At 45.2% G+C, this 72,089-nt stretch overlaps 1 protein-coding gene across 1 annotated transcript; it reads left to right on the forward strand.

Annotated features, from left to right (window-relative positions):
• The first annotated feature begins 8,203 nt into the window (after nucleotides 1–8,203).
• Nucleotides 8,204–14,498, forward strand: LOC123110107 (homeobox protein knotted-1-like 10). Its single transcript, XM_044530551.1, has 5 exons — nucleotides 8,204–8,934; nucleotides 9,062–9,181; nucleotides 9,287–9,428; nucleotides 13,647–13,900; nucleotides 13,984–14,498. The coding sequence occupies exons 1-5, from the start codon at nucleotides 8,728–8,730 to the stop codon at nucleotides 14,179–14,181; spliced, it is 921 nt and encodes a 306-aa protein (XP_044386486.1). The 5' UTR covers nucleotides 8,204–8,727; the 3' UTR covers nucleotides 14,182–14,498.
• The last annotated feature ends 57,591 nt before the right edge of the window (nucleotides 14,499–72,089 follow it).

Here is a 72,089-nt window from a genome sequence, read left to right on the forward strand (position 1 = left end):
GACAGGAAAATCAAGTTTCTACGATCAGATCGTGGAGGAGAATACTTGAGTCACGAGTTTGGGGCACACTTAAGAAAATGTGGAATAGTTTCACAACTCACGCCGCCTGGAACACCTCAGCGTAATGGTGTGTCCGAACGTCGTAATCGCACTCTGTTAGATATGGTGCGATCTATGATGTCTCTTACCGATTTACCGCTTTCTTTTTGGGGCTATGCTTTAAGAGACTGCCGCATTCACTTTAAATAGGGCTCCGTCGAAATCCGTTGAGACGACACCGTATGAATTGTGGTTTGGGAAGAAACCTAAGCTGTCGTTTCTAAAAGTTTGGGGATGCGATGCTTATGTCAAGAAACTTCAACCTGAAAAGCTCGAACCCAAATCGGAAAAATGCGTCTTCATAGGATACCCAAAAGAAACTATTGGGTACACCTTCTACCTCAGATCCGAAGGCAAGATCTTTGTTGCCAAGAATGGGTCCTTTCTGGAGAAAGAGTTTCTCTCGAAAGAAGTAAGTGGGAGGAAAGTAGAGCTTGATGAAGTATTACCTCTTGAACCGGAAAAAGGCGCAACTCAAGAAAATGTTCCTGAGGTGCCTGCACCGACTAGCGAGGAAGTTAATGACAATGATCAAGATACTTCTGATCAAGCCCCTACTGAAATTCGAAGGTCCACAAGGGCACGTTCCGCACCAGAGTGGTACGGCAACCCTGTCTTGGAAATCTTGCTGTTAGACAACGGTGAACCTTCGAACTATGAAGAAGCGATGGCGGGCCCGGATTCCGACAAATGGCTGGAAGCCATGAAATCCGAGATAGGATCCATGTATGAAAACAAAGTATGGACTTTGACTGACTTGCCCGTTGAGCGGCGAGCCATAGAAAATAAATGGATCTTTAAGAAGAAGACAGACGCGGATGGTAATGTGACCATCTATAAAGCTCGGCTTGTCGCTAAGGGTTATCAACAAGTTCAAGGGGTTGACTACGATGAGACTTTCTCACCGGTAGCGAAGCTGAAGTCCGTCCGAATCATGTTAGCAATTGCCGCATTCTATGATTACGAAATATGGCAAATGGACGTCAAAACGGCATTCCTTAATGGTTTCCTTAAGGAAGAATTGTATATGATACAGCCGGAAGGTTTTGTCGATCCTAAGAATGCTGACAAAGTGTGCAAGCTACAACGCTCGATTTATGGGCTGGTGCGAGCATCTCGGAGTTGGAACATTCGCTTTGATGAGATGATCAAAGCGTTTGGGTTTACACAGACTTATGGAGAAGCCTGCGTTTACAAGAAAGTGAGTGGGAGCTCTGTAGCATTTCTCATATTATATGTAGATGACATACTTTTGATGGGAAATGATATAGAACTCTTGGACAGCATCAAGGCCTACTTGAATAAAAGTTTTTCAATGAAGGACCTTGGAGAAGCTGCTTATATATTAGGCATCAAAATCTATAGAGATAGATCAAGACGCCTCATAGGTCTTTCACAAAGCACATACCTTGATAAGATATTGAAGAAGTTCAATATGGATCAATCCAAGAAGGGGTTCTTGCCTGTGTTACAAGGTGTGAAATTGAGCTCAGCTCAATGTCCGACCACGGCAGAAGATATAGAAGAGATGAGCATCATCCCCTATGCCTCAGCCATAGGTTCTATTATGTATGCCATGCTGTGTACCAGACCTGATGTTAACCTTGCCGTCAGTTTGGTAGGAAGGTACCAAAGTAATCCCGGCAAGGAACACTGGACAGCGGTCAAGAATATCCTGAAGTACCTGAAAAGGACTAAGGAAATGTTTCTCGTTTATGGAGGTGACGAAGAGCTCGTCGTAAAGGGTTACGTCGACGCTAGCTTCGACACAGATCTGGATGACTCTAAGTCACAAACCGGATACGTGTATATTTTGAATGGTGGGGCAGTAAGCTGGTGCAGTTGCAAGCAAAGCGTCGTGGCGGGATCTACATGTGAGGCGGAGTACATGGCAGCCTCGGAGGCAGCACATGAAGCAATATGGGTGAAGGAGTTCATCACCGACCTAGGAGTCATACCCAATGCGTCGGGGCCGATCAAGCTCTTCTGTGACAACACTGGAGCTATTGCACTTGCCAAGGAGCCCAGGTTTCACAAGAAGACAAGGCACATCAAGCGTCGCTTCAACTCCATTCGTGAAAATGTTCAAGATGGAGACATAGAGATTTGTAAAGTACATACGGACCTGAATGTAGCAGATCCGTTGACTAAACCTCTCCCTAGAGCAAAACATGATCAACACCAGAATTCCATGGGTGTTCGATTCATCACAATGTAACTAGATTATTGACTCTAGTGCAAGTGGGAGACTGTTGGAAATATGCCCTAGAGGCAATAATAAAAGCATTATTATTATATTTCCTTGTTCATGATAATTGTCTTTATTCATGCTATAATTGTGTTATCCGGAAATCGTAATACATGTGTGAATAACAGACACCAACATGTCCCTAGTGAGCCTCTAGTTGACTAGTTCGTTGATCAACAGATAGTCATGGTTTCCTGACTATGGACACTGGATGTCATTGATAACGAGATCACATCATTGGGAGAATGATGTGATGGACAAGACCCAATCCTAAACATAGCACAAGATCGTATAGTTCGTTTGCTAGAGTTTTCCAATGTCAAAGTATCTTTTCCTTAGACCATGAGATCGTGTAACTCCCGGATACCGTAGGAGTGCTTTGGGTATGCCAAACGTCACAACGTAACTGGGTGACTATAAAGGTAGACTACGGGTATCTCCGAAAGTGTCTGTTGGGTGACATGGATCAAGACTGGGATTTGTCACTCCGTATGACGGAGAGGTATCACTGGGCCCACTCGGTAATGCATCATCATAATGAGCTCAGAGTGACCAAGTGTCTGGTCACGGTATCATGCATTACGGTACGAGTAAAGTGACTTGCCGGTAACGAGATTGAACGAGGTATTGGGATACCGACGATCGAATCTCGGGCAAGTAACATATCGATAGACAAAGGGAATAGCGTACGGGATTGATTAAATCCTCGACATCGTGGTTCATCCGATGAGATCATCGTGGAGCATGTGGGAGCCAACATGGGTATCCAGATCCCGCTGTTGGTTATTGACCGGAGAGTCGTCTCGGTCATGTCTGCTTGTCTCCCGAACCCGTAGGGTCTACACACTTAAGGTTCGGTGACGCTAGGGTTATGAAGATATGTATATGCAGAAACCCGAATGTTGTTCGGAGTCCCGGATGAGATCCCGGACGTCACAGGAGTTCCGAAATGGTCCGGAGGTAAAGAATTATATATATGAAGTGCTATTTCGGGCATCGGGACAAGTTTCGGGGTTATCGGTATTGTACCGGGACCACCAGAAGGGTCCCGGGGGTCCACCGGGTGGGGCCACCTGTCCCGGGGGGCCACATGGGCTGTAGGGGGTGCGCCTTGGCCTAGATGGGCCAAGGGCACCAGCCCCTATAGGCCCATGCGCCTAGGGTTTCCACCATGGAAGAGTCCATGTGGTGGAAGGCACCCCTAGGTGCCTTGGGGGGGAGGGAAACCTCCCCTTGGCCGCCGCCCCCCCTAGTAGATGCCATCTACTAGGGCCGGCGCTCCCCCCTGGCACCCCTATATATAGTGGGGGGGAGAGGAGGGATTTTACACCAGCCCCTGGCGCCTCCACCTCCCCCCGTTACGTCTCTCCCTCGTAGTCTCGGCGAAGCCCTGCTGCTGTGACGCCCTGCATCCACCACCACGCCGTCGTGCTGCTGGATCTTCATCAACCTCTCCTTTCCCCTTGCTGGATCAAGAAGGAGGAGACGTCTCCCATCCCGTACGTGTGTTGAACGCGGAGGTGCCGTCCGTTCGGCGCTGGTCATCGGTGATTTGGATCACGTCGAGTACGACTACATCATCACCGTTCTTTTGAACGCTTCCGCTCGCGATCTACAAAGGTATGTAGATGCATCTAATCACTCGTTGCTAGATGAACTCCTAGATGATCTTGGTGAAACGAGTAGGAAAATTTTTGTTTTCTGCAACGTTCCCCAACATTGTGATGGGATATCCTTGGTGACGATGGGATGTTCTATTGATCCACTTGATGTATGTTTTGGTTATCAATTTGCGGATTCCCGTGGTGAGATTGGGGTAATCTATGCACAGGGGTTGGTACACGTTTTCATATTTCCTTTCTCCGGTAGAAATCTTGGGATACTCTTGAAGTTCTTTGTGTTGGATTGAATATTATGAAACTGAGATTGTGTGATGCATATCGTACAATTGACCCATAGATACTTGTGGTGATATTGGAGTATCTAGGTGATATTAGGGTTGATTGATGTGTGTCATATGGTGTTATTTTACTATGAACTCTAGGGATGTTTGTGATATTTATAGGAATAGCCCAATGGATTAATCGGAAAGAATAACTTTGAGGTGGTTTCGTACCCTACAAGCAATTTCATCTTATGTTCTCCACGATAGGAACTTTTGAGTGACTCTTTGTCGCATGATGAGGGATTGTTATATGATCCAATTATGTTATCATTGTTGAGAGGACTTACACTAGTGAAAGTATGAACCCTAGGCCTTGTTTCCAAGTATTGCAATACCGTTTTTGCTCACTTTTGTCACTTGCTACATTGCTGTTTTTATATTTTCAGATTACAAAAAATCCATATCTACTATCCATATTACACTTGCATCACCATCTCTTCGCCGAACTAGTGCAGCTATACAATTTATCATTGTATTGGGTGTGTTGGGAACACAAACTCTTTGTTATTTGGTTGTAGGGTTGTTTGAGAGAGACCTTCTTCATCCTATGCCTCCCACGGATTGATAAACCTTAGGTCATCCACTTGATGGAAAATTGCTACTGTCCTACAAAACTCTACGCTTGGAGGCCCAACATGAGTCTATAAGAGAAGGTTGCGTAGTAGACATCAGTTGTGCCCGATTTAATTCCCCGCATCCTATTCCTCGAGGTTTCCCTCTGCCTCAACCGATTTGGATTTGCTACCCTCTGTGCCGCCAAATCTCGAAGGCTTCGAGGTGGGGTAGCGGGAACCCTGGACTCGAGGAAGCTCCTAGACTTCAAATTGACCTTGAGGACAATGGCGCTCCTACGACAGTCTCTCTCTTGAGGGCATGTTGAGATTCCCTTCCTTCTATTTCCCGGTTGAAAACCTAGCTAGTGTGTTGGCCAGGAAATGACTGCCCTCCATCACCATGGCCATCCTTGAAGGCATCGTCTAGGGGTAGGGTGGGGGCTAGCGACATGTTGTGAGTTAGTGGGTGGATGCGATGATGGGTTTCTCTGGGTGAGCGACGATAGTTGTGGAGGCAAGGTGGAATGTTTTCTCGCAATCCTTCATTGGTATTCAAGCCAGTGGATGGCTTCCATGTGTAGTGGCATGACAAGAGTGAATGGATAGTGATTCCCTCTTCAAGTATTGGAGACAGGGTGTGTGGCAGAACTATAGTGTTCCCTTCATGCAGGAACGATCTTATTGCCCACTATGTTCTGGTGCTTCCTCGATTGATTCTGTTCTTTCTGCTTCATTTGTGCAATGGATTCTGGTCAAGTTTTACACTGGCATTTGCGATCCAAGCTTGCTTGGTCTCGAGTGTGCTCCACTTGCAATCTTGCGGTCTGTTTTCAAGTTTTTTTGCATGTGTAATCAATAACATTGGCTTCATTACTTTGAAGTTGGGTTGTTATGTTCTCTAAAAAAAAGCATTAGTTTGTTATTATAGCTAAATAAACGACCAAATAAATCCAAATGCGAAATTAATAGACCCATTTATAAAGGAAAAGATGCCAAGAATCAAGAGTTCATGAAAATGAAGGAACAATTGGGAATAAACCGTATGCATGTTGACAAAGCCGACCAATACAACACACAAAAAAAAACACCCCTAAGCAATATGCACCAAAGTGCCAAAACCTTGACCATGATGGAACCTGGACATGGGTCGACCCAATGCTTACAGGACAACAACCAGACCAGTTTGGCACCATCGACATGCTAACCGAACCCACACATCTTACTATATACTAACGCCGCCACCACTGCAAACCACACACGAACCACTCATGCACACTATGAAAAACGCCTACCAGAGAAGAATAGTTAATGCCCCGAAGGCAGACTATCCAAAGAGGGAGCGAGTCAAAGATGAATTCATTTCCTAATTCAGCAACACCAGGCCTAACACATTCACCCAAAGAGCACAATAGCTCTCGTAGAATGGTGACGATATCAAAACCGGGGTGCGACTAACGTCTGGAGAACCGCACGGTACTACCATAACTCCGCCAATTGGCCGAGGCCACATGGAACACCACAAGCCCATGGACGAACTTGATCATATCGCCGACCATTTCCACCCACACCACAAACTACCATATGTTACAACCGCTGCCGAATAGTGTCATCCTCACTGCCAACCTCATAGCCAGTTGCACCGTGGACAACCATCGACCTTACGAAGAATTTGAGAGTTTAAATTTCTGACTATGTACAAGTGACAACAACATGTTGGTGGGCGCATCTCTTCCATCCATCATATCGGCTCGCTAGGTTGCATCTCTGGCTATAAATAGCCCATACCTCCAACTAATTCTAGTTGGCTTTTCCATAGGAAACCAAGACAAGTGTTTTTGAGCAACCATCCTCGCAATGTTCTTGAGAGAATCCTTAAGTACAGGAAAAACCTAGATCCTGAAAGCAAAGTGATTGAGCATCACTGAAGGATCGGATTGAAGTTGAACTAAAACTTATTACTCTTGAGGATTGTGCATCTTACAGACGGTGGCATTGTTTAGATAATCCAACTCGTGGACTTGCCAAAAAACAAGTCTGTAAAGGTCCGGAGATCACCTCAAGATTTACCAAAAGTAATTAGGCGAGTTTTGAGGAACTTAGCTAAAAAAAGAACAAGATGAACACTTTTGTGTCTTCTGAGTTGTGGCTCAGTCTCTTCAACTCAGACATAGAGTTGTGCCAGCGAATTAAACTGGAGTAAACAAACCTTGTGTCTTCATCGAGCAAACATGTTCCAATTTCTTCACACTGCTTTACTTTGTATAATTTACATCTTCTGAAGGAACTGTCTCATTCCCTCTTTGAAGACTTTGTTGAATACTTTATGTCTTCGCTACATGTGACCATGTTGTGTTCTGTATTCGACATTTGTATTAGGAAGTGTGTCTGCTTATTCATTAGACTAGGCTACTTGTACGATAACATTGTTATCATGCTTTCTAGTCACCTCTTTTTTTCTTTCTTGAATTACACCCCCTCTATCTCCCTCCTAAACCCGGGCATGGATAGCCCCGCCCGACGACCCAGCCCAAAAAACCCAGGCCGATCCGGGCCGGGCTTGACTTTCGGCCGAGCTTGAGCCTTGTTTTGCATCCCAAAAGATAGTTTGGGCCGGGCTTGGGCTTCACTTTTTCTGTATTTTGGCATACACTAAAAACAACGTTCGGGTCGGCTCGGGCCTGAGAAATGAAATTCGGGCTTTTACAAGCCCAGCCCGAAACCCAGCCCAGCCCGATGTTTGCCCGGGTTTACTCCCTCCTCTCCCTCTCTCTTTGTGTTTTAGAAGTTCTGATTGCATGTTACTTTAGTTCTATGGTGAGTAGATTCACCATTTTCTCAATATTTGTTCACATTGCTCTGTGTTAGTTCTGTTTAGTGTTTTCTTCAAAGAATTTGGTCTTTTAGAAAATATATTAAAATCCCTCATTCACCTTCCTTCTAGTCGATATATTGATCCTACAATAGTAAGTATGCTCCATGAAGTAGAGACACAACAATTGTACAATTTCACTTTCGAAAGTGGGAGAAGTTATACTTGCCAAAATGAAAATAAGACTACTGAGAGGTCAAAATTGGGAAATTACACAAATCTTAGCAAGGGCGTCCATAAGATTTCAGCCTCCAACAAGGACACCCATGCAAACCGACTACTACTCATCGATTGCCCTATGAGCCTACGTCCTACCCCCCTCTCTCTCATCATCAAGAAAAGCCTATTAGAAAATCAAGAAAAGTCTATTTTTTCAGAAAGAAAAAAAAGCCTCAACCCTCAACTCTCAAAACACCCGCACATATTATTTTTTTCACAGAAAAGAGAAAAAGAAAACACCTAACGATAAAACTTTACCAAGGATTGCTCCAAGCAGCAGCTCGTCCTTCCCTTTTCCCAATCTCGCAGCTTCCATCTCTCTGACTCCTCCATCCTCCCGAAGCCGGAAGCCTGCCCAGTGCCCACCCCCCATGTCTCCCGCTGCTACCGCCGAGATCACAACCACCCTGCTCCTCTGCACCAGCAGCAGCATCGGAAGCAGCACAGGCTGCAGTGCAGACGGTTGCTGATTTCCCCGTAATCAAGCTCCCTTCCTTGCCTTTTTCTTCATCTTCTTCCTCCTCTCCTTCTTCCTCCTCTCCTTCTTCCTCCTCTCCTTCTTCCTGCAAGGTATACCGTACCCCAAGAATCGCACAAAGGACCACCCCTCTTCTTCCTCCAGAATCCAGCTGCTGCTGCTGCTAGTGGTAGTAACCAGCTAAGCGCTTCTTGATCTGTTCTGGTGTCCGTGTACATGGAGATGCGATGGGTGCGGAGGTAGCTGCGCTGTGCTGGGTGAGTAGTAGGTGAGCAGTGAGCTGCAGCTAGCGGCGAGCGCGGGGGAAGGAGATCGATGGAGGATCTGTACAGCATCCACCCGGGGATCTCGCGCGGCGGCGAGGGCGGCGCGGCCTGCAGCGAGGCGTCGGGGGTCGCCGGCGGGGCCAGCTCTCCTCCCCCGCCTCCGCCGCCTGCGGATCTGACGGAGCTGATGAAGGCGCAGATCGCCGGGCACCCCCGCTACCCCTCCCTCCTCTCCGCGTACATCGAATGCCGCAAGGTCCGTCCGTGTCCAGCTCCAGCTCCAGTTTGCATGCTGTAGCCCTCTAGTAGCTAGAGCTAGCTAGCTCGCTCAGCGCAGCTCATCGTCAGAAATTAATTGCCACGTTTGATTCTTGATTTGTCAGGTGGGCGCACCGCCGGAGGTGGCCGCGCTGTTGGAGGAGATCGGACAGCCGGAGAGGCGCGGCGGAGGCGCCACAGCCACCGGGGAGATTGGCCTCGACCCCGAGCTCGACGAGTTCATGGTAGGTACAGCCAGTTCAAGGCAGCTCGCTCCACTAATCCTGGCGCGCTAGCTCTTGCTTGTTATTACATGTGGAGATGACAACGCGGCTCGCGCGCGCATGCAGGAGGCCTACTGCCGGCTGCTGTCGCGGTACAAGGAGGAGCTGTCCCGGCCGTTGGACGAGGCCGCCTCCTTCCTCACCACCATCCGCTCGCAGCTCACTAATCTCTGCGGCGGCGGAGCCACCGCCACCTCGCCGCACTCCGGTATATAGTTTACATGCATCCATGCATTGCATCTCAGGCCTTGATTTTCTCCGGCTAGCCTCTGCGGCCTTGGATTCGTTCGCCATTGTTGTGTTGTGTCATGTGTGTGAAAGTGTTTGATGCTTTGTGTGTGAATGTGGCTTTGATGATGAATGCGTGCGTGCGTGCGTATGTGCGTTCTTGATAGGTCAAATCGTGTCCATGCAAATGGGGCGCAGGTGTGTCAGGCTACGGGGCCGGAAGAGTAAAGCTTTGGTGGTGCTCGTGTAGGGTTTTGTCCAAGGTTCCATCGTCCTTGCAGCTCCAACCTACCTATGCATGCTTCTCTCTCTATATCTCTCTCTAGATCCTTCTCTCTCTCTCTCTCTCTCTAGAGGCTAGTGAGGCAGGAGTAGCTACTAGCCTGCTATATGTAGACTTTGCAGGTCGGGCCGGTGATGGAACTTGAGAGAGAGCTGGGATGGGATGGCTTTGGAAAAAGAAAAGAATCTTGCTCTTGCATGCTGGTTAATCACTGGTGCCCAATGGTGGAGCTTTTCTTCTTGTTGTTGCTGTGGGGGCAAGTGAAGATTAGTTTTGCTGTGGCTAGCTCATTTCCCACAAACGTATTTTTATTTCGTCATGCTAGATATGATGTCTTGGTTGAATTTGTCAATTTATAAGTAAGTATTGTTTGTTTTTAGTTTTTGTAGTTTGAGGCATTTTTCTAACGAAATCTCATCCGAAGATAATGGGCTTGAGATTTCGTCGGATGCGTGTTACACTTACGGTTACTACATAAGCATCTTGTAATTGCAGTTTCGATAGGAGTAGGATTTTAGGTCCATCTCTTGTTTAAGAACTTGACTGATTGAAAATTAACAAGGCTATATGTCGAGCTGTTTCTGCTTGGAGCAATTGTTTCTTAAGCCATTCTACATCTGCAAATCCATCGAAATAGTAGCATCATTTTTTTCCAAGTTGTCATAACCACACATGTTTTTGCAAAACAATTTGTAAGTAAACATTTTCGAGCATGCATAGACATACACTTTTTTTTTACATAACATATGACAAACCTAAGGTTTTCAAGTTCGCGGTGGTGCTGAGAAATTAGGCCCACTTGACATGCAACGCGTGCATGGCAGCTTGTTAGCATTGATATCCTGCAAATAACCAAGGTGCAAATTATGTCGAATGCGTGCATTTGTAGATATCATAGTTATGTGAAATACGTGCTCTCAAAAGTGTAGCTTTGTCTTGTAATATTGGCAAGAACAAGATGGGTTTTCAGGAATTACTTGCGTTTCTATCATGAACATCCGAGTTTGGAGTGGTGAAAACACACAAGGTTTTGGGAACTTCATATGTTTAATAAAGTCAAAAGGACATTTTGTCACTGTGATGGCTGGGACATAGTAAACATGTTATTGGTGTTGCATATACCACCTAAGTAACAGTAGTTCTTGTGGCCAAAACAGTTCATGTTTTGTTTTTCCTGCCTTCTAGTGTATTTGGTACAATGCCAAGTGGCAAGTGGAAATGTACGGTACTACAAAGGAGCATGAAGCATGATCTTTACGTGCCTAGTTAATTTCTGAGTTTCCTATCAGTTTTACCACTTATCATTCTCTCATTAATGAGATAATTTTACCGGAACAGTGAAAAGTTGGTCTGTGTGCATGTTAAACCACTAACTCCGTACATGTTGAGCTTGGTCATGCGTAGCATGTTTACCTAGTTAAGGTTTCAAGTCATTGAGAATTTAGATTTTTTAGTATAAAGGGAAATGCATGTCGACCTTAAGTATTTGGTTGGAGCTTTATGTGACTATCCATCATAGCTATGCTAAGATTGAGTTAATGATACCATATGCAACTAGATTAACAATTCTTAAGTAGAAATGCTAAGTATTTGGTTTTCGCTCTAGTTAGGTCACACGTAAGAATTATCACTAAATAACAGACTATATTCACGATAGGTCAAACCATTATGGCAATTGCTTACATGATAGTCCTTAAGAATCAATAGGTATGTTCAGTTTGCTCGGACTGAACAAAGGTACTGGTGTGTCTATTCTAATTTTATTTATATATTTGTGTTTTCCATGATTATTCTGCACAAGTGAGGTTCAGATTTTTTTTCTTTTCAAAAGGGGATAGCCTTGACCTCTGCATCATCGTGATGCACACAGCCAATCAGATGATCTATCTGTAAGATAGAAATGGACAGCATTCCAAGCAGCAATTGTTTATGCCTAATTTGTGGACCTCACATAAGATTCGAATTATGATTCCGGTCTCCATATATTTTGACTTCGCTAATTGAGCCTGTCATCTTGTAGTGTGTCCCTTCCATCAATTCTGTCATTCTGATTTTCTTTGACGGGAAAAGTAGCCTCTCTACCCATTTCATTAAGGTGGGAAAATATCAAAAAGGAGTACAAGAATTTTTTACATTATGGCAAGAAAACGGAAGAGATAAAAGACGTAAGCTACATTTCTGGCTTGAGAGTCAACCGACTATGGTTAATTGTTCTCATCGACAAGATAAGCTATATCGAGCATGGTAAGGGAGGTCTCATTAATCATCACTTCGGTCAAGCGGCTACAGATGGCTTTATCACGGTTAAGAGTACTCTTGTTCCACCAATCCTCCAAAGAGAAGTCACGAGTCGGCCCTTGGGGGATAGATAGCCAAGTTGATACGATTCCCCAAACTCCACGGGTTAATAGGCATTCACGTGCAAAAGGCGCACAAGGTGCTCATTGGTCTAGAACCTGGTGAAACAAAGCTTGCAAAATCTCCTCATGTGGCAAACCTCTGATATCATGGAGATGTGGGAAAGGATGTTAGCATGATCAGCTAGGTGTGTCGTCACTTGAAAAGGTCACATTGCACTGCACAATATACATTTATTTCTGGTAGTATTTTAACACAAATTTTAAGTGTCCGATATGCACTTCACAGGAAATGCCCTATTGTTAGAATTTTGAAATATGCACAACTCAATTGCTAAAAGGTACTCCCTACGTTCCAAAATATAAGATTTTCTAACTTTTTTTCTAAATCAGATGTGTATAGACGCGTTTTAATGTGTTTGTTCAGTCATTTCAGTCCATATGTAGTCTATATTGAAGTACCCAAAACATCTTACAATTTGAAACGGAGGGAGTACATAGTAATATTATGTAGCTAGATTATTTGTATTCAACTATTCTTATTTATTACATGACCTGCCACTTCAAAACATTTTTTTTATCCAACAAAGTTCGTTACACCAAGCAATTAGGAAAAACAAGGAGAATAAGCAGTAAACATCTATATTTATTACAGCTCAAAACATATAGCTGTTGGAATGAAAAATTACATATAACCATATAGGTTATGTCACCTAGCATAACTGTTCCATTTTTGCGTCCTCTCTAGACCTTTTATTATGACGCGAGTAAGCCTAGATAGTACGAAAATGCTTCTTTTCTTTCTGACTATGCAAAGTCTTGAGGTCTTCGCTGAAGATCCAACATGTACTACAAACTCCGTCCCGGAGTATATATAGTTGCATCCATAGCTAGAAAGATTGAAGAGTTTTTTTTCCTGATGTCTGGTTTCAGAAGGTACAACTTGTACTAATGAAACTCAACTCACAATGCAAAAGAGCCATTTGCTTACATAGAACTTGATTGCAGTACTGGGAGTGTTTCCTAACGAGACAGCACCTGTATGGATAGCTGCATGAAAACTCCAGTCACGGCGAGAAAGTGCTTAAAATAGTCTCTGTTTCCTGAAGCACAAACTAAACTAGTCAGTTTGGCACCAGCAGTTCTTCAGTCGTATAGGGTTCGACAGATAAAGTGGCATGCTTTACATCTTATTTGCTTTGATGCATTGGGTGTTGCAGAACACGTTGACCTTTAGATAGTACAGACTCATGCATAGCACATCCTCATGGAGAAATTTCCAGTTCTGAATTTTCTTTGGTCGTCTACTCTTGAGACATTTTTCAGAAGTTTTTCTGTCTGCAGCTTCCCAAATTGTTGTTTGTCAAGTGTCCAACAGTACCTTGGGTTTGATTACCTGCTTATTGATGATTTCTTTGTTCTGCTTCTGAAGTAGTACCTCTTTCCAGTCCAAGCCTGGATCTCCTATATACTGTAGTACTGCCATGCAACCTGATCCTGACACAACACATTACTTTGTCTAACCCGTGTCTGATTTCCATGGTATCAATAATGCAAGATGAAATGGTGGGGTCGTCGGAGGACGAGCCGTGCTCGGGGGACGTCGACGGATCCGACGCCGGCATGCAAGAGCACAGCTCCCGGCTGGCTGACCACGAGCTCAAGGAGATGCTGCTCAAGAAGTACAGCGGCTGCCTCAGCCGCCTCCGGTCCGAGTTCCTGAAGAAGAGGAAGAAAGGGAAGCTGCCCAAGGATGCTCGGCTTGCTCTCATGGACTGGTGGAACACACACTACCGCTGGCCTTACCCCACGGTAAATGAGATCTCCAACCCCAGCTGCATCATCAACCTTGATCGCCGATCATCATTCATAGATGGAGACTGTGGTGTTTGCAGGAAGAGGACAAGGTGCGGCTCGCCGCGATGACGGGCCTGGACCCGAAGCAGATCAACAACTGGTTCATCAACCAGAGGAAGCGGCATTGGAAGCCGTCGGAGGACATGCGGTTCGCGCTCATGGAGGGCGTCACCGGAGGAGGTGGATCCTCTTCCGGCACGACACTCTACTTCGACACGGGCACGATCGGGCCATGAGATGGATGGATGATTGCTCATTTCCGGCGGCCATAAAGCTTATTGGCTCTATTGCACACAGACACGGCGGTTGTGTGATTAGTAGCAAGGGAGGGAGGGAGGGATGAATGAATGAACGATATCAGATACTAAAGATTTATTAATCAAATGGATGAATAGCCCCCATGACCATTTTGTCGAAATTATTGTGTATATGTATGGGCGCTGTAATCAGCTGGCTGTAATGTGATGGTGTACAAGCGAAATTTCAGGTGACCTGTAAAAACTTTCCTCAAGCTACTACCACAATAGCTAATTAATTAATCTGATTGTTTGTATCCCCTGCGGTTGCCCTGTGACATCCCTCTCGATAGGAAGGAGGAATCTGTTGGAAAGTTCAGCAAATTTACGATTATTTCTCATGAATAATTCATGACTAAAACGATACTACCTCCGTCCTGGTTTATTGGCCCTCTTAGTATTTTGTAATCAAATTTTGACAATGAATTTAATTAATAAAATATTAATGCATGTCACAAAAAGTAGTATCATTGAAAACTACGTTCAAATACTAATCCAATTACATAATTTTTTATGACATACATATACATTTTTTAGTTAAATTTATGGTCAAATTTTTGACACAAAATACAAAGTAGACCAATAAACCAGGGCGGAGGTAGTAGTTATTAGTATGCATAGTTTTAGCATACTAGATAAACAGGACAACATCATTGGACATGCAACAAATATCATAATTAGAGATATATAATTCGAGACATGATCACATGATCAGATTACAACGCAAGTACCGATCGTTCGTAGATGAAGTAGTCGAAGCAGAGGTTGGTGACAATGGCCCTGCGTGGGTGCGTGACGGTAGTACTACTTTGTGCATTTTCAAAGCAAATCAAAAAATCATTATAAAAATAAATCAAACCAAACCAATTTTATGATTTCTAGTTTTTGATACAGTAAGGCTTAATCAAATTAAAATATATATTTATATTTCTTGAGCGAACAAGCAAACAAGCAGTCGAGCACGTGAGCTTGTCTCGCTTGCCTTATCAAACATTTACACGACCAGACACAATCTTAATTACCTCACATCTACTCTTCACCAGGTCAGTAAGCAAATTAAGTGGTTTTAAAGTTGCTATCGTGGTTCGTATACTCTAACTGACCAATCATAGTACCGCATAAAAGATTAAAAGGAGTTGTGATCTGCTCGCTCAGACCCATGAAAAACTTAATGGGTAGATCAATGGCCCAAAAGAGCTTGGAACGTAGTCATTTTTGTTGTACATGAGTCAGATTCCCTGCTAAACACGTCCATTTTTCGTATAACACAGTTCTTTTTCCCTAAAAAATGGTAATCACGATCCATAAACAACACAAAGTATGCATTGCACATTTGCATGCTGCATGCATGACCCTCCATCAAGGCATGAATCCATGCATATAGAATATACATAGTTATATACTGATTGTATAGAAAATTATGTTACTTCCAAATTCACGTCAACTTGATTATTATGGTATATGCTGAATCCACACCGAGATAATTTAACATATACCGGAATCGAATCATATTTTAATTTTGTACCATATTTATCGAAGTATCAATACCATACAAACCAAAAAACCATATAAACCCGAATCATATAAACTGAATGCAGTTAGTAGTAGCCAACTGTTTTTTTTTTGAGACAAGTAGCCAACTGGTACGCAACGCACAACTTGTTCGTAATGATGGGCTAGCCCCATCTAAGGGCCTTAAGCGTTTTGTTTCTTCGAAGGCTCCTCCAAGTTTGGAAGCTTCCAAAAGCTTATGGGCCTGTTTTTTTTTCTTCCCTGTGGTTTTTAATCGGTTTTTGTTTGTTTTTCCCGTTTCATCTCTACTTCTTCTCCACTTTTTCACTCGGTTTTGTTCCTTTTTCATCTGAATTTGTTTGCTCTTTTCCTTTTATTTTTTATTTGAATAACATAGTGAGCATTTTCCAAATTTCATGTTTTTTAATTTATGAACATTCTTTGATTTAGTGAGCATTTTTTAAATTTAGGATTTTTTCCCAAATACCTCATTTAAAAAAAAATCATGAATTTTTAAATTCATGAACTTTTTTCAAATGCACACACTTTTTTTAGTTGACGAACATTTTCTGAATTTCATGAATTTTTCTAAATGTTTGAATCTTTCTTCAAATCCGCAAACATGTTTTCAATTTGTTATTGATTTTTAAATTTGCAAATATTTATTGTATTACTTGGACATTTTTTAAAATTTTCAAATGTTTTTTGAATTCATTAACATTTTTTCAAATCAACACATATTTTTTGCATTCGTATTTATTAAAATTTTGGAACTTTTTTTCACTCATGAACCAGTAAAAATAGAGAAAATGAGCAAAAAAGCGAGCCAAGGCAAGCGAGCGAGCAAGGCGAGGGCATGAGCGAACACCTTTTTTGGGCCACGACACACTGACTACGCACGAGTGCGCACTAACGACCTAGCGCTGAAGCACCAAATAGGGGCTTCTGGGCTAAACTTGGGTTTCAACCAAGCTAGATTCTAGCCTGAACTATGGAAGTACCTGGTTTTAAGCCCATCAACAGGGAAATTAATCCTTTTTATTTAGGAAAGGCCTTCATGGCTTCAAATAATAGTCTCCTGAGGTTCTGAACACTGGTGGGTCAGGCCGGGCGTGGACTCATCTTATCTTTGGCCAGACACAAAGCTAGACTCTCGGGCCCATCCTGAAAACATATGTAAGGGAAGCTAGGGATTATCTAGGGGGCTAAGGGGGGAGGGGATCACATTCTAGATCATCTTGGAGCTAGGGTTTTCATCTATCCCCATCTCCCTTCTCTCTAATGCCAGGTCGTGAGCGGGTAATCCTAGAAACAAATCTTTCAGATCACCCAGTGAGCACTCGATCAATATAATCACTGTTGGGGATATAACCCCACGATATGACCCACCATATTGTGCCAGGTCTTATTAGTGGCGGCTGATGCTTCAAGACTCAAGGCATGCCGGAGCACTCTAGCCGGGGTTAGCGGGGCGACTCGCCAAGCGGCCCGGCTTGAGGCCCAACATCCAAAGATGGAGGCTCATGCTCATAAGTGCAAGTCGCCTAGAGTTTCCTTGCTTACAGAATAAAGCGAGTTAGAAACAGTCTAAGTCACGGGTCCTAGTACGACCCAGACTCTTGTAAGCCCAGGGCCTCGACCTTTATATAAAGGCGAGTTCCTGAGGTAGATATGGCTAAGTTACAATCGTTCAATAGCTAGCTCAAGTGAATCTGCTCCCTTGTAATTGATCATCCAACAGTAAACAATAAGCAGGACGTAGGCTATTACCTTGATCGTGAGGGACCGGACCTGGGTAAATCCACGTCTCTCAATCTGATCAACCCCGGGAAGCTAACCGCCCGGTTGCGATGGACTCACGACTAAGTCCTCACACTAGGACATGTGATGTGACAAAACTACGGCAGTCGGCGCCCACCGTGGGGCCAACACACGGTGGTTTCGAGTTCTTGAAGGGCTCTTTCCCAGGGATCGAGCGGTACACTGTTGGTAGGATGACGAAGAGTCGCCGTGGCAAACTTTACATCGACGATGCCGTTTGGGGCCTCGAGGTCGACTCAACCGAGTACGGGTACCGGGTCCCCTTCGGTAAAATCCATGTCTTCATCGGCAAGATCGACGGATCTGAGCCTGAGCCGGACTTCTACACTGACCTGGTCGAGCCGGCTCGGCGTGCGCAACCCACCGAGTTTCAAGCTGGCCACAACCATGTCTTTGTTGGTTTCACGCAAGGTGTGGAACTTGCGGAAAACTCCACGTCTAGAGGAGAGACTCTCGTCTACCCAGGTGATGAGTCCTCAATGGGAGACATAGAGTTAATTTATTAGCTTAATGACGGCGGGCCTGGGGGCTGTGCCGACGGCAAAATTATTCCGGACCCCTATGAGCCGCCGTGCCGAGCCGCCATCTTTATGACGGGGACGTTGCTGGCTCTCAACTCTTCGGTGGCTGGAGCGATGGTGACAAGTGACCCTTCAGCTCCAGCCGCTGGTGTGTCCAGCTCGATCAGGCCGCCATTTCAAGTCTTATCTGAGTTGATGACCGCCCTGACGACCTTGCTGGTGATGTCTACTACATAACTTTATTCTTGTAGACTCGTGTTGGGCCTCCAAGCATAGAGTTTTGTAGGACATTCACAATTTTCCCTCAAGTGGATGACCTAAGATTTATCAATCCGTGGGAGGTGTATTCTTAAGATGGTCCCTCTCAAACAACCCTGCAATCAAATAATAAGAAGTCTCTTGTGTCCCCAACACACCAAATACAATGGTAAATTGTATAGGTGCACTAGTTCGGCGAAGAGATGGTGATACAAGTGTAGTAACAATAGTAGATATTGATTTTTGTAATAGGAAAATAAGAAACAACAAGGTAGCAAGTACTGGAAAATGAGGCCTAGGGTCCGTACTTTCGCTAGTGGAATCTCTCAACAATGCTAATATAATTGGATCATATAACCATCCCTCAACGTGCGATGAAGAATCACTCCAAAGTTCTTATCTAGCGGAGAACATAAGATGAATTTTTTGTAGGGTACGAAACCACCTCAAAGTTATCCTTTCGGATCGATCTATCCAAGAGTTCGTACTAAAATGACACCAAGTTATCCTTTCTGATCTATCTATCTAAGAGTTCATACTAAAATAACACCATATGATAGACATCAACCAACTCTAATGTCACCTAGATACTCCAATGTCACCACGAGTATCCGTGAGTTGATTATATGATATGCATCAAACAATTTCAGTTTCATAATACTCAACCCAACACAAAGAACCTCAAAGAGTGCCCCAAGATTTCTACCGGAGAAACAAAGACGAGAACTTGCATCAACCCCTATGCATAGACTACCCCAATGTCACCTCGGGAATCCGCGAGTTGAGTGCCAAGATATACATCAAGTGCTCTCAAATCCAACAAAGTGTTCAATCCGATAAAAGTGAAATCTCAAAGGGAAAACTCAATTCATCACAACAAGATAGAGAGGGGAAAACACCATATGATCCAACTATATTGACAAAGCTCGCGATACATCAAGATCATGCCAAATCAAGAACACGAGAGAGAGATTAAACACATAGCTACTGGTACAAACCCTTAGCCCCGAGGGTGGACTCGTCCTCCTCATCATGGTGGCCATCAGGATAATGAAGATGGCCTCTGGTAATGTTTTCCACCTCTGGTAGGGTGCCGGAACAGGGTCTAGATTGGTTTTTTGTGTCTACAGAGGCTTGCGGTGGTGGAACTTCTGATCTAGGGTTATTTCTGGAGGTTTCTGTATTTATAGGAGTTTTTTGGCGTTGGTTTCACGCGAAGATGGGCTTCGAGGGGCCCATAACCCACCAACACATGGGCAAGGCACCTGGCTCACCTGGTAGGTTGTGCTCACCTCCTTCACCTTCTGATCTTCCCATGAAGCTTCTAGTGCCTCTTCTGTTCTAAAAAAACATCAAAAAGTTTCGCTGCATTTGGAGAACTTTGATTTCCGCACAAAAAACAACACCATGGTAGTTCTGCTGAAAACAACGTCAGTCCATGCTAGTTTCATTTAAATTATAATATAAAATTGCACCCAAACCATATAAAATTGTTGTAAACATGGCATGAATACTTCATAAATTTAGATACGTTGGAGACGTATCAGCTAGCGACTAAAGTTACTGCGGAAAACCAGGAAGAACGCAATGCAGAGATTGCAAAGATCCGGGAGCATATGACTAAAGCCCAGGAGGATATTAATACTGAGAGTACCCAGACATCCACATTGCAAGCTCATATCCATGTAGAGCTGGAGCGCCTAAAGTCAGAGGCTTGGCACTTAAACCTGGATCAGAACGCCTCTAATGCAGTTCATCGGAGGAGTGATACGTCTCAGTCGTATCTATAATTTTTGATTGTTCCATGCCAATATTCTACAACTTTTACATACTTTTGGCAACTTTTTATACTATTTTTGGGACTAACATATTGATCCAGCGCCCAGTGCTAGTTCATGTTTGTTGCATGTTTTTTGTTTCGCAGAAAATCCATATCAAACGGAGTCCAAACGGGATAAAAACGGGCCGAGATTATTTTTGGAATATTTTTGAATTTTGGGAAGTGGAATCAACGTGAGACGATGCCCGAGGGGGCCACGAGGCAGGGGGCGCCCCCTAGGGGGGTGGGCGCGCCCCTGACCCTCGTGGCCACCCCGTAAGGCAGTTGGTGCCCTTCTTTCGCTGCAACAAAGCTAATATCCGGAGAAAAATTGTGTTCAAAGTTTCAATCCAATCGGAGTTACGGATCTTCGGGAATATAACAAACGGTGAAAAGGCAGAATCAGGAACGCAGAAAAGAGAGAGACAGAGAGACAGATCCAATCTCAAAGGGGCTCTCGCCCCTCCCATGCCATGGAGACCATGGACCAGAGGGGAAACCCTTCTCCCATCTAGGGAGAAGGTCAAGGAAGAAGAAGAAGGGGGCTCTCTCCTCTCTCCCGGTGGTGCTGGAACGCCGTCGGGGCCATCATCATCACCGTGATCTACACCAACACCTCCATCATCTTCACCAACATCTCCATCACCTTCCCCCATCTATCTACAGAGGTCCACTCTCCTGCAACCCGCTATACCCTCTACTTGAACATGGTGCTTTATGCTTCATATTATTATCCAATGATGTGTTGCCATCCTATGATGTCTGAGTAGATTTTTGTTGTCCTATCGGCAATTGGTGAATTGCTATGATTGGTTTAATTTGCTTGTGGTTATGTTGCTGTCCTTTGGTGCCCATCATATGAATGCGCGCGTGGATCACACCATAGGGTTAGTTGTATGTTGATAGGACTATGTATTGGAGGGAAAGAGTGACAGAAGCTTCAACCTAGCATAGATATTGATGCATACGGGATTGAAGGGGGGCCAATATATCTGAATGCTATGGTTGGGTTTTACCTTAATGAACGTTACTAGTTGTGGATGCTTGCTAATAGTTCCAATCATAAGTGGATAGAATTCCAAGTCAGGGATGACATGCTAGTAGTGGCCTCTCCCACATAAAACTTGCTATCGGTCTAGTAAAGTAGTCAATTGCTTAGGGACAATTTCACAACTCCTACCACCACTTTTCCACACTCGCTATACTAACTTTATTGCGTCTTTATCTAAACAGCCCCTAGTTTTTATTTACGTGCTCTTTATATTCTTGCAAACCTATCCAACAACACCTACAAAGTCCACTACAAAAAAAGACACATCCGTGACATTTTGGGCCGAACGAATTTTTTTTCTGTCATACATATGACACTTCTATGATGATAATTGTGACAAAACCCGGTATCATCATAGATGTGGTGGGCTCCTACTTCTATGACAAAAAATCATGACAGAAAATGGGCTTTTCGTCCTGGGCGGGCCGGTGACGCAGCTGCATGACATTCTTTGGGCCGTCCATGACGGAAAAAACCGTGGTAGAAGCGAGGGCGAGGAAAATTTTGGGGAGTTCCCGGTTACGGTGGGAGGTCGGGGGCTGAGCGATGCGCGTTTCTCTCATACACGTACGCGCGTGTGTGCGGGGCGTTGGCTCTAACTGAACCCGAGCGAGGCGTTGGGCTCTAACTGAACCCGAGCGATTGCACTGCAGGCTACGCGTTACTGAACCCGAGCGATCGATCGATGGCTGTTAACTGAACCCGATCAAGCGATTCCTTCGCTACTTCTGCTAACTAATGCCGATCGATTGGATGAACTATGAGCGTTGCGGGGGGGGGGGGGGTGGATGAACAGTGAGCGGTGGCGTTGCCTCTGGATGAACAGGACCCCATGGTGTGGAGGGCTGGATGAACAGTAGACGGTGGAGGGGTGCCCGTGGAGGGGTGGATGAACAGGACCCCGTGGTGTGGAGGGCTGGATGAATAGTAGACGGTGGAGGGGTGCCCGTGGAGGGGTGTATGAACAGGACCCCGTGGTGTGGAGGGCTGGATGAACAGTAGACAGTGTAGGGGTGCCCGTGGAGGGGTGGATGAACAGGACCCCGTGGTGTGGAGGGCTGGATGAACAGTAGACGGTGGAGGGGTGCCCGTGGAGGGGTGGATGAACAAGACCCCGTAGTGTGGAGGGCTGGATGAACAGTAGACGATGGAGGGGTGCCCGTGGAGGGGTGGTTGAACAGTAGCCGATGGAGTAGCGCGCGGTGGAGGCTGGATGAACAGGAGCCCGTGGAGGTTGGAGGAGGTCAACGGTAGCCCGTGGAGGCTGGAGGAGGTCGACGATGGAGATGAACAGTATCCCATGGAGTCTCGTTTTGTGGTATGCCACACCCCTCCTGATGAACAGGACCTCCGTTTCGACCGTAGCACTCCAACACAAGTCTGTTTCGTCCGCTTTGCGGTATGCCACACCCCTCCCGATCAACAGGACCCCCGTTTCGACCATAAGAGGTCCGTTTCATCCGTTTTGCGGTACGCCACACCCCTCTTGATCAACAGGACCCCCGTTTCGACCGTAGGAGGTCCGTTTCATCCGTTTTGCAATACGCCATACCCCGCCCGATCAACAGGACCCCCGTTTCGACCATAGGAGGTCCGTTTCCTCCGTTTTGCGGTACGCCAGACCCCTCCCGATGAACAGGATCCCACTTCGAATGTGGCCGGTCGAACACAAGGCCGTTTCCTCCGTTCCGTGGTACGCCAGGCCTTGTTTCCATCGTCTGTTCTGTCCAAGCCCTCCCGATGAACACAACCACACATTCCGTTCTGACCCAGCAGGTTGGCTCCCCATGAACACGACGACGCCGCTGTTTCTCCATTCCGACCCAGCCAATGTACACGAGCCCTAGTCGTACGTATATATGCGCGAGTAGGCGTTCGATACCCCGCCCGTATGTACACATACGTGGCCATATTTTCTTTCTTGCACCCTGGCCGCTGTACGTACGTGTACATGCTACGTGCGCGCCTCTACTACGACATGTGCGCGCCTCTACTACGACACGTGCGCGCCTCTACATCGACCAGTATATATGTACGTACACGTTCGCGACCAGAATGACAATGCTACGTACGCTTCGACCAGGTGGGTCCCGACTGTCAGGCCCTTCCTTGCGTGCGAAGATGTAGCTGGTGGGTCTCAGCAGTCATGGGGGCGAATCATTTTTTTCGAACGCACTTCCTTGCGTGCGAAGATGTAGCTGGTGGGTCCCAGCAGTCAGGGGGGCGAATCGTTTTTTTCCGGACGCACTTCCTTGCGTGTGAAGATGTAGCTGGTGGGTCCCAGTAGTCAGGGGGAAACGTTTTTTTCGCGAAATACAGTGACCCGTCTGGTGGGTCCCAGTTGTCAGGTGGAGGAATCATTATTTTCCGCGTAATAAGGAGGCACTTCCTTGCTGCGGCCGTGGACCCAGCTGTCAGCCTTTCCACGTACAGTCCAGATCCGATGGAAGCTGTTCATTGACCATGTTGACCACGCCGTGCCGAGAGCACCAGGGCGGTGGACGACGGCGAGGCCTAGGAAGGGGACGATGCAGCAGTGGATGCCCACACGTAGAGGAGTACGAGGGTTCACTGGTTCACTGCGGTGTGAGGCTGCCGTCACCGCAGAATAACAGGGGGTGTGGGTGAGTAGAGGGATGGCCTGGCTAGCGATGGGAGTAGTAGGCGGCGGTGAGGCCTCCGCCACATCGCATCTGGCCACGGGAGGCAGGAGCACGAGGCACGACCGGCGCTGGTTTGGGCGGCTCGAGCAAGAAGACCAGAGGTTGAAGAAGCACTACGACCGTTGGATGGACATCGTATGGTCACTGGAGCTAGAATCGTGCATATTGACTAAGTTGACAAAGCCCTCCATCCCCGTCAACTTAGTAGGCCCACAAGTCAGCCTGCCACTATACTGGGTCCTAGCTAATAGGGGGAGTAATCATTTTTTTGTGCGTAATAAGGAGGCACTTCCTTGTGTGCAAAAATATAGCTGGTGGGTCCGAGCTGTCAGCGACGGTAATGTTTTTTTCGCGAAATACAGAGGCCCTTTCGGTGGGTCCCTGATGTCAGGTGGAGGAATCATTATTTTGTGCGTAATAAGGAGGCATTTCCTTGCGTGCGGCCGTGGACCCAGCTGTCAGCCTCTCCACGTACAGTCCACTTCAGATGCATGTCGGTCATTGACCACGTTGACCAGGCCGCGCCGAGAGCACCAGGACGGTGGATGACGTCGAGGCCTAGGAAGGGAACAACACGGAGGCAGGGAAGACTCGGCAGTTGTTTCCCACGCGGAGGGGAGTACGACTGTACGAGGGTTTACTTGTTCGTCTGCCATCGCCGGAGAATAACAGCAGGTGTGGGTGAGTAGAGGGATGGCTAGGCCAGCGATGGGAGTACGGTGGGGGCGGTGAGGCCTGCGCGGCAGCACAGCCGACCGCGGGGAGGAGGGAGCAGGCAGTCCTACCGGCGCTTGTTTTAGCGGCTGGAGCAGGAAGAGCAGAGATTGAAGAAGCACGACAGCCGTTCGATGGACATCCAACAGTCACTGCTTGTGCATCAACCTTTTTTTAGGAAAGCCTCAAATTTGTGGAAAACAACATACAACCCATCTGCCATTATTTCTAATAATTTACAACCCATTTGCTAATTCTTAAGGTTTTTTTTGGAGCCCATATTCTTTTTGTTAGCATTACAACCCATATTGAGGCCAAGGTTAAAAAATTATACGAAATTTTGCATATTTTGGTGCGGTCCGAACTGTTTTTAATCCCGAAATTTCCACTCACATTCAAACTGATTTTAAAAAGAAATGTATATCAATATAAAATCCAACAAATTCTCCACGCATAAAAAATAATGTAATTTAAAATCTCGAAATGAAAAAAGATATTTGAAACTAATTGCCGGTTTGATGTGTTTTAAAAATGTACAACCCATTTCTCATTACTGATAGGCCATTTTCTCGGCCAGCCGAATGAAGCTCTCCTTGTGTTGAAAGATTTGCAGCCCAACAGGCCTGACAAAGCGACTTACTTGGCAAATCACAAAAAAACTGGGTTGTGGCCGTGGACCCAGCTGTCAGCCTCTCCATGTACGGTACTCTTCTGATGGAAGTCGGTCATTGACCACATTTACCACACTGCGCCGAGAGCACCAAGGCGGTGGACGACGGCGAGGCCTAGGAAGGGGACGACGCGGAGCCAGGGAAGACGCGGCAGTGGATGCCCAGCGGAGAGGAGTTCGAGGGTTCACTGGTGCGGCTGCGGCGTGAGGCTGCCGTCGCCGCAGAATAACAGGTGGTGTGGGTGAGTAGAGGGATACCCTGGGCCATCAGTGGTAGTAGTAGGGGGCGGTGCGGGTGGTGTGCCCGCACGAAGGCTATGGGCTCTACGTCACTTACCACAAGCTCGCCCATCACCAGAGCGTGTGTCCGCTCGCGCCCTGCAAATGCCCGGTGCCCGTCTGCGGCTATGAAGGCCCGCTGCTGGCGCTCTACCACCACATCAGCAACACGCATCCCATGCCCGTGCAAAGGATCCAGTACGGCAAGGTGCTCCAGCTGCAAGTTCCACTATCGGAGCCACGACTCTTGCTGTTCGCGGAGGAGGACGGCCGCGTGTTTTTCTTGGTCGGCGGCGTGCTCGACATCGGTGCGCCTATCACCGTGTCGGTAGTCTGCATTAGAGCGGGGGCGTCCCCACTGCTGCACTACGTGGCCAAGCTGTGGGCGAACGGCCCGCCGGGGGAGCCCAAAGGCACGACCGACACCATCAAGGTGGAAATGGAGGTGACAAGTAGCAAGGATCCCAGCGACGTCGACGTGCAGGAGTTGACCTTCTTCACAGTTCTGCACAAGCTACTGGCCGGGGCTAAGCTGGCGTCCCTCCACATTCAGATTGACAAGCTCACTTCCTAAATGTTTCTACAGTGCCTTCTATTTATCTTAGTAATATGCTAATATAGGGATTACCTCGGTCTACTTTAGCTTAAGAAATGGTGGGTTTTGGTGGCGATGCAGCAATTACTTCGACATCAGATCAGTAATTTCCAACAGTCGAACGGATATTTTGTGTCTGTTGGATATAAAGTTCCTTTGGGTAAGAAGTACTAGATAAATATAGATGTATGTAGACGTATTTTAGTTACTGATCCACTTTTTATCCATTTTGATGACAAGCACTCCCTCCGTTCCACAATACATGCCTTCCATTTGTCAAAATATAGATATATCTAGACAGGTTTTAGTATATAGGTACATCCATGATAGAGCCAGTCGGATGGTTGAGAACACTACAATTTGTAGCTACAGATGCGTGTGTGACTCCCAGATGTAGAAGCTGGGGGTCATCATCCTCCTTTTTGAGAAAAAACAGACGCCTGTGTGAGAGGACGAGTGCGTGCGTGCACCTCTTATCTTCCTGTATAACATACTAAACTCAGAGTACAAGTTTTTGTGGGTGGCACGATGGTGCGTGCGAGAAGTCCCGAGAGATAGGTTTAATGCGTCTAAAAATACTAGCCTATAGCTCGCCACGCAGCTATTCCTGTCGAACGCCCCATTAACCATAAGATATGTATACGACGGTGCCAGTTATTGCACGTACACAGTAGAAAAAGTACACCACGGCTAAGAACACGTGCCCACGTAACGCCATCCGAGAATAGTGCCGCACTTCGAAACTAGAACCATTAATAAATTTTGAGCTTGCGTCTCGTCACATTCCAAATTACTCCATGCTATATTGAATTGCAAACCTGTTCACACCGATCACAACCTAAATGGTTTCCCATGTAGAAGTTAATGCACTGCGCATGAGTGTTTTGGGATTATTTGGTTTTCATAAGATGACTTACACACCTAGACGGAGGGAGTAGTACTATGTTCTAAATACTAGTATGCCAAGATGACTGCACATTCGTCCTCAACTCCTCATCCACAAAAACAAACAAGTCATTCAACATCCTTCCCTTGCGTCTGCCATGGCCAGCGTGAGTTCTGGGTCGAGAGATTACCACCAGGGAGAGGCGAGTATGGATGCGGAAGCACGAGAGATGTCCCGCCTCGCTGCGAAAGCAGCCGACATGTCCCGCCATGCGGAAGTAGCAGCACAGAGGTCCCACCGCGCCGCTGAAGCAGCATGGCGGTCCCGCCGCGCCGTTGATGCAGCAGACTGGTCCGGCCGCACCGCGAAAGCAGCAGAGATGTCCCGCCGTGCTGCGGCGGCCTGGGAAAATTTCTCGCGGGCAGGCGACTGCTGTTACAGGAGCATGCATGTGATCGTCCATAGCCAGATGGATCAGATCTCTGGCTGGGTGAGGTTGCAGGACGACATGAAAGCCTCGTTTGAACAGGCTACCAGCATCATCCGATAACTAAGGGAGGGCAATGAGAGGCTCCGGGCCGAGTGCGACCTACTGAGGGCAAAGATTGTCCGAAGTGCACACCAGCAGGAGGAGACCAGTGCCTTGTTGAAGAGGACCAGCGTCATCGTCAAGAAACTTATGGACGAGAATGACATGCTCCGCATTGAGCGCCAAAGGCTGGTGGAGGAATCCGTAGATGCTCTCAAGCAGCGTCTTGAGGACACGAAAGAGCTCATCGCCGCTCGCCGTGGAGACTAGTTCCCGCGGCCTGCAGCAACGCATCAAGAAAGTAGAGATCAGCGAGCCAGATCCTTGTCTTCCTTCTTATTTTTCCCTTGTGTATTTCGGGCGTAGCCGCATGTGGTTTTTTTAATTATCTTTCTAATTATGTAAGACAATTAATCGCCTTTATATATTCATCAGTCTTGCTATAAGTCGCAGTAGATGCTATATAGGTCCGTCGGATCTTACATCAAGATCCGTGCTTTTAGATTTTCTTTTTTCTCTCTTAAATGTCAGTCGAGTGAGACATAGCCACGCCATTAAACAGAGGCTCGGGCGCCATTAATGGAGACCTAGGGAGAGAGGTAGACGGCAGATGGAGGTCAAAGGGCTCTTCTCCCGATAAGCACGCGTAGGGGTCTGATCGCACGCCTCTCATACTCAAATAGCTACCCCGCATGGCGCCTCCTAGCTAATAAAAAATGGGGACGCGTGGCGGCATGTAAATGGTAGTAAGTAGAACGCCCACGGTTTCAATAATACTTGTGTTTCCGATTGTAATGTGACAACACTTGTTCCAAAATGACTTTGTTGATTGTTAATGTGTGCACCTTCGCAAATCGAACATGGCACCAAGCCAAGTTTCATTATTTTCATGCGTGTTTTGGATTTACAAGAATTAAAAAACTAAGTTTCTCAATGTTTCCAGCCCAGCCACGATGCCCAGAATTTTGATTTTCATTCCCATTTCTTGTATGGAACCTAGAAATTTACCCGAGGACACACATGTGATTTTTTAACCAACTTTGGTGCACTGTAACATGTGCTTGTATTTCAAATTTGAATTATGCACACAAAGGTGACATGTTCCCTCTCAGAACCACGAGCCTTCTTGAGAGAAGCTCCGATTTGCAAGAAGCTTATACCCAAATTTGTTCCTATTCGGCCAATTTTTTTACCATGGCATGGTACTACCATGACATGACACCAAGCCAAGTATCATGCTTTTAAAACCAAGTTTCTCAATGTTCTCGACCGAGCCACGATGCCCAGATGTTTGAATTTTATTCTCATTTTTTGCATGGGACCTAGAAATTCACCCGAGGACACAAATGTGATTTTTCAACCAACTTTGGTGCACGGGAGCATGTGCTTGTAGTTCAAATTTGAATTATGCACAGTAAATGACCAAAAACTCAATTAATGTGTAAAAAAGGCCAAATGAAGCCGGAATGATTTCCAAAATTTAACAGGGAACTCATGTAGTTCTATGTTGCCTTTGTAAATAAACTCAAGGGGGGACAACGTATATCGTTTCACACTCAAAGGTGGCACGTTCCCTCTCAGAACCACGAGCCTTCTTGAGAGAAGCTTCGGTTTGCAAGAAGCTTATACCAAAATCTATTCCTATTCGACCAATTCTTTTACCACAACATGGTAGTACCATGACATGACACCCATGCCAAGTTTCATGATTTTCAGACGTGTTTTGGATTTACAAGAATTTAAAAACCAAGTTTCTCAATGTTCTCGGTCGAGCCACGATGCCCAGATGTTTGAATGTTATTCTCATTTCTTGCATGGGACCTAGAAATTCACCCGAGGACACAAATGTGATTTTTCAACCAACTTTGGTGCACGAGAGCATGTGCTTGTAGTTCAAATTTGACTTATGCACATTAAATGACCAGAAACTCAATTAATGTATAAAAACGACAAACAAACCCGAAATAATTCCAAAATTTAATAGGGCACTCATGTAGTTCTATGTTGCCTTTGTTAAGAAACTCAAGGGTGGGGGGGGGGCAGCGTATATCGTTTCACACTCATAGGTGGCACGTTCCCTCTTAGAACCACAAGCTTGCAAATCGGCCCAATTTTTTACCACAACATGTTAGTGCCATGACATGACACCATGCCAAGTTTCTTGAATTCTAGACAAGTTTTGGATTTACATGAATTTAAAATTTAAGTTTCTCGATGTTCTCGGCCGAGTCACGACGCCCAGATGTTTGAATTTCATTCTCATTTCTTCCATGGGACCTAGAAATTCAACCAAGGACACCCATGTGATTTTTCAACCAACTTTGGTGCACCGGAGCATGTGCATGCAGTTCATATTTAGATTATGCACTTTAAAAGTCCAGAAACTCAATTAATGTATAAAAAGGCCAAATGAACCCGAAATAATTCCAAAATTTAACAGGGCGCTCATATAGTTCTATGTTGCCTCTGTAAAGAAAATCAGGGGGGAGGCAGCGTATATCATTTCGCACACAAAGGTGACACATTCCCTCTCGGAACCACGAGGCTTGTTGAGAGAATCTCCGGTTTTGGAAGAATCTTATACCAAAACTTGTCCCAATTCAGCCAAAAATTATACATATGAAAACATGGTTTAGATTATCCCGAACATCTCGCTACCTAGACCAATAATGTACTATGATTTGCATTCAACATAAAATGGATACAAATATTTGAATCGGAGAGCGCATGGTACATGTAGTTCATAGTGAAATATGATTACTGCTATATGCATGTTTTTTTAATCAAGATAATATTTAAATTATTTTATAACTTGACAACAATCGTGTTCAAATAAGGAAAATTGATTCAAATTTAGTCCGTATGGTAGACGACAATATATATGTTCACATGGTGGAGTAAAATGTTCATATATGATGGAAGATCAAAATGTACGACTACATCAACTATAAACCGCAAGGTCACCTAACGATATATTCGAATTCAATGTAACGTGGATTCAAAAATTGAAATTCGAGATCATGGCATCTGTAGTCATATAAAAAGGGACATTAGTCTTTCTTTGGTGGGAACTGATTTGTTTTTTGTTGCTGTTGAGGGAAGTGGAATCGATTTGGTACTGTGCAGGGTAATCTTGTTCTCCCGATTTTTTTTACATTTTTCTTGTAGTTTTTTCAATGGCATCTATAGAAATATAGTAAAAGGGGACATGACTCTCTTGTGTCTTGTATGAATTGTTTTTTTACACATTAACTTTGTTCTGCCGAACAAGGAATCCGCACCTTGTTATCCCGAAATTTTCAAGCTCGAGTATGTTTTGTCTCACCTGCTTTGAAACTCCCACTTCTTCGCCCCCCGCCGCACCTTGTTATCCCAAAATTTGGACGCGCGCGAGAACTCCCTCCTCATCAGAAATTGCTCCCGCAGCCTAGACACACGAAATCCCCCTTCTACCCCTCAGCCGAAAATGAAGCCCCTCGATCTCACGGGGCTGTCGGTGCTTGATACCGAGCAGACATGGCGGGTCTCCATCGACGACACCGTCGCCGGCCACATCATCCACGGCATCTCTCCCCCATGTCGTTGCTTCCTTGGCGGCGACTTCCATAACAACACTAGCTACAGCTGCTCCGGCTCTCGCTCACGTTGTGGCTCTATTCTTGCTGTCGTTCGTGCTGCTGCTCTGCTCTTGCTCTCGCTTGCGCTGCTGCTGCTGCTGCACGACCTCCGGCAGCTACAGGAGTTGCTACTTTAGCACTCGCTCGCGGTGCTACTGCACGACTTGCTCTCTGCTAGTGTGTTCCCTGCTCGAGCGTCTGCTGATTTAGATCACTGCTTCTCTGCTACTAGTGCTCGAACGCCCTAAACATCTATTGCAATGCTCTATTACTAGTTCAATCATTTTCGACAGTAAAATTCAGTTTCGACTATGAAGTTCATTTTCTTCAGTTAAGTTCAGAGTGAACAATACTTATAGCATCTGTCGGAGCGGCCGTGGCGCGGCTGATGCGTTTTACATCTAGCACTTTTTGGTGATGTATTTTACATCATCTATTGCAGATGATATTAGGGTCCCACTTCAGATTAACGTTGTCTGTCTTGTCATGCTTCAGCCTCGTTGCCGTACACCTTAGCAGAGCTGCTCCAATGATGGAACCGTCCATCACAGCGGAGCAGTACCCACGGTGCCATTTCCAGAGGCCTCAGATGTTCTTACTTGCCTCCGACAGTCACACCAGCATCATCACCATCCTCCACGTCCAACCCAATGATGCTGAGGTCCACAAGGCTATGCCAAAGAGGTTGTACACTCGTCGCATCACTTTGTTTCTCCATTCCTCTATTCTTCCAATTCATGTGAGCCAAACACCCAGGTTGACTGAAATCCTATGTTTCCAAATGCTTTGTTTTGCACGTGCATTCCTATTCTATTCCTGTGTTTTTCCTGTCCCTGCGTTTATAGAATCCTCCAATTCTAAGGAGCCCTTACAGATTTACTTCATTTTTAGATCGGCATCAAAGAAAACTCTGTGTGTTATGTCCTGCTCCTGCCGTGCCATCATCCACCCCACCTGAGGTGCACCATCGATAGAAGCATTCACTGCAGTAGAGATCCCCCCTACAGACTTTCTTTCGCCGCCTCTGATCATCTTCCCCGTTGCCGGCAGCCACGCCAACTGCATTACCATCATCGACTGAGCAGATGAACTTGAGGACTACACAGTTCCGGAAGAGAGGTTGCAGTCTTTCATGTTTGCTTACGTTATACATCGGTTATTATTACTTGCTACTTTATCGTTCAATCTTGATTTTTGAATTGCCCATGGGTCTCATATCGAGCCAGCAACGAATAGTATCTGTCTACTATCTGGTTCATCTGGGGTCTTGTATGTGGTTCATGTTGGGTGGGCAACAAACAATAGATGATCCATTGTCTATCTTTTTAAACTGAAGCTATAATCTACCTGCTACCATCAGTCTTGATTTTTTCATGCACCCCTTAGGCCTTACAAAATCTAACTATTTTTTTATTATGCATGTCAGATATTGTACACAATCATACTGAACATGTAGAGAAAAAGAGAAGACCGTTGCGTGCGAATATAATGTCATGCAGACGCCGCTCCATGGTGGGCGAAGTGTTGCCCTCCTGCATTTCCAGATTGTATTCCAGAGGAAGATAACTGTTCAGATGGAGATTCAGTAGGAGCCAACCATGCCTGTTTACCACCTGAGGTGTTTGCTCTAACCTGGCATGCTGATGTTGGTCATATCATGCATATGGCGCCTTGCATTGCTTACATTATACATCTTATATGTCATCAGCTTAGTTTAGATTTGCTTTGTGTGAATGCCACCTGTTTGGTTTCTATATCATACTCCCACCATTCCTAAATATTTTTACTTTTTAGAGATTTCAACAAGTGACCAGCTTTTTAGTCATCGTATATGTGAATTGTATCGTGCCATATTTTTTTCCATAATGTATTCCATTTGTCAACAATGTTTATACATTCATCTACTCTTCTTGTGCATCAGCCATTTGAGTCGGTCATGGGAAAATTTGGAGTGAAAACAAGGTCTTCTGAGCAGTCAGTGCTACCTGTCGATGCAGATTTCTTGCTGGTTACAGATAGCTCCTTAGAGGAGGATTCAAAGAGAGATGACCAGTCGTATCCCCCCCGAGGTGCATGCTCTAACTTGGCTGGGTTATATTGCTCATATCATGCATATGTGTCTTGCATTGCCATGCCATCTGCTTAGATTAGACATGCTTTGTGTGAATGCCTCCTGTTTGCTTTCTATATCAGATATGTGAATTATGCAATGCCATGTTTTCAGCCAGTTATCATATATGTGAATTATGCACCACCATGGAGCCAGGCATCATATATGTGAATTATCTCATGCCATATTTTTTTTCATTACGTATTTCATTTGTTGACAATCTATGTATATTGAACTACTCTTCATGTGTATCAGCCATTTGAGCTGGGTATGGAAAAGTTTGGAGTGAAAACAAGGTCTTCAGAGCAGGCAATGGTACCTGTTGAAGCATATATCTCGATGGTTACAGGGAGCTCCTCAGAGGAGGATTCAGAGACAGATGACCAGTCCTATATCCCACCTGAGGTGTATGCTCCAAGTTGCAATGTTTATATTTCTCATATGATGCATATGGTGTCTTGCATTGCTTAGTTTAGACATCATATGCACAATATTGAATTCTATCAGCTTAGTTTAGAGATCATACATGCGAGTGCCAGCTGCTTAGTATATGAATCAATTATGTCAATTATATCATGCCATCCTGTATACTTAGACAACATGTATGTGAATTATTTCATCCCAACCTATTTTAGAAAGACATCATATAGTTTTGTCATGTCATCCTGTTTAGGTACTCATCATATGTTGAATTATGCCGTTATATCCTGTTAAGTTATCCATCATATATCTGAAACTGTGTCATGCTATCCTGTTTAGTTAGGCATCATATATGTGAAATTGTGTCATGCTGTCCTGTTTGGTTAGACAACATATATGTGAATTACCACATCTGTCTATCATACAATGTCTGTACGTTCAATTTCTTTTCTTGTTTATCAGCCATTTGAATTGGAGGGGGTGATGGCAGTATCTAAGGGAGCAAAAACCCGTTCTTCACAAAAGACAGTGCTACCCATCGATGCAGATAGAACCATGGTTGTACTGGCCCACAAACTAGCCCCACCACACATAATCGAGACTCTTCCAGATTGCACACTTACACCGTTGGGCAGAGAACCAGCTACAACCCATCTAACTGCAACCCCAGCGGATAGTAACCCACTTATAGTTGACAAAGCACCATGTCCACCACAGAGTACCCCCACACGAGCAGTTTGTAAAGCTACTGTAGTGCCCAAAGCACAAAGACCACCACAGCTAACCCAAACTCCACGTTTAAAGTAGAAGAGCAACTATTCTCAGGTCAGATTCCGTAGCTATGGTCCATACTCCTTTGTTGTTGCATCACTGTATTTACTCATACCAATTACTTTTGAATTTGAAGGATCCAATTGGAACTCCAATGGTGCAACAGGTATGTTTTAAACCCATTTCTTTAATTGGATTGTTGTTCTAACTTCTTGCTCTATGTTGATTTCAGTTTAAGTTGTATAAACAATTATGTTCTCATGTGATGCGCATTACAAGTGCTGCCAATGCTGTGTAGTTTCTCACACTTATATTCTGTCTATGCTGCTGTGTCTTAAAAATATATGAGTTGAACTGTGTCTCTATCTTGATTAGGGAACATAAACTAGAGTGATATGGACAATACAGTGACCATAGTACATAGATATATGTTTGTTTCATGCTGTTATCCTGTCCACCTTACTACTGAACCGGTTTACCAAAATGAGTTTCGTATACTACAGGCTAAACCTGTGATGTGTCTGCTTGTTTCTCTTGTAGTATGCAAATAGAATATTGGAGAAGAGCACCCCACTATGCAATGGTAGAGAAAGTAATGCAGATAAGGTTCAAGATAGTGAGACAACCCTGTTGGTCTCCAAGAAAGGTGATAAAAATGATCTTGTAGACAGTGAGAAAACCCCATAGTCCTGCGTTGATGTAGTGTTCGAGTTACTGGCCAGTACCGCTGGCACAAGCTCTTTGAACTCGCTGCCTGAATCACTTTAGCTTCTTCAGTCTCAGCTACAAGCTGAAAGGCATCAGTCAGCTGTGCTGCGGCAAGAAGTCGAAGGACTGAGGAAGTCCCTGCAGAATTCAGATGTGTACTTTCTTGTGCAATAGCAAGCGCTGGAGGATTTAAGCGCCAAACAAGAGAAAGTTAATAAGCTTGCTAAGCATCTTGCCAGCATTATGGGTACCCAGGATATTGTTTCTTGAACTCTTCCGAAGTGGTTTCAGTTCTGGACTTGTTTTGCTACGACGTTTATATGCTGCTTTGTTCCCTATATTTGCACTGGTGGCGAACGTTGATGCCCAGTGGATGTAATATGTGTAATAGCCGTGATAGCCTAGCATAAGTTGCTTGCTTATTTATTTCCTTGTTGTCTTGTTTATTTGTTTGCTTGTAGTCAGCGCAGTTCTTTTTCTGTGGTTTGCTAGTGGCTGCAATAACCTATTTTTTAAAACTAGGCCACAATAACCATGGGCTAATATTTACTGTAGTGACACTAGGCCTCCTACGGGCCGTAGAAATAGTGGGCCTTTTACGGGCCGTAGAAACAGTAGGCCTTCTACGGGTCGTAGAAACAATGGGCCTTCTATGGGCCGTATCATCAATGGGCCTTATACGGGCCGTATGATCGATTGGCCAAACATGGGCCAATAACAGGCCGCATTATGGCCGTAAATGGGCTAGAGTTGGAATCATCCGTTCATGGGCCGACCATAACAGGCCATCGTTAATAGGCCATATTTGATGACGCTATGAAAATGACCCAACGTATTAACGGACCACAAATGGGCCGACTGTAACCACGGGCTGAATTTGGCCCACAAGCAAAAAGTGACAGTAACAGCCGTAAGTAAACGAATGCTGGAAATGGGCCCAAGAATAAATGGGCTCTTAGAAGGCCAAAAGATAACATGGGCTGGAAACGGCCCAACGGAATAACAAGCCGTTAATGGGTATAAAGTGATACACTGTTCATTACGGACCAGTTTCACCACGGGCCGTTAATGGGTGTAAAGTGATACACTGTTCATTACGGGCCAGTTTCACCACAGGCCGTTAATGGGCCAATATTTACAAAGGGCCTCATATGGGCCGAAAGACGTCATGGGCCATACATGGGCCAGAAGTGAAAACAGGCTGGAATCGTATTGGATGGCCCAGATGACGCTACTGGGCCTAATTCGGATAGGGCGTAACAGGCCTTGGGTTAGCGGGCTGTAAATGGGCTATATGCGAACATGTTGTTAACAGGCTTTCCATGGGCCGGCCCGCCACCTTTTGACCAAGTCAAACGGGCCATCCTTTTCACAGGAATGGGCCACTGTTGGGCCATGCCACATGTCGACGTATCATAGGCGCCTTCTGTCCAATGAGTGGACGACATCTATCCCAACGATGAGTCGACACGTGTTTCCTCCAGCCAATGATGATTTTACACGTGGAAAATCCCCATTGGTCGGGGCTGTTAACGTGTTATCGGATCCAAAACCCGATCTGATAGCTTAACGGCGTTCCGTTACGGTGGATGCCACGTGTCGGTCACCCTTGATGAAAGCACTTCTGTGACGCGCGATTTATCGTCATGGAAGTGGACACTTCCATGATGATAATTTTGGTAATGTCATGGAACACTTCTATGACAGCACATGTATGACTATCTTGATTCTGTCATAAATTTGTCATGGATGTACATGCATGACAGAAAATGCGACCTACTGTGACAAACACGTATCATCACGGAAGTGTATTTTTTTTGTAGTGGTCTTTCTAGTTTCATACTTGTTTTAGGTAAAGCGAACGTTAAGCGTGCGTAGAGTTGTATCGGTGGTCGATAGAACTTGAGGGAATATTTGTTCTACCTTTAGCTCCTCGTTGGGTTCGACACTCTTACTTATCGAAAGAGGCTACAATTGATCCCCTATACTTGTGGGTTATCAAGGAGGCATATGATCCGCTTACCTCTGGGTTACGAGCCTACACGTTTGTTCAACACGCCAGGAGCATGCCCGAGTACGCCAGGAGCACTGGTTATACCCAATTGACCACGGATGCACCTGGGAGTAGGGTGGAAGCTCAGCACCATCGGCCAGAGCCAGTTTAGAGGGATAGCCGGCCTCAGACCCTCATCTTGTCCAGGCACCACTGCAGCATTTTCTGACACCACCGCTCACTTCTCCAACCCAGTGGACAATATGGTAGCAGCGGCAACCCGCCTTACTGCACTTCCTATCACCCGTGAGTCACCGGGCGCGGTGAAAACTTGGAACACGATCAAACTTTTGCAAACAGCGATTGCTTAGTAGGCCAATTATTCTTATAGTCGGCATCGTGTGCATTCCACCCCGCTACCGAGCCGCAACTACAGCAGGCATGCAGAGTCGCGGACTGTTTCCAGTAGTGAGCGACACCATAACCGCCCTAGGATAACCCGCCCCGCAATACACGTGGTGATGCTCAAACAATCGTGGACGAGGCAAGGCCCTTCGCGAGGCGGAGGCAGTAAACCAGGGGGCTTGTCAGCACCGCCAATAGTTCCTTTAACTTTGGTGGGATCCGAGTCAAGCACTAGAACCATTGGAGTGCTGTTCCTAGTGCCGGCTTTACGTAATGAGCGCATGCCCAAGTATTTTAAGGGTCCTCGCAAAGTACCCAACTATACGGCAAATCTTGAGTCGGCGACCTGGATCAAGAGCTATGAGCTGGCCATGTATATGTTGGATGTGAGAGATGGGGTATGTGCCAAGTATTTCACCATGATGTTGGAGGGGCCGGCACATACATGGTTGAAGAACCTGCCCTCAACTCTATGAACACCTGGGCGGAGTTGAAGGAGCGTTTTATAAAGAATCTTGAAGGAATTTGCAAGCAGCCAATGACAATTGTGGACCTAGAACACAGTGTGCAGCGTGAGGATGAGTCGGCCCACCATTGTGCTCCCCGGGTCGCTACCATTATCCACTCATCAGATAACATTGGGGTGGCTCAAGCCGTGTTTATCCCAGAGAAAAGCTATCACTTTCTGCCTCTTAAGCAGAAGCTAGGGCGGCTTAAGCGCAAGTGCCAGGATATGGGCAATCTCATGGATGCACTTACCAAATATGCAGACTCTGACGGTACAAAGGACCCTAACTCTGATGAGGATAAATCCGGCAAAGGCAAGAGAAACAGTGGTGGTAAGGTCAATAACAGAATGGCTCGGTGCATAATGGTAATAACCATGGTAATGGTGGAAAACATAAGTACCCCGATGGTGAGTCAGATTTGGTGGCTAACACCAACACAGGGTATAAGAATCAATGTCGCAATGACAAGCATCCGTATGCTGTGCAAAAACCCAAGAATTATGAGGAAGCTCTTAGTGCGCCGTGTCCAAAGCACAATTATCCTAACAAGCCATCTTCTCATTCTTGGAAGGATTGTTATATCACGTGGGAGTTCAGGAATCGGTCATTTCAATAGCATCATGTCAATGATAATGGGTCACGAGGCCGGTCAGGCTCAGGAGGTTTCCAGGGAGCTGGCTTTGGCGGTGACGGTTCAAGTTCTGGCTATCAGGGTCAAGGGAACCATGGTGGTCATAATGAGTACTCTAGTCAAGGTAATCAATGTCAGAATAACCAATCGCGATATCAGAGTAATCCTAAGCAGCTCAATAGTGGTCAGTACCATGTCTTCACTACAAGTACGTGCAAGCGTGACCAGAAAGTCCATAAGCAGGCAATCAATGTGGTTGAGACGGTGGTGCTGCAGTACTTAAAGTGGTCTGAATACACGATAACTTGGAGCCGGACGGATCACCCGCCCCGTGTTGACAATCCGGGTCATTTAGCCCTGGTAGTAGCCCCTCAGGTGGGTGGTTACAGATTTACTAAAGTACTTATGGATGGTGGCAGCAGCATCAACATATTGTACTATGACACTTTCCGACGGATGAATTTGACAGAGAAGGATCTTAAGCCATCTTCAACTATTTTTCACGGAGTTTTTCTGGGGAAATTGGCTTAGCCTATGGGGATGAGTGCTCTGGAGGTGGCTTTTGGTGATGAGTATAACTACATAGTAGAGACATTATGGTTTGAGGTGGTCAAGATCAAGAGTACACATCATGCACTATTTGGACGGCCGACCTATGCAAAATTCATGGCCCGTCCTTGTTATATATATTTGCAGCTTAAGATGCCAAGGCAAAATGGAGCAATTATGGCTCATGGGGTTTGTAAGATAGCCTTGGAGTGTGAAGAAGGAGATGTCGCTTATGTAAAGATGGCTTGTGCTGCCGAGGAGCTCAAATTTTACAAGGATAATTGATACGTCTCTAATGTATCTATAATTTTTGATTGTTCCATGCTGTTATATTGTCATTCTTGGATGTTTTATATTTATTTTATAGCAACTTTATATCATTTTTTGGGACTAACCTATTGACATAGCGCTCTGTTTTTTGCTTGTTTTTTTACTTTGCGGAATATCAGTACCAAACGAAGTCCATATGCCACAAAACTTTTTAGAGATTTTTTCTGCCCAGAAGACAACTTGGAAGACAAGGAAGAGCACCAAGTGTCGGTGTCAAAACTGGCAGATCTTGGGTAGGGGGGCCCAAGCTGTATGTCTGAGATCGATGATAACTAAGAACAAAGGACACAATATTTACCCAGGTTCAGGCCCTCTTAAGGGAGGTAAAACCCAACTCCTGCTTGATTATATTCAAGGGGTATAGGGGTTACAAGAGTTGATCTACTATGAAATCATATTGTCTAACCCTAGATTATCTAGCCTAGCAATGTTGTGATCCTGCCTCCAATCTACCTTCCGGTTTATATAGACATCGGAGGGGCTTAGGGTTGTACAAAGTCGGTTTTATAGAAAGGAATAACATATCCGGACACCTATACTTGCCATCCACGCATACGGGAGTCCCTACCGGACACGAGAGGTGATCTTCTGTCTTCTATCTTGACGGCCCATCAGTCTGGCCCATATCCAATAGACCGGACGCCCCAGGACCCCCTACTCCAGGACTCCCATAGTAGCCCCTAAACTAGTCTTCAATGATGATATGTTTGGTCGTGTAGATTGTCTTCGGCATTGCAAGGCGGGTTCCATGAATAATACACATCGGCTTTCCTTCGTAAAAGAATTGCATCCGGCTTTTCATAATGAACACAATCCTTAGCCGCGAAGGCAGGATATATAAAAAATGAGAACAGTGTCTTTTACTGACAACTTTTTCGGTGAAGCGTCATACTTGACCCTTCAATGTTTTGAATCGTTTTTTGCATCCCGTGTTCCGTGTTTCGAGGCCACGTCCCATTAGGCTGTCCTGTCAAAACATAGATCGTGCCCACTTAATATGGGATCGCTCATCAATAGAATTTGGGCAATCCAACCGTTTACAGTGCACACTCTTATCGGGAATAGGCGAGATTCAAGGCATGAGTGGGGTCGGTTGGTATTTCTACCGCATGTAAGAGGGAAATGGATCTTTACTTTCTCCCCCACGCCTTCACATCTCCTCAACCTTCCAATTTCCTAAGCTCCCAGCGCCCGAAAAGTTTCCTTCTTTCTCACCACCACCACACCTCCTCCGATGATGGCCCGATCCGGTTCCAAAGGCAAGTGGGAGGCCTCCTCCGCCACGGAGAAGGAGATAAAAAATCTCCAGAGTGCGAGATACCTCGCCGCCAACATCACGCACATGCTTTCCCTCGAGGGTCAAGTCATTCCCACTCCAGAGCCCGGCAAACGGGTCATCTTCCTTCCCCACTTCCTTAGAGGGCTAGGTTTTCCACTCCACCCATTCGTCCGTGGACTCATGTACTACTACGGGCCATATTTCCACGATCTAGCCCCGAACTCTTTCCTCCACATCTTGGCATTCATCGTCATGTGTGAGGCTCTCCTCCGCATCCACCCACACTTCGTCTTGTGGATCAAGGTCTTCAACGTGAAGCCGAAGGTGGTCGACGGGCAGCACACGGACTACGGCGGAGCTATGATCAGCAAGATGCCCAACACCACGTGGCCCAAAGGGGCCTTCGTGGAGACCATGAAGATCTGGCAATAGGAGTGGTTCTATATCACTGAGCCGCGCCGCACTAAGTGGGCGGCGATTCTGGAGTTCAGATCCGGACCACTCATGAGGCCCGTCTCCTAGAACACGAAGGGCCATGACTGGGGGTCTTAGACGGAGGTGCAGACGCTACAAATGCGCATCATCAACATGCTAAGAAATAGCGTTGGTTTAACCAACATGGTTCAGATTATGCTCTTCCACTGCATTCTCCCCTGCCAGCACCGAGCTTCCCCCATGTGGGAGTTCGATCCAGAGCACCACGGACTCTGCAACACTTCCTCGGCACTACGCACTAAGGAATGTGGAAGCTGCTCTTCAAGGCGCAGAAGAGCTGGCCCATGGAGACCGAAGACATCAGCCTCAACGCCAAGAATCCGGCCACTCTAGTAAGTATTCGATATTTCCAAAGACATACCTAGTTCATATATATATATATATATATTCGATCTACACCGAAATCATCAGCCCATCTTTTTTTAACAGGGCTGGACCAAGAAGTCGGAGCGGATTAAGAGTCCGGATCCGTTGCCTGAAGACCCAATCACTCCTGAGTTGGAGGATATGCTGGTCCTGGCGCCTTATTAGGCGCCGGATAAGAAGGTTAAGAAGAAGGGCAAGGGGCCCAAGGACGGGCCCCGCTGCAAAGGCCCTCCGGAGGCAGTGTCCAGAGAGACCGAGGCCGTCTCCTCTCACGAGGAAGATGAGGACGAAGAGGAGGAGGAAGAGGAGGAGGAGGAGGTGGAGAGCGACTCCCCTCTCAAGACGAGGAGGGGAAAGAGGACGACCTCTGAAAACCTGGAGGGGGCGACGCCGAAGAAGGGGAGAGTGCTCCTCTCGGATAGTTCTAACCCAGAGTCCGAGCACAACCCGAAGAGGATCCAGAGGGAGAAGCCCCTGGCCGAAATGTAAGTATTAAAATCTTACTCATTCAATTGTCGCTTAATCTGCCTCTGTCATATCAAAACTCTTATTTGCTTTTCAGCTCTCCGCGTGAGATTCTGATTCCCTTCTCTTCGGAGGGGAACTCTCAAGCACCTGGAGAGGCGGAGAGTGATAGACCCTCGTGCACCTTCTCCCCCCTGCCACGGAGCACACTGAGGTGTCGTCCCAAAGGGCATCTCCGGGCAGAGGAGGAGCGGACGAGACCGTCCAGAAGGCGCCCGAGGACAACACCTCAGACGCTGTACAGCAGGGCACGGCGGCCCCTAAGACCATCGAGGGTGGGGGCCTCAACAATCCGAGCCCTCGCCGAACACCATCCCGGAAACAAGTACGGCTACGGGTTCGGATGGATGACCCACAAGTATAGGGGATCTATCGTAGTCCTTTTGATAAATAAGAGTGTCGAACCCAACGAGGAGCAGAAGGAAATGACAAGCGGTTTTCAGTAAGGTATTCTCTGCAAGCACTGAAATTGTAGGTAACAGATAGTTTTGTGATAAGATAATTTGTAACGAGTAACAAGCAATGAAAGTAAATAAAGTGCAGCAAGGTGGCCCAATCCTTTTTGTAGCAAAGGACAAGCCTGGACAATTTCTTATAATGAGAAAAGCGCTCCCGAGGACACATGGGAATTATTGTCAAGCTAGTTTCACCACGATCATATGATTCATGTTCGGTACTTTGATAATTTGATATGTGGGTGGACCGGTGCTTGGGTACTGCCCATACTTGGACAAGCATCCCACTTATGATTAACCCCTATTGCAAGCATCCGCAACTACAAAAGAAGTATTAAGGTAAATCAAATCATAGCATGAAACATATGGATCCAATTCAGCCCCTTACGAAGCAACACATAAAGTAGGGTTTAAGCTTCTGTCACTCTAGCAACCCATCATCTACTTATTACTTCCCAATGCCTTCCTCTAGGCCCAAATAATGGTGAAGTGTCATGTAGTCGACGTTCACATAACACCACTAGAGGAGAGACAACATACATCTCATCAAAATATCGAATGAATACCAAATTCACATGACTACTAATAGCAAGACTTCACCCATGTCCTCAGGAACAAACGGAACTACTCACAAAGCATATTCATGTTCATAATCAGAGGAGTATTAATATGCATAAAGGATCTAAACATATGATCTTCCACCAAGTAAACCAATTAGCATCAACTACAAGGAGTAATCAACACTACTAGCAACCCACATGTACCAATTTGTGGTTTTGATACAAGATTGGATACAAGAGATGAACTAGGGTTTGGAGAGGAGATGGTGCTGGTGAAGATGTTGATGAAGATTGACCCGCTCCCGATGAGAGGATCGTTGGTGATGATGATGGTGATGAATTCCCCCTCCCGGAGGGAAGTTTCCCCGGCAGAGCAGCTCTGCCGGAGCCCTAGATTGGTTCAGCCAAGGTTCCGCCTCGTGGCGGAGGAGTTTCGTCTCGTGAGCTTGCCTTCGATTTTTTCCAGGATAAAAGACCTCATATAGCAGAAGATGGGCACCGGAGGACCACCAGGGGGCCCAGGAGACAGGGGGCGCGCCCAGTAGGGGGGGGGGGGCGCCCCCACCCTCCTGGCCAGGGTGTGGATCCCCTCCAGTACTTTCCTTGCCCAATAATTCTTACTAAATCCAAAAATGACTTTCGTGGAGTTGTAGGACTTTTGGAGCTGTGCAGAATAGGTTTCGATATTTGCACCTTTTCCAGCCAGAATCCCCGCTGCCGGCATTCTCCCTCTTCATGATAAACCTTGTAAAATAAGAGAGAATAGCCATAAGTATTGTGATATAACGTGTAATAATAGCCCATAATGCAATAAATATTGATATAAAAGCATGATGCTAAATGGACGTATCATGGACCAACACCCTCCCTCAAAGGACGGGGGAGGAGCTGAAGCTCCATCAGCGGCCGCTGTCAATCTAGAGGCCGCTGATGCTCTGCAGGAAGCGCTGCAATGCGCTTTCATTGTAGAGGAACACCACGCCCTGATGGGTGCGGTTATGGAGAAAGTTCGTTCCGCGAAGAGCGGACTGACCGAATCCTTCAACAGCCTACTGCCGGGCTTTGAGGTATGCAATGTAATATTCTTTACAAGTTCTTTTTTGTATATATATATGTGTGAGGCAGAACCCATGTATAGACAGTAGCCCCTGAGACTCTGTTCACATTAGAACAATCCGAATGAAGGATCAACACAAGTATATAACGCGTTGTATATGTTGTTGGACAGGCGTCTATGCTGGCGGCTACTGCCCAGGCCACAGAAATTGCCGACCTCAATTGGAAGCTTCGGATATCCGATGAGGAACTCGACCACATCAACAAGCGGTTTAATGAAACCCAAGGTATGCGGCACTACGACATTCCCGAAACTTATATGTGTATTAGTCTTTTAAACTGACTAAAAATGTTATAAAATACTCACAGTTGGCACAGCCGAGGTCGAGTCCCTTAGGAACGCCCTCGCCAAACCCAAGAAGGAGGCATAGGTGAGCAAGACGGCCACGGAAAAGGCGGCCAAAGATTTGGAGGTGGAGCAAACCACCCGCCGCAGACATGAGGCTTGGGTGGGGGAGGTTGAACAGGAGCTCAAGGACGCCATCGCCAAGTGTGAGTCCTTGGAGCAAAAGAGTTCAGAATAGGCCTCCGAGCTCACCAAAGCTCTGGAGAGCATGAAGGAAGCCTGGGTTGATGCACAGGGCGCTCGACAGGAGATCCAATAGGCGAGGCAGATTGCGGCTGGTAAGGCCTTTATCATGCAGAGTAGATTTACTAGTAAGAGATATATTTTATTGACCCAAGTTTGGATTTCTCCAAGCGCCTTTGCAGATCTGCCGAGGAGTATTGCGAATGCCGCCGCATTCTTCCAAGCCGAAGAGGGGATCTCGACAAAGTTGTTCTGGTCACAGTATCTTGCACCAGAACTTCCAGTGCCCCTTAGTGACCAGCTGAAGCAGTTGTACGAGCTGCACAGGGTGGTCAGACTGGCCATGAAGGATGTAATAGTCCGCCTATGGCCGACCGAGTCCATACCCAGCAGCCACTTCAAAGTCATGAAGCGGTTGGTGGATGCGCTTCCTTGGATCGAGACCCTCAAGCGGTCGTCCTGCATATAAGGTGCCTTGACGGCCTTCACCCACGTCAAGATTCAGTGGGCGAAAGATGAAGGCCACTGAGATTGCCACCGCAGGGCCACCTGAAGGCAAGGATCACTGGCGGCCGGAGAGGTACTTCGATGAGGTCCTCGAGGGAGCCTGCATTGTAGAGGGCCAGTTCTCAAAGGACATCATATTTAAATAGTTGAGTCCGTTTTGTAAGAGTCATATAATGAACTCGTGATGTATAATATATATATGCTTGCGCTTTATAATTAGTTTATCCTGCTTTTTGGCCGTTTATAAATCTGAAAGTTTACCAGTCGTCGGCTTCTGCCCCACGTAAATATTACAGGGGTGTTTGGGAACACATGACCGCACTTTATCCAACGTCTTGGTCCGATGTAGGAGGCGTCTCCAGGTCCGATGCAGGGGAACCTCCCCCAAGCTTAGACCTTGCTTGTCCTCAAGCGGAAGCCGAAATCGAAAAATCTGTCCACATGTTTAGAGATAGAGGTGTCGATAAAAATAAAATACGGACATGAGGGCATCATGATCATTCTTATAACAGCAACATATATAGATTTTGTCATATGATTTCTTATGCTCAAGTAACAATCTATTCACAATGTCAAGTATGGAACATAAACTTCATTGGAAACTAACAAACTATAATCTTAGTCATTGAAGCAATTGCAATTTATCATAACATCAGAAAGAGTCAAGAATAGAGCTGTTCAGCAAGTCCACATAGTCAACTATCATATAGTCTTCTACAATTGCTAACACTCACGCAATACTTATGGTTATGGAGTTTTAATCAGACACTGAGAAAGATAGGGGCTTATAATGTTGCCTCCCAACGTGTTCACCTTTAGGTGATGTCAACAATAATAATTCATGCTAACGAACATCCAACTGGATATATGTATCAGGATCTTTCCAACACGAGGTGCTTGCCAAAGGATAAAATGAAAAAGGGAAAGGTGAAGATCACCTTGACTCTTGCATAAAGTAAAAGACATAAAGTAGAAGATAGGCCCTTCGCAGAGGGAAGTAGAGGTTGTCATGCGCTTTTAGGGTTGGATACACAAAATCTTAGTGCGAAAGAACGTCACTTTATATTGCCACTTGTATATGCACTACTAGGGAAAAGCTTATAGAAGACGCTTACTAGTAGCGTGCTATATTTTCCCGCGCTACTGCTACTTACTAGTAGCGTGCCATATTGAACGCGCTACTACTAATATTTACTGGTAGCGCGTGGCCAGAAAAACATGCTACTAGTAAATATCTTCAACCGTGCCCCGCGAACATATCATAGTAGTAGCGCGGATTATAAAACCGGCGCTACTACTATGTGAATAGCTGTACCGTACGTGAGGCTCTCACGTTACTAGTATACTCCCACCCCCACCAACCGTCCCACTCCACCGTCCACCCGCCCACATTTATCTCAAAAAAAATCCACCCAAGCCCCGGACTCCTTCCACGTTTATCCCCTCCACCGCCGGCCTTCTTCCACCTCCTCTCCTCTCCCAATCCAGAGTGTGTGCAGCCACGTGCCTCCTCGCGACCGCTGCCACCGCCACCGCCACCGCCACCTCCTCGTGACCGCTGCCACCGCCATCGCCAGGAGGCTAGCCAGGCCTCCTCGCGACCGCTGCCACCGCCACCGCCACCGCCACCCTCGCCCCTCCCCTCACCAGAAGACGACTAGAAGAGAATAGGTCAGGCGGTGGCTCCCAGTCCCAGATCCACCATGTCCATGGCCGAGGGCTTGGACCTGGAGCTCCACATCCATGGCCGAGGGCTAGGACCTGGAGCTCCATCTCCATGGCATCGGCTGCATCTCTCCAATCGCGAGCTCGTGCGCCTGGACAGGACCTCCGTCCGTCCACTCCGCTCGACCGACGATGCCATGGCCACCAAGGTACTCTCTCGATCTGCTTCCCTTTCCCTTTCCTTTTTCCTTCCCTTCCCTCCCTCATGTGCAGCCTGCTTTTGTTTCCTTGTAGTGCACAGACGCAGGTGCACACACACAGCAGCATTGCTGACTTGTTGCATGAGGCAGCCGGCAAGGTGAGGTGAGGCAGGAGAGGACTACCCCAAGCGCCTACAAGCTCCACCGGTACCCACCTTCTTCTGATCCATAATCTAGTTTCTCTTCCTCTCTTGCAAATAAAGGATAAATTTGATATTGTACCCGTCACTGTCGATCTGAAAGTCCGCTTCTCCAATTCTTCTTATTTAAATGAGGCCAACTTGTTCAAAGTAGAGTTGAGTTGAATGAATCATTAGGTTCGCTGGGATTCCACCTATTTGTGGTGTCCTTCCTCTAACACTAATTCGCTGGGATTAAGATAAATTAATTAGGCACCTTCAGAAATTCTAACAGTTCATCCCAGACTAAGCAAACTATACTTGTTAGTGTTAGTTTTCTCAGAGAATTTAGCGTTAGTTGATCACCATTTTGATCCTTTTTAACTATATATAGTTATGCCACTGGAATAAAATGAAGTTTATGGGCATAATAAAATGAAGTTTATGGGCATAATAAAATGAGTAGTCACTCTATGGAGGCTAGTTGTTTTGAACATGACTAATTTTTTAGTTTAGGCATCCATGTGTCAAAATCACTAGTTTGGGGACCTGAGATGCATTTCCTGTTTTAGGAAGAAATGCATTAATGCCCTTCATGTAAATATGAAGTCATAGATGCTAAATTTGTGTGGATTTAGTTCATTGCGAACCATTTTTTTTAGATTTCAGATGGGTCCCTACCGAGGAATGTTGTTTAGCAATATTTTTACAATGTTTCAGGCTTTGTTTTGTGGTATACAATGATGTTTCTTTGTTCTAATAGGAGTTTTGCTATAAGAAATGAGGGAAGAGAGTATGTTCTAAGGCGTATACTTAGACGTGTTGTTCACTTTGGTCATCAAAAATTGATGGCAAAGCAAGGATTTTTTTAGCTCATAAGAACTGTAACCTGCATCTGTTGTATTCTGTACTTCTTCGTTAATGGTATACTTTGCATAGCCTTTTGTTTATTCGGGATGCTAAACATGCAATGTAAGGCTTATGAGGATGACTGTAGAGATGTCATATGACAACAAGAAAATAAACTATGTCACACATGATTCTAGCTAATTTAAACTATGTTCTTTAAGCAGGTATTTGATATGCCATTATTTTGTATCTTTCTTGTACAGCCTTGTAGATATTTTTGTCCGAGTGATGGGTGATGTGTTTCCTCAGCTGAAGGACAATGAAAAGAAGATTAAAGCTATTATTAAAGAAGAAGAGGCAAGCTTTGAGAACACTCTAACGAAGGTAATATTGGTTGCCAGGAGTATTTGCATATCAGTGACATCAATTTGGCCCAAGTGATGTTTGTTGAAGTAATTTCATTGCAATCAAATTCGAGTGTTTGCACACTCTTAGGCAGTGTTTTATTCTTGTAAACATGTGTTAGTCTCAAAGTAATTTAGCTAGTTTGTTATCAGATAACTTAAAATGTTTTATCCTTGTAAACATGTGTTAGTCTCAAAGTAATCTAGCTAGTTTGTTATCAGATACCCTAAATTTTTGTTGTTGCCAGAGGCTCTGGGCCAGTTCGTACCTTGTATCTTTTGTACTGCTGTTTTGCTCGTGAGATACTGCTAAACGCTTTATATATATAATATATTAACATGTTGTGTTGAGTAACCAGGTAGTGTCTTGTTTTGAGGCAACGCATTAAGGAACATATCCAGTGTATTGTTTCAATCCTGGTTTACATCAGCTTAGTTCAATCACAATAATTAGCATACACGATAAAGTGTCTCACCTTTTCTTTGAAATGACCATTAGTAATCCAATTTATTTGGTTTCCACATGGGCATGATTCTGTTTATCATGCTTATACTTTAAGGGTAGTTCCTACTAGGTGCTTTGCATTTTGTTTCATACATAGAAACAGAGACTAAGAAATCTCACAGTTGAAGTTTAGTTGACCGTTCTTTTCTTAGAACCATCATAATACGTACTGTCCTTTCTTGTGGCTGTTCAGATGGTTAACTGATTGTGCTATTGGTGTAATTTTCAGGGATAAGAGAGATTTAGGAAAGCTGCAGATGCTGTCAAGGAGAATGGCAGGGCAATACTTAGTGGCCAGGCAATATTTGCACTACATTATTATAGTCAATCATTTGTTAGCTGCAAGTAAATATATGACCTTTGCATTGTTGAATTACAGGACACCTACAAGAATGTGGTTCAGAAACATAATAAGTTAAAGAAGGAGGTCGGTCATTGAAGGTACACTCATGTTGCTAACTAAATTTTCACACCACTATTGCATTGTGATATCTATCTAACTAGGCAATGAGAGTTCTTAAGAATGTCTTGATTTAGCCAACATGTTCTCTGCTTATTCTGCTCTGCAGTACATTCTGACACTAGTAACTAAGATGAGCTAGCTGGGTTCTTTTTCAGGATAAGTATGGTAAACAGAAGTGTCACAACTCAAGGGCGGAGGCCGACATTGATCGGGGCCTGCTTGAGCTGAGGGCTAGGGCGAGCGACATGACGGCGTCCCAACTCAAGGCGGCGGCTGCCATCGGTCAAGTGCGGCTCGTCGAGGCTGCTCGCTGTGTTTCGTCGCAGCTGCAGGCCGCGAGATCAGGCCGGGAAGGCACCAGACATCGACGAGTGAGCCAATTTTTGGATCGGACCATAACAACGTATCTCAGTCTCCACGTCTAGAAGTAGTGGTGAAGTTTTGAATTTGCATGGCAAGAATCACTTACGTAGGTAGCTGTAGGTAGCTGACACACACAACACTGTGTTTACAATCTTACTTATGTAAAAGACATGAATTATACACGAGTTGCCATTACAATGAGGAACTGTGATAGTAGATACATCAATTGTGTGATAGAATGGAATTGATTGATTTTATTTTTTTAATTTCTAATAAGTTAGTAGTAGCGTGGGAACAAACCACTCGCTACTAGTATTTAGGATACTAGTAGCGTTGGGACTATAGACGCGCTACTACTATTTCATTAGTAGTAGCGCGGTTCACAATAGCAGTAGCGCGCATTGAACCCTCGCTGCTACTAACAAAGTTAGTAGTAGCGAGGGTTCGATCCGCGCTACTGCTAACTTTTAGCTGTAGCGCGATACTAGTAGCGCGAGTACCCACGCTACTAGTAGCCATTTTACCCGCGCTGCTAGTAGCCTTTTCCCTAGTAGTGATGGACCTTTATTATGCAGTTCGTCGCTTTTATTGCTTCCATAACAAGCTCATATAAAGCTTATTTTCTACGCACTAACAAGTCATGCATATTTAGAGAGCAATTTTTATTGCTTGCACCGATGACAACTTACTTGAAGGATCTTACTCAATCCATAGGTAGATATGGTGGACTCTCAGGGCTAAACTGGGTTTAAGGATATTTGGAAGCACAAGTAGTATCTCTACTTGGTGCTAGGAATTTTTGTCTAGCATGAGGGGTAAAGGCAAGCTCAACATGTTTGAATGATCCATGACAATATACTTTAACTGAGATGCGAGAAAACATAAACCATTACGTTGTCTTCCTTGTCCAACATCAACTCTTTAGCATGTCATACTTTAATGTGTGCTCACAATTACAAAAGATGTCCAAGATAGTATATTTATATGTGAAAACCTCTCTTTCTTTATTACTTCCTATTAGTTGCAACGATGACCAAAACTATATTTGTCAACTCCCAACAACTTTTAAGCTACTTTCTATATGTGAAGTCATTACTATCCATAAGATCAATTGAACTCTTTTATTTCTTTTTATTCTTTCTATTTTTTTCTCAAGATCATAGAAAGATAGCAAAGCCCTTTGACTCAACACTAATCTTTATTATAGATAACTCACGGACTTGATTACATAGAGATCACAAAGCAAAACTCAAAACTAATTCATACCAAGACTTCAATCTACTGGATCAAGATATTACTAAAAGGATCGAACTAAGTAAAACGGTAAATATAGGAGTGTGATGGTGATACGATACCCGGGAACCTCCCCCAAGCTTGGCAGTTGCCAAGGGGAGTGCCCACACTACTAGGAAAAGGGCTATAGATAGGACTGATTCTAATGGCGCACCAGGTAAGTAGTGCGCCACTACTATATACTAATGGCGCACCGATTACTCGTGCGCCATTAGTGTGGAAGACAATAATGGCGCACCGTGCTCATGGTGCGCCACTACTATTGATTTTTTCCCCATTTTTCCATACAAACTAATGGCGCAGGAATGGAAAAGTGCGCCATTACTAGTTAGAACTTGTAATGGCGCACGACCATGACAGTGCGCCATTAGTATATAATTTTTTTTTACTTTTTTGCAAACCTACTAATGGCGCACTATGCCAAAGCCCAGTCGTGCTTATACCCGAAGCCAAATCCAAGACCGCGGGCGCAAACGTCACCGCAAAAAATGAGCCATGGGTACTGGCTTCCCAAGTGGACCAATGCTTCTTCATTACCGACCCGCCAAAGCCCAGTCGTGTTGTCGTGAGGAGAGGTAAAAGGAAGATCATCGGAATGGATGGAGTAGCCAATGAGCAAGATTTCGACAAGTACGGCGACCCGAAGATCGAACATGACGACGATGATGAAGTAGCAGCACACACCACAAGAAGAAGCAGGACCACCCTACCTAAAGGACGTCCGTTCCACAGAAGAACCCCATTTGCGAAAAAGAAGGGCAAGAAGATTGTGAACAGATAGCTAGCTAAGATCGATTGTATTTAAATCATAGTCTTCATTTCTCGATTGTATGTCATGGGCACTTTTTGATATCATGAATATTTTTAAATTTCATGGGCACTTTTTGAATTCATGAGGACACTTGATCTCGATCCCCCTCCATCTCGATCTCGATTCCCCCTCCATCTCGATCTCGATCCCCGCACCCTCCCCCGCTCCACCGCCGCCGCCGATGATATTTTCAAGTAAGAAATTTGAACATATTTTTTAAAAAATTATTACTGTTTTTATAAAAAAATATTACTGTTATGATATAAACAAGTTTGAACATATTTAAACACAAATAAATATAAAAAACAACATTTAAAATGCATAAAAAAATATTGGGGAGCCTGGGAATCAAACCCAGGACCTCCTGGTGTGTGTGCTGCGTGCTGACCAGTCGGGCTAGTGGGTGGGTTCTGTTGTAGATAGGGTTAGGTTGTAGGTATGGTTAGTGGGCTAGATTAAAACAAAATTCTAATGGCGCACCAAGGGGACGGTGCGCCATTAGAACCCTCCCCCTAGCTATCCTCCCTCGCTCTCGCCAGATCCCCTTCCACTCTCTCTCCCTCGCCACCACATCCACCCGCGCGCTGCCCCGACCCACGCCGCCGCCGCCCCCGCGCCTCCGTCTCCGTCGCTGCCCCCAGTCAGCCCCTGCCCTGCCCCCCATCGCCATCCGCTCCCAATCCACCCCCTCCCTCGCCTTCACCGCACCCACCCACCCCCTCCCCCGCCTTCCCAGCCCTCGAGCTCCACCGTGCGAGGCGACAGGCAAGGCAGCGGGCAGAATCTGCTTCAACACCGGGCTGGCGAGCCGCGGAACCAGGGCGCGACGGCGCTCGACCCCTCCACCCCCACCTCTTCTTCCTCGGGTCGCCGCTGTCTTCCTCAACTTTGGCCACCTCTGTTGCTACTAAGCTGTCGCAGGGCCTCCTTGCGCCTCCCCGGTGAGCTCCGCCTCCTCTCCCCTCTTCCTTCTCGCGTGCCAAGAAATGCATAGCAATTATTTGCTTCACTTAGTCATTGATGGTCATTTAGTATGAAATTACAACCTGCAGGTATTGGTTGGAATGTGTAACTACAATTTACAGGGGAAATGTTTGCAGTTAAGTTATGTGGTTGGAAAGATCATGTGTCATTAGAAACTTGGAAGCTAAAAACATTGCGATCCTCACCATAAGGATGATTATATCTTCCATGCCTGAATAGCTCTGCCTAAATAATAAATAGATAAAGGTAAAACTAAACCATGCTCAGCGATGAGATGTTGTCAACTGACAACCAAAGCAAACTTGTTCATCATTACAAAAGCAAACTTGTTCAACATAACAAAAGCAAACTTGTTCAACATAACAAAAGCAAACTTGTTCAACCACATAACTACAAACTAAGACACAGTAGTAGGGGTCATCCCAATACCACAAACAACTCAATATCCCTAGTAGTAGGTGTCATCCCAATGATCCTCCGCCTCTTGCCAGAGCACCAAACCTTCTTTGGTGATTTCGATTTTCTTCCATGCCTCGTAGGTGACGTACGCATCTTTCGCGGCGTACTCGATGAGCTTGTTTGGCAGTGGGCTGTCCCCCCATAGTAGGTGGTCCGAATTCCTGTCGATCTTCTGCTTCATTTTTGAGTAGGATGGGTGGATGAGGCTGGCTGCAAACTCAGCCAAAGACTGCCACTTCTTTCCATTGTTTGGAACTCTCCATTTGCACTGCAAGTCGACGTACTTGTCGGGGTTGATCTCCAATCTAGACAACTTCAGCTTCTCCTTGTCGCCTCTAATGCAGAAGCCAACAAAGGTGTACGGCTTCTTCTCCTGCAGGAGCGGGCGGAGTTCCTTGGGCCTGCATCAAATTAATCTGGTGCATCAAATTCATCTACTTCAAAAACTTCAGAAATTACAGAATTAAAATGGGTTCAGTTGAAGCAAAATTCAGTTAAAATAGCATCTTCAGTTCTGACCAAAATTCAGTTAAAATAGTATGATCACAACAACTACTAAATGATCACAACAACTACAAGACAACATTCTATATGATCAAAACAGCAAGCATAACATCTCAATGATGTATTTTTTTGCAATCTTTTGCATTACAAGACAACATTCATAACAGCTACTAAATTATCACAAAAACTTGTAGACAACATTCTGTATGATCACCAAAAAACTACTAATTAGACAGAAACTTCATAACTTCAGAACTAGTATTGCATCTACTTCAGAACTTCAGAACTATTGCATCTACTTCAGAAACTGCAGAAACTTCAAAAACTTCAGAAACTACTAATTAAAATGAAACTTCAGAACTTCAGAAACTTCATAACTTCAGAACTAGTATTGCATCTACTTCAGAACTTCAGAACTATTGCATCTACTTCAGAAACTTCAGAAACTTCAAAAACTTCAGAAACTACTAATTAAAACGAAACTTCAGAACTTCAGAAATTCAGAACTTCAGAACTAGTATGCATCTACTTCAGAACTTCATAACTATTGCATCTACTTCAGAAACTACTAATTAGATAGAAACTTCAGAACTGGATGTTTTTACCATTTGGTTGCCGCGGTGATGTGGTATACCAGGACGAGATCCTCCACGCATAACTGCAGAACTGCAGCAATTTGCGGAGGTTTGTCTTCCCTGGTATACTCGACATTAACACCGATATTCCGAGGAAGCATGCCGCCGAGCCTCCTCCTCATCTTGTGGATCATCTTGTCGGCTTCGTTTGGATTGCTGGTGCATACGACATCCAGCGTCTCCTTCAGGTGGATATCAACCTTGAGCGGCACGGTGTAGTCCCGCTTCTGCCCGGGGACCAGAACGTCGTCGTCGACCACCAGCGGCTCCTTGCCAGACGCCTCACCACGATGATGCTTGGCAGACGGAGGGGAGTTGCTCCATGATGCCTCCGCCATTCTCTTGGCAGACGGAGGGGAGTTGCTCCATGATTCCTCCACCATTGCCCTCCTGGCTAGCGATGGTGGAGGCAGAGGGGAGTTGCTTGATGCTGGAGGCAGAGGGAGGTAGAGGGAGGAAGATGAAGCGGCAATGGAATGAGGAGGGAGACAGAGGGAGGAAGATGGAGCGACAATGGAATAGGAGGGGAGTTACCTGGACGTGGGAAGAAAACCCCCTCTGCGTCGTGGGGAGTTGCCAGTGGAGGGGAGACGTGGGGAGTTGCCTCGAAAACTCAAACGTCCTGCCCTTTCGAGGGGAGACGTGGGCCCTTGGAAACTCTGGAGGGGAGACGTGGGCCCTCCTGTTTTTGAAATGTCCAGGAGGGGAGATGTGGGCCCTCCTGTTTCTGAAAACTACACCTATATCTGACGAAACTGAAGGTGTTCTTCAGCAGCTGATTAAAATTCAATTAACAACAACATTAGTAAAATTCAGTTAATTAACTGAAGAAGAGAAAGTAGAGAGCAAGAGGAGTACTTGCATTAACTGAAACGTTTTACTTTAAACTTGCATGCATTCTTTGCTTGTTTATATATATTCATACTGATGCAGTTACTTGCATGGGCCTGGCTGATGAAGAAAAACTTTATATATATTCATACTGATGTTGACTCTATAAATCATACTTATTGGACATGTTTTATGTGTTGATCCATCAATTGATCACATTGAGAAAGACCATCGTGTCTCCGACCATTTTGCAAAGATCATGTCTCCGACCATCGTGTCGTGATGAATTTGCATTTACCCCGAGAGGCCCTTGAGTTTGTCGGAATGTTGATTAACTTCCGTTCCGGCAAATTCGGGTACTCCATATGTCCTATTTTCAGCAAAGGTCATGCTGAAAATTTCCTTGCTGCATTAAACCATAGGTGGCAATAGAGCCAAGTGATTAGGCCCAACTTAGAATTCTCCTTAGCATCGATAAACCCTAGATGATAAACCCAACATAGGTGGCAATAGAGCCAAGTGATTAGTGCCAAGTGATTAGGCCCAACCTAGGGTGCCTCGGCATCGATAAACCCTAAATGATGAAAACTTAACTTGGCTGCCCCGGATGCCTCGGTGTCGATGAGAACCTAAATGATGTACGCTTAGGCTTTTAGGGTGCCTCGGCGTCGACAAACCCTAAATGATGAAAGCTTAGGCTTTTAGGGTGCCTCGGTGTCGACAAACCCTAAATGATGAGACCATGATCTTGTTCCTTGACAATAACCAACTTTTTGACCAAACTTTTTTCCTATTTAGAGTGAAACATGGCCCACAATGATGAGGCCGGTGGTTCGGGAAGCAAGCAATTCTAGGAGCTGTCCCAGGAGATGGAGGAACAACCTCACTGCTATGAGGACGCCGCGGAAGACACCGATCCTGATTACACAACCCCTAGTGGCGTCGGGGATGACACCACTGATGGTGCCGCCGAGGATGCCACCACTGATGATGGCGGCGCACACACAGATGGCAGCCAATCGAAGAAGCAAAGGAAGGACCGGCGTCCGAATGCGCTCCGCACCGTCAAGGAGGAATTCACTCAAGTACAAGGGTAAGGTTCCCGGAGTCTACGACGACTGGGAGGAGTGTCGGAGACAGGTTCACCGTTTCAGCGGTAACAGTTACAAAGGGTACACCACTAGGGCGGAGGCCAAATCTAGATATGCCCGCTATCTAGCGGGAGAGAGGAGGGAGCGTTGGAGGAACCGGATGAGGACCAGTTTGATCGCGATGATGCTCATCGTGATGACCACAACTCTCTTTTATGTGATGGTAGTTTAGATGATCGATATCGACTTGTAATGTGAAGACAAACTCGATACTCGCGGTCTTGAGACTTGTAATGTTTTATCTTTGTTCGGTCTGTTGAATTTGGAGACTAATATGATGAATTGTATTCGGAGACTAATCTTCTATTGTATTCGGTGAATCTGATGTTGCTGTGTGCTACTGTCTATATTCTGTCCAATAATATATTTTGTAACCTGTGCAAAAATCAGAAAAGCAAAAAAAAAACCAAATATTCAAAAAAAAACAAATATTCATACTAATGGCGCATCAAGGCAGAGTGCGCCATTAGTGTGACAAAGGATACTAATGGCGCATCAAGGCAGAGTGCGCCATTAGTGTGACAAAGCACATGGTTACATATGCCCCCCCGGGAGGCATACTAATGGCACATGGAGTTACACACTAATGGCGCACTGCCAGGTGCGCCATTAGTATACCAGATACTAATGGCGCACCAGTGGTGCGCCATTAGTAAAAAATTCTAATGGCGTGCTACTAGTGGCGCACCGTGCGCCATTAGTAGGCAAAACCGATGCGCCATTAGTAGGCCTTTTACTAGTAGTGCCATACCCATGTGATTATGTCTCCTTCTTCAAAGTTGGTGTTGTGATCTTCTTGGCGATAATTCCCCTCAGGATACGATTCTCCTCCTCGAGCTTATTGACTTGTTGCTTGAGGTTCATATTTTCCTTGCGGAGCTTGCCTGTTATGGCTAAAGCTCCTTTTACCCAAGGGTGCTGCACAGCTTCTGGAGAACAAGTGACACTCTTTTTCATATTTTCATAAGAAAGGAATTTAACATTGGCAGGGATGAACGAATTTGGAACAGCCGAGCTCCAAAGTTCCCCCATTATGAATCCTGCTTGGAAGTGGGAGGTAACTTCTTGATCTTCCTCCATGGCATCTATCCTTTTCAAGTCGGCCTCCATATCATCCTCCGTTGATGATCCAAAGTGATAAGTATCGCTTTTTTCTCCTGGACCTGGCGTTGGGTGAGACACCCGACTCTCCCCGACTGACTCTTGAGAAGACATCTTGCTCTAAATCTGCAACAGGAATAACTAGAAACAAAGACAGAGGATTTTTGCGTGATACAACGGTCAAAACTTTTGGGAGATTATATAATGAATTTTTACCGACCAAAATACGTAACATGCAAGAAAACGGAGTCCAGGAGGCACACTAGGTGTCCACGTGACAGGGGGGCACGCCCAGTAGGGGGGCTCCCTCCACCCTCGTGGAGGCCTCGTGTCCTTCCCAGATTACTTCTTGCTTCCATAAATTTTTAAATATTCCAAAACGGAGGAAAATTGCCATTAGAATTGTTTTGGAGTCAGTTTACTTATCGTACCACATACCTATTCCTTTTCAGAGTTTGAAACATTCTGGAAACTATCCCTTATGTATTCCTTCGGGGTTACAATTTCAATAATATTAGTTTCAACATTAATAGGGTTACCTGAGATATAATGTTTGATTCTTTGACCATTCACAACCCTCGAACTTGTGCCTTAGAAGTTGTTGATTTTTATGGCACCAGAACTATAGACTTCCTCGATAACGTAAGGACCTTCCCATTTAGAGAGAAGTTTTCCTGCAAAAAATCTTAAACTAGAGTTGAATAGAAACACATAATCACCTACATTAAAATCTCGCTTTTGTATCCTTTTGTCATGCCATCTTTTAACTTTTTCTTTAAACAACTTGGCATTCTCATATGCTTGGGTTCTCCATTCATCGAGTGAGCTAATGTCAAATAACCTCTTCTCACCGGCAAGTTTGAAATCATAGTTGAGCTCTTTAATTGCCCAATATGCCTTATGTTCAAGTTCAAGAGGTAAGTGACACGCTTTTCCATAAACCATCTTATATGGAGACATACCCATAGGATTTTTATATGCAGTTCTATATGCCCATAATACATCATCAAGTTTCTTGGCCCAATTTTTTCTAGACCTATTAACAGTCTTTTGCAAAATTAATTTGAGCTCTCAATTACTCAACTCTACTTGACCACTAGATTGTGGGTGATAAGGGGATGCAATTCTATGATTAACATCATACTTAGCAAGCATTTTACGGAAAGCACCATGAATAAAATGTGAACCACCATCAGTCATGAGATATCTAGTGACTCCAAACCTCGGGAAAATAACATCTTTAAGCATCTTAATAGAGGTGTTATGATCAACACTACTAGTTGGAATATCTTCTACCCACTTAGTAACGTAATCAACAACAACTAAAATATGTGTATATCCATTAGAGGCAGGAAAAGGTCCCATATAATCAAAGCCCCAAACATCAAATGGTTCGATAACAAGAGAATAATTCATAGGGATTTCTTGACGTCTACTAATATTACCAATTCTTTGACATTCATCACAAGACAAGACAAACTTACGAGCATCTTTGAAGAGAGTGGGCCAATAAAAACCGGATTGCAATACCTTATGCGTAGTTCTGTCTCCAGCGTGGTGTCCTCCATATGATTCAGAGTGACACTTGCGTAGGATCTGTTCCTGTTCATGCTCAGGTCCACAACGTCTAATAACACCATCTACTCCTTCTTTATAAAGGTGTGGGTCCTCCTAGAAGTAATGTCTTAAATCATAAAAGTACTTTTTCTTTTGCTGGTATTTGAAACTAGGTGGTATAAATTTAGCAACAATGTAATTAGCATAATCAACATACCATGGAGCAGTATGAGAAGCATTAATGACTGCTAATTGTTCATCAATAGGTAGTGGGACATCAAGAACATTCTCTAGCCTAGACAAGTTGTCTGCAATGGGGTTCTCAGCTCCCTTTCTATCAATAATTTGCAAATCAAATTCTTGAAGCAAGAGAACCCGTCTAATAAGTCTAGATTTAGCATCTTTCTTTTCCATAAGATATTTAATAGCAGCATGATCAGTGTGAATAGTAACTTTAGAATCAATAATGTAATGTCTAAACTTATCACAAGCAAATACAACTGCTAAGAATTCTTTTTTAGTAGTAGCATAATTTCTTTGGGCAGTATCAAGAGTCTTACTAGCATATTGAATAACATTTAATTTTTTATCAACTCTTTACCCTAGAACAGCACCTGCAGCATAATCACTAGCTTCACATATAATTTCAAAGGGTAAATTCCAATCAGGTGGCTGAACAATAGGTGCAGTGATCAAAGCTTTCTTAAGTATTTCAAATGCTTCTACACAATCATCATCAAAGACAAAAGGAATATCTTCTTGCAATAAATTAGTCAGAGGCCTAGAGATTTTAGAAAAGTCCTTAATGAACCTCCTATAAAAACCGGCATGACCAAGGAAACTTCTTATACCTTTAATGTCCTTGGGACATGGCATCTTTTCAATAGCATCAATTTTAGCTTTATCAACTTCAATACCTCTTTCAGAAATTTTATGCCCAAGAAAATGCCTTCATTAACCATAAAGTGACACATTTCCCAATTCAGGATGAGACTAGTGTCTTCACATCTCTGCAAAACTCGATCAAGGTTGCTCAAGCAATCATCAAAATAGGATCCAGAGACGGAGAAGTCATCCATGAATACCTCACAAATCTTTTCACAAAAGTCAGAGAATATAGCCATCATGCATCTTTGAAAGGTAGCAGGTGCATTACATAAACCAAAATGCATACGTCTATAAGCAAAAGTACCAAAAGGGAAAGTAAAAGTAGTTTTAGATTGATCCTTCGCGGACACAGGTAGTTGAGAGAAGCCAGAATAACCATCTAGAAAGCAAAAATGTGTGTGTTTGGATAGCCTTTCTAGCATTTGATCAATAAAAGGTAAATGGTAATGATCTTTCTTAGTAGCTTTATTTAACTTACGGAAATCAATTACCATCCTATAGCCTGTAATAATTCTTTGCGGGATTATTTCATTTTATCATTAGGAACAATGATAATACTTTCCTTTTTAGGGACACAATGGACAGGGCTTACCCATTCACTATCAGCAACGGGATAAATTATACCTGCCTCAAGTAGCTTTAGTATCTCTCCTTTCTTACCACTTCTTTCATCTTAGGGTTTAATCGTCGTTGAGGATCTCTAACGGGTTTGGTATCTTTCTCCACTTTTATTTTGTGCTGGCATAGAGTAGGACTAATGCCCTTAAGATCATCCAGAGTATATCCAATAGCAGCACGGTGCTTCTTCAGAGTTTTCAATAATCTTTCCTCTTCCCGCTCTGAAAGGTTAGCATTAATAATAACATGATATATCTTCTTTTCATCAAGATAACCATATTTGAGATTATCAGGTAATGGTTTGAGCTCAAACACGGGATCACCCTTGGGTGGAGGAGGATCCCCTAGGATTTCAACAGGTAAGTTGTGTTTCAAGATAGGAACCTGCTGAAGGAATACTTCATCTATTTCCCTTCTTTCATTCATAAACATATCATTTTCATGGTCTAGCAAATATTGTTCTAGCGGACCAGTAGGAGGCACGGCAATAGAAGCAAGACCAATTATTTCATCTTTACTAGAATTCTTTATCACGGGGTTGTCTACAAAATTTAGCAAAATTAAACTCGTGAGTCATATCATCCAAGCCAATTGTAACAACATCCTTTTTGCAATCAATTTTAGCATTAACAGTGTTCAAGAAGGGTCTACCAAATATAATGGGACAAAAGTCATCTTGTGGGGAACCAAGAGCAAGAAAATCAGCAGGGTATTTGACCTTCCCACACAACACTTTAACATGTCTAACAATCCCAAAAGGCTTAATAGTATCTCTATTGGCAAGCTTAATTGTAACATCAATATCTTCCAACTCAGCGGGTGTAATATTGTGCATACTTTATTTATATAAGAAAAAGGTATTGCACTAGCACTAGCACCCATATCACATAAGCCATGATAACAATGATCTCCTATTTTAACAGAAATAACAGGCATGCCAACAACAGGTCTATGTATCTTAGCATTTGGTTTTGCAATATTAGCAGCTTCATCACAGAAATAAATAACATGCCCATCTATATTATCATCCAAGAGATCTTTAACCATAGCAATACTAGGTTCAACTTTAATTTTCTCAGAGGGTGTATATGTTCTAGTATTACTCTTACAAACAACCGTTGAAGCTTTAGCATGATCCTTTATTCTAACAGGAAAAGGTGGTTTCTCAACATAAGTAGTAGGAACAATAGGATCATTATAAGTAATAGTCTTTTCTTCAACTGTAATAGGTGCAACTACTTTTACTTCAATGGGAGGATTATATTTAAACCACTTCTCCTTAGGGAGATCAATGTGAGCAGCAAAAGATTCACAGAAAGAAGCTACTATCTCAGAGTCAAGTCCATATTTAGCACTAAATCCTCGAAAAGCATCGGTATCCATAAAAGATTTAACACAATCAAACTTAGGTGTTATACCTGACTCCTTACCATCGTCGGAATCCCAATCTTCAGAGTTGCGTTTAATTCTTTCCAATAAGTCCCACTTGAATTCAGTAGTCTTCAGCATATAAGAACCAACACATGAAGTATCGAGCATGATGCGATCATTGAGAGAATTTTTTTGAATAATCTTTTCTCTTGATAGCTCATGATTGGGGCATGAATATAACATTGACTTAAGCCTCCCCCAAGCTTGAGAGATGCTTTCTCCTCCGCGAGGCTAGAAATTATATATGTATTACGATCACGGTGAACAAGATGCATAGGATAGAACTTCTGGTGAAATTCCAACTTCAATCGTTTATGGTTCCAAGATCCCGTATCATCACATAGCCTATACCATGTCAATGCATCTCCCTTCATAGATAAAGGGAAAACCTTCCTCTTAACAACATCATCGGGAATACCTGCAAGCTTAAATAATCCACAAACTTCATCCACAAAGATAAGGTGTAAATCAGGATGCAATGTTCCATCTCCTGCAAAGGGATTAGCTAGCAGTTTCTCTATCATACCCGAAGGAATTTTAAAGTAAACATTTTCAGTAGGTTCAGTAGGTTGAGGAGCAACTCTTTGCTCTTCTGGTCGGGGCGAACATGCCCCGAACAAGCCCCTCAAAGGATTAGTTTCCATGTAACAAGTGACAGAAAATTTCAGCACACTATATAAATGTTTCCTTACCAAGTTCCACTCACCAAAGGCGCTTCACTCCCCGGAAACGGCGCCAGAAAAATGTCTTGATGACCCACAAGTATAGGGGATCTATCGTAGTCCTTTTGACAAGTAGGAGTGTTGAACCCAACGAGGAGCAGATGGAAATGACAAGCGGTTTTCAGTAAGGTATTCTGTGCAAGCACTGAAATTGTAGGTAACAGATAGTTTTGTGATAAGATAATTTGTAAGGAGTAACAAGCAATGAAAGTAAATAAAGTGCAGAAAGGTGGCCCAATCCTTTTTGTAGCAAAGGACAAGCCTTGACAATTTCTTATAATGAGAAAAGCGCTCCCGAGGATACATGGGAATTACCGTCAAGCTAGTTTCATCATGATCATATGATTCACGTTCGGTACTTTGATAATTTGATATGTGGGTGGACCGGTGCTTGGGTACTGCCCTTACTTGGACAAGCATCCCACTTATGATTAACCCCTATTGCAAGCATACGAAACTACAAAATAAGTATTAAGGTAAACCTAACCATAGCATGAAACATATGGATCCAAATCAACCCCTTACGAAGCAACGCATAAACTAGGGTTTAAGCTTCTGTCACTCTAGCAACCCATCATCTACTTATTACTTCCCAATGCCTTCCTCCAGGCCCAAATAATGGTGAAGTGTCATGTAGTCGACATTCACATAACACCACTAGAGGAGAGACAACATACATCTCATCAAAATATCGAACGAATACCAAATTCACATGACTACTAATAGCAAGACTTCACCCATGTCCTCAGGAACAAACGGAACTACTCACAAAGCATATTCATGTTCATAATCAGAGGAGTATTAATATGCATAAAGGATCTAAACATATGATCTTCCACCAAGTAAACCAATTAGCATCAACTACAAGGAGTAATCAACACTACTAGCAACCCACATGTACCAATTTGTGGTTTTGATACAAGATTGGATACAAGAGATGAACTAGGGTTTAGAGAGGAGATGGTGCTGGTGAAGATGTTGATGAAGATTGAGCCGCTCCTGATGAGAGGATCGTTGGTGATGATGATGGTTATGAATTCCCCCTCCCGGAGGGAAGTTTCCCCGGTAGAGCAGCTCTGCCGGAGCCCTAGATTGGTTCCGCCAAGGTTCCACCTCGTGGCAGAGGAGTTTCGTCTCGTGAGCTTGCCTCCGATTTTTTCCAGGATAAAAGACCTCATATAGCAGAAGATGGGCACCGGAGGACCACCAGGGGGCCCAGGAGACAGGGGGCGCGCCCAGTAGGGGAGGGGGCACCCCCACCCTCCTGGCCAGGGTGTGGGTCCCCTCTGGTACTTTCTTTGCCCAATAATTCTTATTAAATCCAAAAATGACTTTCGTGGAGTTGCGGGACTTTTGGAGCTGTGCAGAATAGGTTTCCAATTTTGCTCCTTTTCCAGCCAGAATCCCCGCTGCCGGCATTCTCCCTCTTCATGATAAACCTTGTAAAATAAGAGAGAATAGCCATAAGTATTGTGACATAACGTGTAATAACAGCCCATAATGCAATAAATATTGATATAAAAGCATGATGCTAAATGGACGTATCATGGACCAACACCCCCCCTCAAAGGACGGGGGAGGAGCTGAAGCTCCATCGGCGGCCACTATCAATCTAGAGGCCGCTGATGCTCTACAGGAAGCGTTGCAATGCACTTCCATTGTAGAGGAACACCGCGGCCTGATGGGTGCGGTTATGGAGAAAGTTCGTTCTGCGAAGAGCGGACTGACCGAATCCTTCAACAGCCTACTGCCGGGCTTTGAGGTATGCAATGTAATATTCTTTACAAGTTCTTTTTTGTATATATATGTGTGTGAGGTAGAACCCATGTATAGACAGTAGCCCCTGAGACTCTGTCCGCATTAGAACAATCCGAACAAAGGATCAACACAAGTATATAACGCATTGTATATGTTGTTGGACAAGCGTCTATGCTGGCGGCTACTGCCCAGGCCACAGAAATTGCCGAGCTCAATTGGAAGCTTCGGATATCCGACGAGGAACTTGACCACATCAACAAGCGGTTTAATGAAACCCAAGGTATGCGGCACTACGACATTCCCGAAATTTATATGTGTATTAGTCTTTTAAACTGACTAAAAATGTTATAAAATACTCACAGTTGGCGCAGCCGAGGTCGAGTCTCTCAGGAACGCCCTCGCCGAACCCAAGAAGGAGGCATAGGTGAGCAAGACGGCCGCGGACAAAGCGGCCAAAGATTTGGAGGCGGAGCAAACCACCCGCCGCAGACATGAGACGTGGGTGGGGGAGGTTGAACAGGAGCTCAAGGACGCCATCACCAAGTGTGAGTCCTTGGAGCAAAAGAGTTCAGAATAGGCCTCCGAGCTCACCAAAGCTCTTGAGAGCATGAAGGAAGCCTGGGTTGATGCACAGGGCGCTCGACAGGAGATCCAATAGGCGAGGCAGATTGCGGCTGGTAAGGCCTTTATCATGCAGAGTAGATTTACTAGTAAGAGATATATTTTACTGACCCGAGTTTGGAGTTCTCCAAGCGCCTTTGCAGATCTGCCGAGGAGTATTGCGGATGCCGCCGCATTCTTCCAAGCCGAAGAGGGGAGCTCGACGGAGAAGTTGTTCTGGTCACAGTGTCTTGCACCAAAACTTCCAGTGCCCCTTAGTGACCAGCTGAAGCAGCTGTCCGAGCTGCACAGGGTGGCCGGACTGGCCATGAAGGATGTAATAGTCCGCCTATGGCCGACCGAGTCCATACCCAGCAGCCACTTCGAACTCGTGAAGCGGTTGGTGGATGCGCTTCCTTGGATCGAGACCCTCAAGCGGTCGTCCTGCATATAAGGTGCCTTGACGGCCTTCGCCCACGTCAAGATTTGGTGGGCGAAAGATGAAGGCCACTGAGATTGCCACCGCAGGGCCACCTGAAGGCAAGGATCACCGGCGGCCGGAGAGGTACTTCGATGAGGTCCTCGAGGGAGCCTGCATTGTAGAGGGCCAGTTCTCAAAGGACATCATATTTAAATAGTTGAGTCCGTTTTGTAAGAGTCATATAATGAACTCGTGATGTATAATATATATATGCTTGCGCTTTATAATTAGTTTATCCTGCTTTTTGGCCGTTTATAAATCTGAAAGTTTACCAGTCGTCGGCTTCTGCCCCACGTAAATATTACAGGGGTGTTTGGGAACACATGACCGCACTTTATCCAACGTCTTGGTCCGATGTAGGAGGCGTCTTGCAAAGTGAACCAGGCAATCAGACTATGCGGATTTAGTACTTTCACTTGGCCATAAGAGTCCATCGGTGGTGCTAAGTACTAGCCCCTTGTTGCATGAACGGAAATCCAGAGTACGGCGCCTTTGCAATGCAGCTGGTCAAATCCGAGCCCCTCGTATACCACGGCATAAATCGCGAACGATTTGTAGTATGACACCGAGTCACCGGATCGCTGACCCGTAGTTTTCGGCTTTCTCTACTGAGGTACTTAACCGGATGAACCAGAAATACAATCGCAATAGTTCTCCCTTTACTACGTTAGCTGAACTTGCGGAACGTAAGGTGACAAACACAGCTGCCGGGCAACCCAACTATAGACCAAAGACATGATTCGGAGCCGATGCATATAATGCAATATTCGGGACGCTGAAGAGTTCCCTATAGGTGTCTGGACTTAAGAGTTTTGCGGGGCCGAATACAACCCCTGGTATGAAGGTTGTGCCGAACCACACATGTCAGTTGAACGTAAGGGGGAACACAGATGACAAGGTAATACCAGGACCCAACCAAGAAGGTGATAATCATCTGCTTCCTTTATATCTTTATTCATACGTCAACGACAGACAACACCGTTCAATACTAAGGTCATATTGCATGACCAAAGGGAAAAAGAAAAGGTTTTACATAAGGGAAAGTATAACACAGGGCCTAAAGATCATAGTTGAAAAAAGAAGCTCCATGATGCCCTGCCGCATGTCTGCGCCATTTCTCCTTAGTAATAAGTCCTTTGAGAGGAGCATTTGATGGTTGGGAAATGCTAGCCTCAAAAGGAACTCCTGCAACAACCATCTAGCAAGTAGGGCTCTTGATGAACCTGTCGTAAGACAAAAGAGATATATGCGGTACAAATAGGGTCAAGCTGTACAATGTACCTCTTCTGTAGTGTGCCTCCAGCACCGCCCAAGGTATTTTTAGTGTGTAATTATGTACGCACGGTACACAAACCGCAACCTGGTAGGGCGATCGGTGGAGGCCGAACTGCTAATCAAGGTCCGGATATGTTGATTTATCGCTATTATGCATGGACCAGACTCGTTTGGATACGTCATTGGCTTTATTGGCCGGTGAACTATTCGACTTGATAAGGCCACCACATTTCGGCTGCAAGGGCCGCTGTGTGCTCTTTAGTACGGAGGGAGTGCTCCGTGTTACCATTGGCTATAATAACACCACGGGGTCTGGGCATCTTAAGCTTTAAGTAAGCATAGTGCGGGACTACATTAAAGCGGGCGAAAGTAGTTTGTCCGAGCAGTACGTGATAGCCACTGTGGAAAGGGATGATGTCGAAGATCAATTCTTCACTGTGAAAGTTGTCTGGGGAGCCAAGAACTACCTCCAGTGTTAGTGAGCACGTGCAACGGGCCTCCACTCCTTGTATCACACCTTTAAAGGTAGTGTTACTAGGCTTGATTCTTGATGGGTCAATGCCCATCTTACGGACAGTGTCTTGATAAAGCAAGTTGAGACTGCTACCTCCGACCATAAGGACTCTAATGAGGTGTTATCCGTAAATAGTTGGATCAAGTACCAGGGCAGCCGAACCCCCGTGACGGATACTGGTTGGGTGATCCCTATGATCAAAGGTTATCGGACAGGCTGACCATGGGTTGAACTTGGGGGCGAAAGGCTCTACAGCGTAGACGTCCCATTGTGTGCGCTTGCGCTCCCTTTTGGGAATGTGAGTGACATAGATCATGTTCACTGTATTTACTTTGGGGGGGGGGGAAACTGCTTCTAATCCCCGGTGTTCGGCTGACGAGGCTCATCATCGTCTTCGGTTGGAGGTCCCTTTCCCTTGTGTTCGGTGTTTATCTTACCGGCCTATTTGAAAATCCAACAATTCCTATTGGTGTGGTTCACAGGCTTATCAGGTGTGCCATGAATCTGACAGGGCCTCTCGAGGATTTTATCCAAGCTGGATGGCCCATCTTTGTTGCCTTTGAAAGGTTTCTTCCACTGACCGGACTTAGGGCCGCTGAATCTGGTATTGACTATCGTATCGTCTGCGTTGTTGCTTCTACGAGCCAACCAGCTATCCTTGCCCGCACAAAAGTGGGTCATAAGTGTAGTTAAGGCTGCCATGGTCTTCAGTTTTTCCAGCCTGAGGTGTCGAGCAAGCCATTCGTCTCGGACGCTGTGTTTGAAGGCCGCTAAGGCTTCGGCGTCCAGACAATCCACGATCTGGTTCTTTTTAGTTAAGAAACGGTTCCAAAGTTTACAAGCTAATTCACCTGGTTGTTGGATTATGTGACTCAAGTCGTCAGCATCCGGTGGCCAGACATAAGTGCCCTGAAAGTTGGCCTAAAAGGTGTCTTCCAATCTTCCCAGGTTCCAATGGAGTTTTTTGGGAGGCTGTTTAGCTAGTGCTGTGCTAGTCCCTTCAACTTTAGAGGAAGATATTTAATGGCGTGGAGATCATGTCCTCAAGCCATGTGGATGTGGAGAAGAAAATCTGCAATCCAGACGGTCAGATCCGTTGTTCCATTGTATTGTTCAATGTTTACAGTTTTAAACCCTTCCGGAAATTGGTGTTCCATGACCTCGTTGTGAAGCATAAGGGGTGTGCGGCCCCTCTATATCACGCAATATCGCGACGGAGATCGGCTGGCATCTGAGTTCGGTTCTGTTCCCCAGTATAGTAATGATCGTCATGATAGGCTTCATAGTAGTTGTTTCGTGCCAGGGCATGGCCCCTTGATCTGTAGATTGATCTAGTCTAACCAGCTTTATTGGCTAGGTCATGTTGCAAGTCATATGTGTATCCCGCAGCTGCTGTCTCCTTGCCTCTTCAGTGAGGGGGTGTAGGTTGGTGTTTGGCTTGATATGTCGCTTTATCCCGTCCACGTGGTGGTCGGTCTGGTTGATCTTCCTGATTGTGTTTCGACGGTATTGTGTCAAAGGCTTCATCATTCTATTGCAGAAGGAGCTTTCGCTTAGGGTAACTTTTGGTAGGTCGCTCGTGGCTGTACTCCTCAGCGGCCAGGACCTTAGTCCACCTTTCATTGAGCGTATCCTGTTCGGCTTTGAGCTTCTACTATATCTTTTTAAGCTTCGGGCTGTAGCAATGAGCTGTCGCTTGAAGCGTTCTTGTTTGAGGGGTTCCTCTGGGATGATAAAATCTTCATCGCCGAGGGCCGAGGCTGACCTCCTCTTCGGATTCTGCCATATAGTTTGTGTCCTCCGAATCTTTGTGATCAACGTGTTCGGGACTATGTTCACCTTGTTTCCTCTCGTCTTGTTCAGATGTGGGCTCGACGGGGTATTTGGGATCTTCGGCATCGTTTGGAGTCTCATTGTCTCCGGTGCTGGTATTACTGTCCTTCGCCCGACGTGATTGTGAGCGGCACTGATAATGTCGGTGCTTTGGTGGTTTATCGACGGGTTTGTCCTCATTAGGGTTTTGATTATCCTTATCATCCTTTTTATCAGGAGTGTCCAACATGTATACGTCGTAAATTGATGTTGTCGTCCAATGCCCTGTGATGGGTGGGACTTGGCTCGGTTCGGCGTCTGCATCATCGTCAATACCGTCGATGTCTTCGGACGTGTAGTCCAGCATGTCGGTTAAATCCTCAACAGTGGCTACTAAGTGGGTGGTGGGTGGGGTGTAAAATTCTCCAGTCTCAGCCTCCAGCCCGAGCTGGGTATAGTTCGGCGATAAAGCCTCGGTGATGGCGAGAGCCTGCATCAATCCCAATGTTTCGTCTAGGAGTGGAAGTTTGACTGGAAAATGTGGATCTGTAGGGCTGAGTTCGGCATGAGACGCCTGATCGGACTCAATGAGTGCAGACCTCGACAGTTTGGGGCGGTTTCCCAGGGCCAAGTCTAAGATCGGATCTGGGTCTTCGGTCGGGAGTTCCATAAGGGGAAGAGGTCCGGTGGGGCTCTCGCTCTCGTTTTCGGACCATGAGGCCCGCCCCGGATCTAAGGCCGAGGTGGGTATGAGTGTTGACCCCTGGTCAAGATCTAATAAGGGATCCGAAGAGTCTTCTTGGCGGGGACACAGAGTAGCAGTAGAGGCTCGTCGGATGTCAGCAACATAGTTCAGGTTTCCAAACCTAATCCGGCGGCTAGGGGCTTAACTGTCGACCTGCTCAAGGCGGCCGATCGAGTTGGCGCGAAGCACAAAGCCACCGAACAAAAAGACCTATCCAGGGAGAAAGGTTTCCATGGATGCGGCATCATCATTGATTAAGAGGTGAGCCATCGATCCCTCTATCAACAATACAACGGAGCTCTCAATGAAAGCACCAATGTCGGTGTCAAAACTGACAGATCTCGGGTAAGGGGGCCCAAGCTGTATGTATGAGGACCGATGATAACTATGAACAAAGGACATTGTTTTCCCAAGTTCGGGCCCTCTTAAGAGAGGTAAAACCCTACTCCTGCTTAATTATATTCAAGGGGTATAGGGGTTACAAGAGTTGATCTACCACGAGATCTAGCAATGTTGTGGTCTTGCCTCCGATCTACCCTCCCGTTTATATAGACATCGGAGGGGCTTAGGGTTGTACAAAGTCGGTTTTACAGAAAGGAATAACATATTCGGACAACTATACTTGCCATGCACGCATAAGGGAGTCCCTACCGGACATGAGAGGTGATCTTCTGTCTTGTATCTTGACGGCCCATCACTCCGGCCCATATCCAATAGACCAGACGCCTGAGGACCCCCTAGTCCAGGACTCCCACACCAGGGGAGGTCTGTGGGGCCCACAAGACACCAGGGCATGCCAGAGGCCCCTAGCGCGCCCTGATGGGTTGTGGGGCCCAGAGAGGTCATCTCCACCGCCTCTCGGCTCTATAAATATCCAAATATTTCAGAAACCCTAGGGAAGTCGATGAAACACAATTCCAGCCGCCGCAAGTTCCAGAACCACAAGATCCAATCTAGAGCCCTATTCCGGCACCTTGCCGGAGGGGAACACGATCACGGAGGGGTTCATCATCCTCATTGGTGCTCCTCCGATGATGCGTGAGTAGTTCACCATAGACCTATGGGTCCGTAGGCAGTAGCTAGATGGCTTCTTCTCTCTTTGATCTTCAATAAAATGGTCTCCTTGATGAAATCTATTTGATGTATCTCTTTTGCGGTGTGTTTATTGGGATCCTATGAATTGCGAGTTTATGATCAGTTCTATCCATGAATATTATTTGAGTCCTCTTTGATCTCTTATATGCATGATTGTTATAGACTCGTATTTCTTCTCTAAAACTTTGGTTTAGTTTGGCCAACTAGATTGATTTTTCTTGCAATGGGAAGAGGTGCTTTGTGATGGGTTCCATCTTGCGGTGGCCTCACCCAGTGACAGAAGGGGTAGCAAGGCACAAATGTATCATTGCTAGTAAGGATAAAAAGATGGGATCTATTCCTACATGAATAGATCTTGTCTACACCATGCCTATATACATGATCATTACCTTGGATATCGTCATAACTATTTGCTCTTCTGTCAATTTCCCAATAGTATTTTTTACCCACCGTATGCTATTTTCTCGAGAGAAGCCACTAGTGAAATCTACGCCCCCCGGGTCTATTTTCTATCATATTGTTTTTCAGATATATTACTCCAAAAAGCCAAAAATACCTTGCTTCACTTTTTCTTTCTTTATTTTATTTTTTTGTTTTTGCAAGATCTATTTATCCAGTCTCATACAATTTAATCTATTTGAATACCGTGGAGGGATTGACAAGCCCTCTTACGTGTTGGGTTGCAAGTTTTTGTTATTTGTGTGAAGTTACTGTTTACATAGTGTTGCCTGGTTCTCCTACTGGATTGATACCTTGATTCAT

The sequence above is a fragment of the Triticum aestivum genome, chromosome 1B, assembly GCF_018294505.1.
Source record: "Triticum aestivum cultivar Chinese Spring chromosome 1B, IWGSC CS RefSeq v2.1, whole genome shotgun sequence".
NCBI classification, from domain to species: Eukaryota; Viridiplantae; Streptophyta; class Magnoliopsida; order Poales; family Poaceae; genus Triticum; species Triticum aestivum.

Bases quoted from the DNA above. Each gene is read 5' to 3' on its own strand.
- LOC123110107 (XM_044530551.1), top strand. From the start codon at position 8,728: ATGGAGGATCTGTACAGCATCCACCCGGGGATCTCGCGCGGCGGCGAG. The intron at 8,935-9,061 runs GTCCGTCCGTGT...TTGATTTGTCAG, and splicing joins CGTACATCGAATGCCGCAAG to GTGGGCGCACCGCCGGAGGT. The intron at 13,901-13,983 runs GTAAATGAGATC...TGGTGTTTGCAG, and splicing joins ACCGCTGGCCTTACCCCACG to GAAGAGGACAAGGTGCGGCT.